Source organism: Gobio gobio (genome assembly GCF_949357685.1).
Source record: "Gobio gobio genome assembly, chromosome: 19".
Taxonomy (NCBI): Eukaryota; Metazoa; Chordata; class Actinopteri; order Cypriniformes; family Gobionidae; genus Gobio; species Gobio gobio.
The window spans coordinates 13,418,838-13,490,926 of record NC_137112.1 but is presented as its reverse complement, the minus strand read 5'-3'; the positions used below and the strand labels follow the sequence as shown (position 1 = coordinate 13,490,926).

At 39.0% G+C, this 72,089-nt stretch overlaps 4 protein-coding genes across 6 annotated transcripts in view; 1 reads left to right on the top strand and 3 right to left on the bottom strand.

Moving 5' to 3' along the window:
- Positions 1-25,924: 25,924 nt before the first annotated feature.
- On the bottom strand, positions 25,925-27,712 carry hoxc11b (homeobox C11b; the record flags this gene model as incomplete). The annotated part of the gene is made up of 2 exons (XM_079845329.1): positions 26,961-27,712; positions 25,925-26,157 (listed from the first exon to the last, which is right to left on the bottom strand). Exons 1-2 carry the CDS (start codon positions 27,589-27,591, stop codon positions 25,925-25,927), a joined length of 864 nt encoding a protein of 287 aa, XP_079701455.1. The 5' UTR covers positions 27,592-27,712.
- A 4,123-nt stretch (positions 27,713-31,835) lies between these two features.
- hoxc12b (homeobox C12b) lies at positions 31,836-32,797 on the bottom strand (the record flags this gene model as incomplete). Its single annotated transcript, XM_079843940.1, has 2 exons — positions 31,836-32,074; positions 32,236-32,797. 2 exons carry the CDS (start codon positions 32,795-32,797, stop codon positions 31,836-31,838), a joined length of 801 nt encoding a protein of 266 aa, XP_079700066.1.
- Positions 32,798-37,097: 4,300 nt separating this feature from the next.
- Positions 37,098-46,967, bottom strand: hoxc13b (homeobox C13b; the record flags this gene model as incomplete). Its single annotated transcript, XM_079845328.1, is given in 3 exon segments — positions 37,098-37,357; positions 46,339-46,912; positions 46,914-46,967. Coding segments are annotated over 3 exon segments (888 nt in total).
- Positions 46,968-65,705: 18,738 nt separating this feature from the next.
- Positions 65,706-72,089, top strand: part of calcoco1b (calcium binding and coiled-coil domain 1b) — a 27,922-nt gene continuing 21,538 nt past the window's right edge. For 2 of the 3 annotated variants that reach the window (XM_079844470.1, XM_079844468.1), the window contains exons 1-3: positions 65,709-65,817; positions 66,504-66,662; positions 68,491-68,593. In XM_079844470.1, coding sequence (XP_079700596.1) covers positions 66,531-66,662; positions 68,491-68,593 — 235 coding nt within the window. In that variant the 5' untranslated portion in view covers positions 65,709-65,817; positions 66,504-66,530. Of the gene's footprint in view, positions 65,818-66,503; positions 66,663-68,490; positions 68,594-72,089 lie in introns of all 3 variants that reach the window. The other variant, XM_079844469.1, reaches the window with a different exon arrangement.

Here is a 72,089-nt window from a genome sequence, read left to right as displayed (position 1 = left end):
TAAGGTCATTAAATGGTCATATATATATTGCACAAACCTTTGATGGAAATATGAATATGATGTGCTACTGGAACAAAAATCAATAAAAAAAAGTGTTAGCAGGCCTATCACATTTCTATTTTCAGAATTTATTTTTTTTGTCCCATCCCACCCAAAAACTATTTGCTAAAATAAAACTTTTTTTTTTTTTTTTTTTGCAGTAATACACCATCATGTTCCCATCAAAGGGTTGTGCAGGTTGTGTTTGTCAAACAGTTTTTTGGGGGGAGGAGGCCACCCATCATTTCAGCAAAATATTTTTATTGTCTTTTTTTAAATTAGTTTTGGACCTGAAGAACCTTTTTTTACTTCAGTGAAATGTTTTCAATGATTTTTGTACTTTTTTTTTTTACCTCAATTACTGTCGAGGTAGCCTGTATAAATTGTGGATGGATTTATAAACAATTTATAAACATGAAGTAATACAGTTGAACAGAAATAAACACGGAGTCTTAATGATGAACAGAAAAAAAAGTAAATCTTGCATATCGAAATATCAATGAACTATGAACTAACAAGTTCAATAAATATGCTAACACTAGCCTAAATCAATGATGAGGTCCAAATCACTCAAATATTACAAAAAAAAAGGTTTTGCCTCATTTTACATAAAATGATATACCACTCCTCCTTTCTTTATGATATAACATTGTTTCTTCTTCAAATGGATAGCATCTTCAGTATTACAGAAATAATGTGTATCATGTGTTGGGCTGGTGTTTTTAATTTATGGCAAAAACGCTTATAGAAAGCAGGAATTCAAAAACTGTCCCAATCAACCTTAATTCACCCTACACATTTATATACATATCACACTCGGAAATTCCATGTGCAATTATCCGTATACTGTTGTTAGTTCCTTTCAAATTAAATTTGTAGACAGAAAAAATATATTCTAGTGGGACAGAAAAGTTCATACACTGTAAAAAAAGATTAGTTGACTCAACTTAACTAGTCAAGTCAGTTACAGTGTCAAGTTTATTACACTGAGTTGATGCAACTTGCAGTTTGTTCACTCAACTTCCTGTATCAAGTTAGAAATGAATTTTTTTTTCAGATAACTTTAAGAGATGTTAGTTGATTATTTTACACTTGCGAAGGTGTCGTCACATTTCCAAATTGATAACCAGTACACCTTTGCTAGAGTTAATTTAATAGATTCAATGAAAGCCATTATTATAGGGCGGGCCAGGTATTGTTTTTAACACTTTTTGCTTAAGCATCTGTAACTCACAGATTTTTTTTTTAGCGATAGTGCTCAAACGTTTATACAACGTACCCACATTTGTTTACTACAAAAGGCCCCAATTCAAACCTCTGCAAGAATATCACTGCCCTTATGTAGCTATTAATACATGGTGTACCCCATTACCGGGGTACGATGTAACACACAAGCTGTGGTAAGTAGTAACAATTAAACAAAAGAAGCAAAAACAGAGGCCACATTATGCAATATGTTTCAATAATAGGTTTGTTGAAACAAAACAAGAACAATCCAAAACAATGTCTCTCTTTCTCTGTGACTGACCATAACTCAAATCCACTTTGATTGAGGAGTGTGTAAATGCATGTGTATGTAAAGAACACACTTTTTACCCACACTTTTTTTTTGGATTTGAGTAAACAACACAAACGTGTTTTTTTTTTTGAGGTCTCAGAATCCTCACCACAGGCTTTCCTAATTTTTTCCCCGCAACTGATCTGACTGACTTGCCCTTCTTTGAAACCTCATCACATTGGCAGACACACCTCTATCTCTTTAGGCATCCTGTAAAATGATTAAATAGAACCTGTTCCTACCTTTGATTGGTGGAATTGGGGGTGTTACAACTCTCCCCATGTTACAACCATACCCGTTCTCCCCACTTGGTTCCAGCAGCAAGTATCTCAGAGAAAGGAATGCTGCTCCCTGCTGGTGGAAATTGCAAATTCATACTCTGACATCAGGTCGTTATCCAATAAATCAGTGAGCCCAACCATGCTCCAGTCCACATATCGGATGTCTCCTTTATCTTACACAGCCATTTCAGGTCTTGAAGTTTTACCACCCAGCTCACAAGTTAAATCAAGACTGATTAGGAATACATACAAAATGTGCAGTGTTGAGAGAACTTCAACTGGGTTGGGAAACACAGCTATAAATTATGAACGATTAATGTTGTCATGTAAATAACAACAAAGAAAAAATATATATGAGAAGAGCATGGATATCAATATCGTAGCATTAATAATAAATAGCCTATAGGTTAGGCTAAAGCAACTATTTCTATATCCACACGTCAAAATAAAGATCACTTCATATTGGCTGGGTTTCTGGATACCTCTGATTCAATGGACCTTTAGCTTGTTTGTAACGCAACATGATTTGATATGGGAGGGCAGTGTGAGAGACATCTAGTGTTCATTCATGTGTGCATTTTAAATTGCCTCAATGGATTGGGGATTTATTAATTGACCACTACACTCTTAAAAAGGATTTTTACCTTTTAAGTGGCCGTCACTGGGGTGGTACCCATAAGGGTACATTTTAAACCTCTATAGGCTAGAGGAAAGCAATGGTATAATTGTACCAGTTATACGTCTTGTTCCATAAGGAACATCATTGGACCTCCACTGTACCTTTTTTTCTAAGAGAGTACACGATCACAGACTTAAGAATCAAAAACCGCTTTCAACATTGATAAAAGTCAGCATATTGAATGATTTCTGAAAGTTCGTGAGATATTGAAGACGGAGTAATGGCTTCTGACAATTCAGTTTAGCATCGCAGGAATAAATAACATTTTATTTCAAAATTTTAATTCAAACATTTAAAATTGATAATATTTCACAACATTGTTTTCACTGTTTGATCAAATAAATGCAGCCTTCAAAAACATCAAAACATAATTCCTAACTTCTGTCCTTGTGTCTGTTATCGGATGTATAGTTATTTTCTGCCCATTTACATTCTAAATAAACATTTTTACATTTCTCCATATTCTAACTCCATATCGAGTTTTTCTGGAGGAGTTGATAATTTACTTAAATAAGCTTGTATACATCTACTTGTATTTAGTTTCATGTATTCTTTACTTCAATGAGTTAATTGTTTCTTCCTTGAAATAACACATTGTTTATTAATACATTGTTAGCCGTGATTTGTAGCTATATGTACATTTCTGAAATCCATAACTTGGTCACAGTCTCATCTGATATTACAAATCACTCTAAATTGTAATGTAGACGCATGCATTTCACGCATGCAGTTTTGAAACGATGCATTGTGAAAAGCGCAACACCATCTCATGATAATGCGTATAAATAATAGGCCTACGTGTGCAAAGTAGTGGAATGTATACGTAAAAATGAGTTTTGGCGTGCATATGATACGCACTTTATGGCTTTTATGTGACACATTCTTGGGTAGGATGGGTTGGTTCGTGCGTATAATACGTCATAAAGTGCGTATCAAATGCACGCGAAAAACTGCTTACCAAATGCACGCCAAAACTCACTTTTGCGTAGGCTATTCATTCCACGACATTGCACACTCGTATTATTTATTCATGTGATCGGGGTCGAAAAGCGCTGTACAAATAAATGTGAATTTGATTTAATTAGGCTACGTTTCGAATCATGTTGCATGTAGCTTATCATCTACAGTATAAAATGCTTAAATATTAGCCTACATAACATACCTAAGTAGGCTAAGTGCACCTGAGAGTGTTTTTTTAAAGACCAGTTTGCAGCGGGCAAAGCTGTAAAATGAATTTAACTATGGTGACATTAACGGAAGTTCTTATTGGCAAACTATTAATTTTTAAATGGCGCGTGTGTAAAATATTGTGTTTATTCCCAGCAAAACGACGTAGCCTTATATCACTTAAGTGCAATCCACTTGCAAAACTGTCAGTCAGTCTCAAATAATAAAATGTATCGTTACTAGATTAGTTTATCTGAACACACGTACAGTTTTAGTTTGTGTTAAACAAATTGAGAAACAAATCTGTACACATGAACAGTTTCAAATATGTTTCAAGAATTTCCACCTTTCATTCCATACTCAACCATGTTCTGCATGTCACTCTGGAAGTTAACAAGATGACATGAAGATAATTACAGTTACGCAATGTGAAATTGCTGTTTTCGAGTAGGGCCTATAACATGTAAAATTAACAGATTATCATTTTTTTTAATCTAGGCCTATATAGCCTAGAATGTTCAGTGCGTAATCAGAAAAGAGCTAAAACGAAACAAGCACAGGTAAATGGATCTGGGAAAAAAAACAAAAACAAAAACATTATAGTTTCAACGAAATTGAGGAATAATTGTGATTCATGCGCGATTGTACTTACTCAAGTGTTGCGGCATGCAAGAAAGGTATAGCTACGCGTTTTGTCCATTTCATTTGTTAAACAAAAAAACAGTGGATCTTGTGAACATGCTGCCTCCAAAACAATGAACTAACATTTAAATATGAAACAAGATGCACTCATTTTGAAACACGAAACCCCCTGTTCGCCAACAATGTGTCAATACGGATATACTACCAACAAAACTTGGAGATCGTTGCCTCTGGGTTTATAACCCCAATTCACCCACCGAAGCCATAGAATGGCCACCATATAAAACCACGTTGAAAGGATGGAAATTATAGTGTGTAGGCTACTGAAGAGCCGGCGGCGGTGGTTCATTTACAATGCCGTTTGTGGAGCCTGCAAGGATAATTTGGCGGAAACGGACGGCCTTGATGAAGGCCAACTGACGTAATCCAGGCAGTTTCTTGTTGTCAATCCAGGAAGTCAATCTCAACAACATCAAACTACCTAAACCACGCATCAGCTGAGCAGGCTAGCCTACACTTCGAGGCGTTCATTTAAAGGTAGTTGGATATGCTTTAAGTTATACAACGTCTATAATACGACAACATACGGAAAAAATTGGGAACGCACACGAACCCTGTTAAAAATCTGAAAGCTCTCCAAAGTGAATGAGCATGCCCTTCATAAGACCAGTAGCCTACACTTAAAACAGCAGACCGCACACATTCGACATCAATTAATTCTGATGGACATGATAATCTGAAGCACCACTAACAAATAGTATGCATTTCAGATATCCTCTATTCAGGCAAAACGTGAGCACATTTCGCGCTTTACTTAATAGCCTATAAATAGCCTATATATGATTGTTCTATAAAAATATAAAACAAAAAACAATGACGTTCGTATTCGTATACACCATTATCACACCACCTTAACAAGAATAAAAATTATAAAAATTTAAAGAACTCTACGGCATTACCTGAAATATGAAAACATAATCAGCGGCGAACGTGCCCTGTCCTGTTTAAATTATAGTAGGCTAGTGCCAAAATCTGGGTTTACCTTATTTTTCTTCTCCCCGCGACGGTTTGCGTCCTACCTACTTCCACATATTAATTCCATCACGCTCCTCTGTCCTTGCATTTTAAACCATTATTATAAAACAATCCATGTGTAATAGCAGCTACTAACAGGCGAAGCGCCTTTGTGCACCTTGTGAAATGAGCTCCAGAGGAAAAACATATTTGTACAAGCCCGTCCTACTCTTCACATTAAAACCCATCTTTGTTGCGACTGCTCTTTGTAATATGCAGGTAAAATAATCTGGCACTCTTTTGAGTCCATATAAATACTTGACAGTTTATTACTTTCTGTGACCACCTGGTGACTTTTAGAACAATTCGTTTCGCATCGTGCGCCTACCACGTTATTGAACTGTACACTCTAAAAATTGCAGAGTTAAAAAAAAAACCAAGTTGGGTTGAAAATGGATTTACCATTTACAATTGGGTCCAATTGCTGGGTTAGTCCATTTTCAATCCAACTTGGGTTATTTTTAACCCAGCATTTTTTAGAGTGTAGTGCCCCACTTTTAGCGTCATTCAAGGGGACATGTTGAGTATATATATATATATATATACACATATATATATATATATATATATATATATATATATATATATATATATATATATATATATATATACATATATATATATATTATTATTATTATTATTATTATTATTATTATTATTATTATTTTATGCTGTCCTCTGTAGTGGACACAAAGAAATGACATGTAGGCAAAAACAATGGGATTTTTTTTTTAAATTTACCAATCAATTTTTAGGTTTCTGGATTTTTTTTAAACAAACTTTGTATAAAGTTGATTCTCAACTATGAAATATAACAGAATTAACTGAACTGATATACCATTTTGCATACTTTATGCAATATGTGGGTAAAATGCTCATAAATGGCTATTCAATACAATGTATTTATACACTGCTAATTTGCATATTAATGTGTTCTTGGTGCAACATGTAAGACTAATAAAAAAAGAAGTGCAGCATTTTCATAATAATTTCCCAACAAATAATAGTTTTGCCTTCTTTTGAAGATAAGACAGTTTGCCTTGCGGTTCCAGTGCTTACATTCTTTAAATTCATGTGTTTCCATTTATTTATTTAAAAAAGGGACAGTGTACATGAATCAAAACTCATGAATGTAAATGTACCGAAATTAGCCCAAAGGCTAGTGTAACGATATCCCCTAGAGGCAGGCAAGCTTGATGAACCCAAGTGCAGTTTTATTGAGAAAACAAAAAGAGAGCAAAACAAAGGCACGGACTTGACTTGAAACGGACTTGACAGAGAACTCACCAAACAATGGTTACAGGTAATGGTAACACTTTACAATAAGGTTGTATTAATTAACATTAGTTAATGCATTAGTTAGCATGAACTAACAACACCTCAGTTCAGCATTAGTTAATCTTTGTTAACGTGTATATATAAAAATCCAGCTGTTCATGGTTTGTTCATGTTAGTTCACAGTGCATTAACTAATGTTAGCAAGATTTTAATAATGCATAAATGTTGAAATTAACATTAAAAGATAAATAAATGGTTTATAAGTGCAGTTCATTATTAGTTCATGTTAACTAATGAGTTAACTAATGTTAACTGATGAACCTTATTGTAAAGTGTTACCCAGGCAACAACACTTGACAAGGGAACGTACACAAAGACTAATGACTAAACAAGACACACATGTGAACAATCAAGACAATGAACCAATGACAGAACTGAACTGAGAACACATGATTAAATCAACCAATGACAATATGACACAAGAGACCAGGGAATCACATGACAATGGAACATATGGCAGGATCACATGACAAAGAGGAACATATGACAAAACCAGGAAACCTGACTGATAAACTCAAACAGAAAACATGAACATGAAACAAAACCCAAACAGTTCAGGGAGCCATGGCAGCTCAGGCAGTTCAGGGAGCCATGGTGGTGCAGGAGGTTCAAGGGACCATGTAGGTACAGGCAGGTCAGGGGGCCAGAGAGGCACGGTCTCCATGCCTACTGCATGGACCCTGAACCCTGGACATGGACAGGTGGCGTCGCTTTGCTCTGGACATGGACAGGAGACGTCGCTTTGCTCTGGACATGGACAGGAAACGTCGCTTGGCTCTGGACATGGACAGGAAACGTCGCTTGGCTCTGGACATGGACAGGAAACGTCGCTTGGCTCTGGACATGGACAGGAAACGTCGCTTGGCTCTGGACATGGACAGGAAACGTCGCTTGGCTCTGGATGTGGACAGGCTGTTGCAGGGCAGGCATGACATGACGTGAATGAAATCAGGCGTGGCAGGCATGACATGGACAAACCCCATACATGACACTAGGGGTATTAAGACACTCTGGTGTGGCGGGTACTATGGAATGGCAGAGCTCCTCCTCCGTTCCCACTGTAAATGAAGAGCCACTCAACAGCAGGGCATCAATGTATTGGACCAGGGAAAAATGTATCTTTACCCCTGGCATCCGTGAGCAAACAGGTTAGTTAAGTCCATGCCGGAAAATGTCCTTTAGCGCAATGTCATTAAAGTCCACCCAGTGAGAGAGTTCACAGAAATCTTCTACATAATCCTCAATAGTGAGGTCACCCTGACGAAGGCGCAAGAGGCAAACTGCTGGGTTCATTGTTTTTGGTCGAGTATTCTATAACGTAGATCCACTGGAGGCAAGCTTGATGAACCCAAGTGCAGTTTTATTGAGAAAACAAAATGTGACCAAATCAAAGACTACGACTTGACTTTACTTGACTTGACAGAGAACTCACCAACAATGGTTACAGGTAACAATACTTGACAAGGGAACAAGGCAAACATGAGGGCTTAAATACACAAAGACTAATGACTAAACAAGACACACCTGTGAACAATCAAGACAATGAACCAGTGACAGAACTGAACTGAGAACACATGACTAAATCAGCCAATGACAACATGACACAAGAGACTAGGGAATCACATGACAATGGAGCACATGGCAGGACCAAGCCTGCAGCGCTCTTGTCAGAAACTGAAGCTTTCGCGCCTCGATCGCCCCCCGGTGGTTGGTCCCTGTATAGCTCCTAAACCCCACCCCTCCATGTATTAGAATGGACGCAGACACACTAAACAATTCAATTACACTTCAAATAATTGTTTCCTAAAGATGGTTTCTGTCATTTTAGGCAGTTTTTATTACGATGATTTCATTTCAAGTGTTCGTTTTTTAAATAAGTTTAGTTTTAGTGAGTTATGTGATACTATAAAAACGAGGGGGGGGGGGGTGACGTCATGATTGACAGCTGAGATTGACGGCTTCTCTGAGTGAAGTTGTCACTGAGGCACTAACGGATTTTTTTCGGGATTTTTGGGAGGAGATTGGAGCTTTACCACATGACAAACAGGAACACATGACAAAACCAGGAAACATGACTGATGAAAAAAAATTAACATGAAACAAAACCCAAACACACCGTGACAGCTAGTTTTCATTGGTAGTCCCTTTGACAGATGTTATTAGGCCTAAAACTAGAGAAAATAAATAAGAGAGAACAACAATAACAACAGTAGTAAAACAACTCTGGAAAAATACAATTAAACAATAAACAAAACAACAAAAAACAAAAGGCAATAGATACATTTATATAAGAAAAGATAAAAACAATATATTGTTATGGGTTAAATAATATTAATAATAATACAATTATTAATAGTAATAATAGAGGAAGCAACATTAAAGGGTTAGTTCACCCAAAAATTGTAATTCTGTCATTAATTACTTACCCTCATGTCGTTCGACACCCGTAAGACCTCCGTTCATCTTCAGAACACAAATGAAGATATTTTAGTTGAAATCTGATGGCTCTGAAAGGCCTCCATTGGCACAATGCACTTTACACTCTGAAGACCCATAAAAGGTGCTAAAGACGTCGTTACAAAGTCCATCTCACTACAGTGGTTCTACAATAACTTTATGAAGTGACGAGAATAGTTTTTATGTGCAAAAAAACCCTAAATAACGACTTATATAGGATGACCGATTTCAAAACACTGCATCATGAAGCTTCGAAGCGTTATGAATCAGTGAGTCGATTCAGTGGTTTGGATCGCCAAAGTCAAGTGATTTCAGCAGTTTGGCGGTTTGACACGCGATCCAAATCATAATTCGACTCGCTGATTCATAACGCTTCGAAGCTTCATGATGCAGTGTTTTGAAATCAGTCATCACTATATAAGTCGTTATGTTTTTTTTGCGCACAAAAACTATTCTTGTGCAAAATACATTTCGCCTGCCACGGCAGCAAATTTCAGCAATTCAGCAGCTTTTAGATTTTGTTGGTCCAACTTTGTCAAAACAAACTCGACAGAGCTACCCCCTCAGCCCGAAACTCAGCTGCTGACGGCTCTTCTCTTTCTTTTTTTTTTCTCTCCGCTATAGTAGCTGCTGATTATATGTTTCGCTTTTATTGAGTAGTTCATCCAATAACAGAAATTAGTGACTTACACAAATAATGTGATGCGGGCAATTAACCCTGCTTGTGGAGTACATTAAGACTATGCCAAAATATATTATGAATATAAATGACATACTGCAAGTTAGTGTAGTGTAGTGTAGATGCATGATACTTTTAGGCATGAGAGGTTGCAGGTTCGCACAATCATTTAAAAATTATATAAAATATCCACGATTATAATTAGTTTGCAATTTGGATTATATTTATAAGATCTCATTTCTGAAGTGCTTCTATTATAAAGAACACCACTTTCTCACATAATACAATTAAACAGCCCCTGCATAGAGTGAATAATCTATTTTTGAGCCATTGATAAACCAATTCAGCACCACTGCCACGGACAGCACCTGGTAACATCACACTTGCCTTAAAGGTATGCCTTAAAGGAACACTCCACATTTTTTGAAAATAGGCTCATTTTCGAACTCCCCTACATTTAAACAGTTGAGTTTTACCGTTTTCAAATCCATTCAGCCCATCTCCGGGTCTGGCGGTAGCACTTTAAGCATAGCTCAGCATAGATTGTTGAATCTGATTAGATATCATTGCGCCTGATGCACCCATGGTACGGCAGCAAATTTCCTTGATTATTATGCAGGAATGAGAGTATAGTTCCTAGCCATATTGGCCTAGAAAATTTCCATCGCAACTTTTCATTTTCCGTCAGTCTTATACACGATGTAACTACAGAAGAGTCATGTTTTAAATAGGAAAAATATCGAAAGTCTTTGGTCATTTTTGAATGAGATGCTAACGGTCTAATCAGATTCAATAATCTATGCTAAGCTATGCTAAAAGTTCTACCGCCAGATCCGGAGATCAGCTGAATGGATTCGAAAACGGTAAAACTCAACTGTTTAACTCTAGGGGAGTTGGAAAATGAGCCTATTTTCAAAAAAAGTGGAGCCCAGACATTCTCCAGACTGGCACAGACCGTATATACTCCCTACCCAATATCTCTGCATGTCTACAGTCTCAGACTAAGCGTATTTCAAACAGAACAGCAGAACTTTATTAAAGTGAGGTAACCAGGACAAATAAGAAGGATCCACACACACCTCCTCACCCTAAGGACATATCCACCTCAATGCTTTACTCAACTAACAGTACCTCACCTGTTCAAGAACAAGCACGATTTAAGACAAATTTCAACAATACTGTCCTTATAGGACCATTTCCTAAACTCTTGCTCTAAATTTAAGCTACTAACACGGAGCAAATGATGAAGTGGAAAACGGATGGAAAGCATTGTTGGAAATGCGGAAGGACACTTCCCAGACAACTGCACTCTGAAGTGAGGATGCCAGACCTGTTCATAAAGCAGCCCTACAGACACAAAAGAGTGTTCTTCTGGTCAGTGTTCCAACTTTCCAGGTTTACTTAGATCGTCCCAATCAATCTCCAAAAGTGATGCTTAAGGTAGTTAAGGTCCTACTTCATAACAGAGATAAAGACATGGAAACATATGCAGTATTAGACGATGGCTCTGAGCATAGCATTGTATGAACGACAAGGATGCAAGATTTGTAGCTGTGTTTTAGGGCCGGATTACTAAACAGGGCAAATTAGTGTTAGAGCGCAATTCCAAAAAAGTGCAGATGGGAGTGGAAAGTTCAGCATGTGATCTTCTGACGACAAACAAATTGAAGAACACAGACACTGCCGGATCATTTCCATAATGACCAGCACAATCTACCAGATAGTGTCTGGTTTAAGATGTGCTTTTTTGGGGGGTCATAAATAATGGTGCAAACACCAGTAAATTGACAAGCGTAAACCTTAGTAAATAACCTTGTATGGTTAATTTAAATACTCCCCTCCCATACATTTTGCGTCTTAAAGGGAAAATCCTACAAATGCATATGCAATAAGGTCAGCCGCCAAAATAATGCTGTCCACGCCTTTTCAGCGCTAATTCATCACTGTGTGTCTTAAGTAAATCCTGACAATAATTTCAAAAGAGTGTTTGCGCTGGCACATGCTGTTAGTAAATCTGGCCCTTAATCGTTTAAAATACATCCTCAATTATCTTTTAACTATATTTCACATACAGTGCCTGTGAGCAGGAGGATTTTGTATTTGAACTGAGTGGCTTTGACGCGGTGTCCATCAAAAATACGACATAAACCCGCCCTCTCCATGTAATTGAATGGGATGTGAGACAATCAAATTACACGTCAGATAATTTTTTTCTAAAGATGGTTTCTGTCATTTTAGGTAGTTCTATCTCACTGATGTAAGTTTAATTCTTTGTTTTTCAAACAAGTTTGGTTTTAGTTATTTATTTGATGCTATAAAAACGTCATGATTGACAGCTGAGATTGACAGCTTCTCTCACTTCAGAGCAAGATGTAAGCTCCATATTGGGACATTGGCGGCTTCATTTTTCTACAATGGAAGAGAGGGAAGGTGTTGTCCATCTTTTTTTACAGTCTATGGTATAAACACAAGCATTGACTAGAGTGGCTGCGATCAGCTCTGGTGGCTGTGTCGGAGCCGTAACGTGCCACAGTTGCAGTGTTATACGGTAGCTGCTCTCCTATGCAAATATGCCCATATCCGGTCCGTGCCATTGCCACAGATTTTAGCGAGCAAAACCCTTGCCACTCATTGGGTTTGACATGCTTCAACCTATTTGCACCTGTTCAGGCTGTGTATGAGGGACCACCTAATGCACCAACTTCAAGGTCCTATGGCGTTCAGCCAATCTACACTCCATGACCAGAAATGTCTAAATATCTCTACAAACTCACAAAATGCTGAGCTCCTCAAGAGTTCTGGCAATAACCCAGCAGACAACATAACCCATGGAAAATCCTTAAAAGAGTTAACACAATCATGCCATTGGTGTAATGGACCAGAATTCTTGTATCAGTCAGAAGCATCATGGCCAACCATGCTAGCCGCTGACCCTGAACCAGATACAGAATTAAAGAAGTCAGCACTCTACCTTCACCTATGCACTAGTCCTGATGTACAACTCCCAGACCCAAATCAGTATAACACCTGGAAAGACTTGGTAAAGGCTACGGTGGCATACCTAGAAAGGGCGGCTCAATCTTCCACACTGCAAATAAAGGTAGCTGAGAATTATTTTGCTACAGAGAGGCCCCTTCACCAACAAGCATAAAGAGATTCATTTCCAGAGGAGGTCTCTCATCAAACCGACCCTTGTGTTTCTGTCTCCTGAATATGATGAAGATCCTGGGACCATTAGGGTTGGAGGGAGGCTACGTCATGCTGATCATATACATAGACATGAATGCCCTGCATCCCATAGTTCTCAATCCCATCAACAACTAACTAAACTCTTTATAAAGGAATATGTTGCCAATCCCCTTCATCCCGGTGATAGAAAGAGTCCTTGCCGAGCCCTGATGTCATTATTGGATTTTAAGAGGCAGAGCAACCATTAAGAAACGTCTCAGGTTATGACTAGAACCATAGTTTCCAGAGAAGGGAACGAAACACTGCATCCACTAGGGACAGCTTTGGGAACGCACTCAGTGTGATAGCGTCTGATGCACGTATGTCAACTCAGCCAATGGCGAAAGTGAGCGTCACAGGCGAGTGACGTCACGGCCAGGAAAGGATAAATACACATCCGGTCCGACCAAACTTCAGGAAAACTGCCGAAGCAAAAGATCACAGGGATGCAGGGAGTATGGCAAAGGGTATAGTTATAGTCATAACCTGAGACGTTCCCTTTCGAGGGAACTTCACACTGCATCCACTAGGGACAGCTTTGGGAACGAAATACCAAAACACCATAATACCAAAATGCCTGTCATGTGAAACTGTGGCACATTCAGGACAGAAGCACTGAGGAACCTGGAGCACATTCCAGGTCAAGATCATAGTATCTTAGGGCGTTTTCACACCTGAAAGTCCGCACCAAGGTCCGAACCGAAGTTCATGTTTTGATACTTTTTATACATTCGGTTAGTTTTGGTTTGGTTTCACATTGCAATTATGTGAGCGGACTAAAGAACTTTACATGACGCACCTGCGTCCACTCGTCATCATCTATGTGGGTTGCATCTGGACATTGATTGGTTTGTAAACGGACGTGCGTCTGATGTCAGCGTCTTTGACAAGAATGAATGAACAGACGCGTATCGTTGCCACTATTGAACAGTGTGCATTGCTTGACTATTTTGTATTTGTTACGTTTAAAAGTGGACATTTCAAGCTTTATATACACATATTTCTCATGTTTGTGAGGCAAGAGTTTCGGTTTATTTGAGACCCGCTCCAGTTCATGTGTAAAGCATGTGATTGCTCCCGCGATTATTGTCTGCTATAGACTATTTGCTTCTTATTTATTAAATCCAGGCAATTATCTGTTTAAACGTTGATTAAAATTAAGATACAATTTATACAAAACGAAATTCCCATTAAAGAAATGCTTTCTAAGTAAAATCATACAAAATTTAGTTCAAAATAATTTCTAACCTTCTGTCTTCTGACATATTGCGCATATTTTCACTTTTCATAATCAATGTAGCCTAGATTGAATTTAAAAATAACATTATAATATTTAAACATAAACAGGAACTTCCTGTAAATGGTCTGAAAGTCCGAACCATACAGAAAATGCTTTAACACTAGAAACGAACCGAACCTTTGTTCAGTTTGATCCGGACGGTACGGGGGAGGTTTCACACCTGCAATTTTGATTTGGACCAAACTGAAAAGTCTGAAAATCCGGACCAAACAAGGTAGGTGTGAAAACGCTCTTACAAACATAAGAGGCAAGGACCAACCGGCCGCATCGTAGACTTCTTTGAGGGAAACCCCCGAAACCAAGGCCTTGGAGGCCGCCATACTCCTAGTAGAGTGAGCTCTGACAGCTAAAGGGCACTGCTGACCAGAAGACTCATAAGCCAGTGAAATAGCCTCGACTATCCACTTGCTCATTGTACAGTATGTTTGGACGCAGGGCGACCCCAGTTATGCGGCCCAAAACAAACAAACAATTGATCAGCTTTCTCCACAGGGCAGCTCTGTGGACATAAGCATCCAGTGCTCACACTGGACATACAAGGTTAAATTTTTCCTGGTCCGGATTAACAAATGGAGGAGGACAGAGAGCCTGCTGCACTATAGGCCATGGAACATTGGTTAGCACCTTCGGAACATACCCTAATCTAGGGTAAAGGAGAGCTTTAACCATCCCTGGTGCAAACTCAAAGCAAGTGGGGGATATCGATAAGGCCTGAAGGTCTCCTACTCTCTTAATAGAAGAGATGGTGAGAAGGAAGACGGTTTTTAGAGTCAGAAGCTTCTCTGAATGATGTCAAGTGGCTCGAACAGAGCCGCAGATAAACCTTCCAACACTATAGCCAAATCCCAAGCAGGAACTCTAGTGCGCACAGCAGGCCTGAGCCTTCTGGTGCCACGCAGGAAACGAGTTATTCACGGGGTTTCTCCCCACAGTGATACCATCCACATGGGCATGGTAAGCTTACATCGCTGACATATACACATTTAGTGTAGAAGGGGTCAACCCAGAAGAGAACCGCTTTTGTAGAAAATCTAGCACTGAACCAACAGGGCAGTTGACTGGATCTAAATGTCATTCTTGACACCAAGAAGTGAACAATCGCCACTTCAGGGCATATAGTTTCCTCGTGGACGGGGCTCTGGAGCTAAGAATGGTCTCCACCACTTCGGTAGAGAGACCAGACTCTATGAGCTTGGCCCCCTCAGAGGCCAAACCCACAGGTTCCACATTTCTGGGCGAGGGTGAAATATTGAGCCCTCCGCCTGAGATAGAAGATCCCTTCTGATCGGAATCTTCCAGGGTGAGCCATCGAGCAGCGCTACAAGGTTCGAGAACCAAATCCGGCTTGGCCAGTAAGGAGCTACTAGCAGTAGACTTATCCCCTCCCGGCGAACTTTCTCCAGAACTCCCTGGAGCAGAACAACTGGGGGAAACGTGGCCACGGCCACGGCCATGTCTGTAACATGGCATCCAGTCCCAGAGGAGCTGGATGCGTCAAAGAGAACCAGAGTGGACAGTGCGTTGTGTCCTGAGACGCAAACAGATCCACTTCTGCCTGGCCATAAATCTCCCAAATGAGCGTCACCACCTCGGGGTGAAGTCTCCATTCCCCTGGCCTCAGCCGCTGTCTCGACAGGATGTCTGGTCCTATATTCTGGGTCCCCAGGATAAAGATTGCTCTCAAGGAAAGTAACTTCCCCAGAGACCACAGGAGGATCTGGTGCGCCAGCTTGCACAGTGGGCGCGAGTGCAGACCCCTCTGACGATTTATATAAGAGACCACCGATGTGTTGTCCGTCCAGACCAACACATGATGGCCCCTCAGGTCTGGGAGGAAAAACTTCAACGCATTGAAGACCGCCATCATCTCCACGCAATTTATGTGCCACAAAAGATGATGGTCCCCCCACAGACCCTGAGTTGAGCGGCCTTCCATTACCGCTCCCCAGCCTGTGAAAGAGGCATCTGTTGTGAGAGTGACTCGACGACACTGTGCCCCCAACACAGGACCCTGGGTCAGGAACCAGGCTTTCTTCCATATGACCAAGGCGTGGACACACTGCCACATGATCTTGATCATACGAAAATGGTTCCCCCTTGGGGAAAACCCTCTGGTCCTGAGCCACCACTGTAAGGGTCTCTTATACAGCAGGCCAAAAGGTATCACGTTGGACGCTGCTGCCATCAACCCCAACAATTTGGGCCAAGTGGGCGTAAGCACTGCCCGCATCGCTACTGAATCTCAAACCACGCCTAAAAAAGTGGTCCTCTGTACTGGAGAAAGCACACCCTTCTTCGCGTTCAGTCTCAACCCCAACTTTTGAATATGAGCAAGGACAACATCTCGATGTCGAACCACCATTTCCTCCGACTGTGCTAGTATCAGCAAGTCATCTAAATAGTTCAGAATGCGTATGCCCTGCAGCCTGAGCGGAGCCAGAGCTGCATCTATGCACTTCCTGAACGTGCGGGGTGAAAGAGCTAGGCCAAATGGAAGAACCCGATACTGGTACGTTTTGCCCCCGAAGCGAACCTCAGAAACTTCCTGTGTTGTGGAAGGATGGAGACATGGAAATATGCGTCCTTTAGATCTATTGTGACACACCAATCCTTGGATCTGATTTGAGTCACAATCTGACCTAGCGTCAACATCTTGAATTTTAGTTTTCTGACTGTATGATTCAGATGGCGAAGATCTAAAATGGGACGCAACCCTCCATCCTTTTTTGGAACTATGAAGTCCTGGCCCTAAAAACCGGACACTCTGTTCTGTACAGGGACCTCTTCTATACTTCTATACTCTTCTACACCCTCGGAGACCTGACGCTGCTGGCGTCAGAACCTCTTTTGGCCCGAAGCCTTCTTCGCCTGAAGCACGACCCTCAGAACGGTCTTCGGCTTAAAAGGCTTGGGCTGAGAGTGCCGGCCCGGCCACCGTATCTCTGAGGTGGAGCACGAGATGCAACACTCTCCTTTTGCTGCTGCCTATATGAAGAGCCCCAGAGGGTTGGTGGCAGTGTGGAAGATACTTTTTAAAAGCCTCCGTTTGCTTTCTATTCTCCTGGAATCTGTCGACGACTGTGTTAACAGCATCACCGAACAGACCAGACGGTTCAATAGGAGCATCGAGGAGAAAAGCCCTGTCTTTATCCTTTATTTCTGACAGATTAAGCCACAGGTGTCTCTCTGTTGCCACAGACAGGCCATAGCTCTGACAGTCTCCTTGGTGGCTCTCAGAGATAAATCTGTGGCTCGACGCAGTTCACGAACTGCTTCAGGGCCCATCCCCTCACCGCCATCCAAATCCCCCAGCAGTTCGGCTTGGTAAGCTTGTAAAATGCTCATGGTGTGTAAAGAAGCAGCAGCCTGACCTGCTGCCGCATATGCTTTCCCCACCAGCCCTGATGTTGTCTTTAGTGGCTTAATCACACTCTCCACCACAGATGTCTGCAAGGCACTGAGCCGGATCAGCGCGCACAAGGCTGCTGGACCAGACAACATCCCTGGACGTGTGCTCAGGGCATGTGCGGAGCAGCTCGCTGGGGTTTTTACAGACATTTTCAACCTGTCTCTCGCCCAAGCAGCTGTACCATCATGCTTTAAACGCACTTCCATTGTGCCAGTGCCGAAACACTCCAGCCCGAGGTGCCCTAATGACTACCGCCCTGTAGCACTCACACCCATCATTATGAAGTGCTTTGAGCGGCTGGTCCTGGAACACCTAAAAGACTCTATACCATCCACATTGGACTCACACCAGTTTGCCTACCGCAGCAATAGGAGCACAGAGGATGCAGTTTCCATGGCACTGCACTCTGTGCTCACCCATCTGGACAGTAAAAACACTTATGCACGCATGCTGTTTGTTGACTTCAGCTCAGCATTCAACACTGTCATCCCATCCAAGTTAATTGCCAAACTTGGAGACCTGGGCATCAACACTTCAATGTGTAACTGGATTTTGGACTTCCTAACTGACAGACCCCAGAATGTTCGATCAGGATCCACCTGCTCCACATCCATCACTCTTAACACTGGTGTACCACAGGGCTGTGTGCTAAGTCCGTTTCTCTACTCCCTCTTCACCTCCGACTGCAAGCCTGTGTATGGAACTAATTCCATCGTCAAGTTTGCGGACGACACTACGGTGATTGGTCTCATCAGCAACAACGATGAGACTGCCTACAGGGAAGAGATCCAGCACCTGGCCACATGGTGCGCTGATAATAACCTGCTCCTCAACACCACCAAAACGAAGGAGCTCATTGTGGACTTCAGGAAGGAGTCAAGAGGCACACACGACACCATCCACATCAATGGAATGGCTGTTGAGCGTGTCTCCAGTTTCAAGTTCCTGGGGACCCACATCTCGGCGGACATGTCGTGGACGACCAACACCTCCAGCCTGGTCAAGAAGGCTCACCAGCGCCTCTTCTTCCTGAGGACACTGAGGAAGAATCAGCTCTCCTCGGCTATCCTGGTGAACTTCTACCGCTGCGCAATAGAAAGCATCCTGACCAACTGTGTGGCAGTGTGGTATGGGAGCTGCTCTGTTGCGGAGCGCAAGGCACTGCAGCGGGTGGTGAAAACTGCCCAGCGCATCACAGGGACTCCACTGCCTGCCATCGAACACATCCAGAGGAAACGCTGCCTGCATCGAGCTCGCAGCATCCTCAAGGACTCCTCTCACCCAGCCCACAGACTGTTTTCTCTCCTGCCCTCCGGCAGGCGTTTCAGGATCCACCGGACCAGGACCAGCAGACTTAAGAACAGTTTTTTCCCCAGAGCTGTCTCTTTATTGAACTCAAACCCCCGTTGATCCACTTCCCTCATAAACTGATAACTCTCCTACCTCACATCCACCTTCACTTTGTTATTTGCACTACTGACTGTTTATTACAGTAACAACTGTTTACTTATGCATTCTGCACCACCATACCGTAACTGGATTATGCTCATCTGCACTGCCGACTGTATTTACAGTAACAATGTTTACATTTGCATTTTGCACCATACTTCTAACTGGAATATGCAACCACTTTCCACTGCACTTTTACACTTTCTTTCGGATAGCTCTGTCCATAATTTATTGTACTAACTTAATCCACTGCTATATTCCTCATATTAGCCTAACATATTATTGTATACCTCTAACTGTAAAATTCTGTTCAAGTAATAACCGTCTGTATATTTATTCATAGTACATAGTCACCTGTAAATTCTGTTTATAGTAATAGCCATCTGTATATTTATTCATAGTACATATTCACCTGTAAATTCTGTTTATAGTAATAGCCATCTGTATATTTATTCACTGTATATATTCATCTGTAAATTCAGTTCTACTTATAGTAATAACCATCTCTCTACTTATACATATTTATATATATTCAGAAAATTTTTATGTCCTGCACTTACGCAACCATTGTATATATCCTGCACTTGCTGCTATTGCACTTCTGGTTAGACCTAAACTGCATTTCGTTGCCTTGTACTTGTACTTGTGTAATGACAATAAAGTTGAATCTAATCTAATCTTAGTGGGGAGCGTGGGGGCCTTCAGGGACGATGCTGAAGCGGGGGACAGATAGCTCGCAAGCGTCTGATCCACCTTAGGCATCGCCCCATAACCATATTCTTTCAGCCCCCTTATATCACTGTATGTTTTCACTTGAGGGCTGAATAAACGTGATGAATATGGCTTCTTCCAGGATCCTCACAGCTCACTGTGTAGATCGGGAAAGAAAGGAAGGCCCCCTGGTGAAGGTGATACATTAGATGATAGAAAACGTCTAATTTGCTTTTAGGACGAGCGCCTTGTTTCTCGGCTGGCCAATCGATATTTAACTTAGCAACAGCGTGAGTTATCACCTCCACCAGCTCTTCATGTGCTGGGGAAAGAGATGGCGAATCAATCCGCTAATCCGACGCTCAACACATCCACCTCCTCAGAACTGGACTGTGTTGAAGCGATGGGCTATCACCCTGGGCGGAAGAAGCCACAGCGCCCGTCTCCAACCCCGCCGTGAGATCCATCTGCGATACCCATGATGTCCTCCTCCGCTGTGCCTCAGCAGCAGCAGGTCCAGAACCAGAGGGAACGCGCTCCAGATAACCCTTCTCAAAGAGTGACAGGCGGGAGCGGAGCATCCGAAGCGGCAGCCTCTCACAGTGCTCACAATCAGCCCCCTCGAAGGCTGATAGAGCATGCTCCACTCGTGAGTACAATGTTTGAATACTGATGTGTTCGCCATGAATGTTTTACTTATTGAGCTGATAATATAGGACAGACAACAATAAATAGACAAAGACAGTTTTCACACAGAGCACTTTGCTGAGGCAGAAAAGCTGAAGTTTGGTCGGACCGGATGTGTATTTATCCTTTCCTGGTCGTGACGTCACCCGCCTGTGACGCTCGCTTTCACCATTGGCTGAGTTGACATACGTGCATCAGACGCTATCAAAGCTGTCCCTAGTGGAAGCAGTGTGAAGTTCCCTCGAAAGGGAACATCAACTCATCTGAAGTGTCTGAAAATGTCAACTACTGAATGTCAAAAGTGGCGTGCCCAACCTAACATCCCCATGTTGGCAGATCTCTCAGCTCATCTTTGGCTTCACAAGCCCCCCTTCTATTCCACTGGAATGGACTTTTTTTGGCCCATTTACAGTAAAAATAGGAAAACGAACTGAAAAGTGAAGAGGAAATAAAATGTATGATCACCCAATGCCTCCATCTGGATCTACTTGAGAGTCTCGACACTGATGCCTTCTTGATGTGTCTATAGAGATTTATAGCTAGAAGAGACAAGCCTTTTGAGCTCTTCTCTGATAATTGCACCAACATTGTTGGATGGAACTGAGAGATTAAAGAGGCCTATGAACTTATGGCACTTTGATTAAAGGAGCAATTAGCCAAATCGAAAATCTCTTTCAGATTTATTTCTCTCAGTTAGAGGGGGAGAGAGGTAAAATTGAAGGTAATTCTAAAGGAACGGACAGTCCCTGAAACTGTCCTCCGCACTGTTCTCATTGAGACGAAGGGCATCATGAATGCCTAGCGTTTAGGCTATGTATCGGATATCACCGACCCAGACCCAGACCCAGACCCAATAACACTAGACTGGGTAAACCCAGCCTGATCTGCCGGTGATTTGATTTCACCCTCCAACTCAGTCTGGAAACCTGTACATTCATTTATATTGCTTCTGTTACACTTTTGCGGCAACTAATCACAGACTGGCTTATCCACCTGGCACGGCAGTTTAACACGATGACGGATAGAGTGTTGATGGGTCGTTGCCCGTTGATCACGCCTCTTGTGGTCTGATTGGTTGAAGGACTATCCAATTGTGTGCAGAGTCATTTAATTTATGCTCCTTTATCATGCCTCTTGTGCAGTAGAAAATACATAGCAGACTCCCCAGACCAATGTTCAATCTTAAATTGAGCTTAGTCTGGTGACAGCCAGACAACAATAACACACTAGCATCCTGCTCTTAGGTCGCCCTGACTCCTCTCTCCCACAATTAACGTATGCATCCAGCAAACTTTTAGGAACAAGGAGATGGAGGCATAGCCAAATACTTGCTGACCAATTCTGGGCTAACATTATTATACATCTGAAAAATCTTCAGGAAAAACAAAAACGGCAAAAGGATAACGACAAGATCAGGGTCAAGTGCTCATTGTGGACACACAACTTCTACAAGCTCTCTGGCCAGTGGGCAAGGTGACCTGTACCTTCCCTGAACCAGATGGATGTAAAAGGAAAATTGCAGTTCAGGTTCAAGATCAAATAAGAACTGCTGCATGTTTGTTGTTCCTGTGAGTGATTGATTAAGAAACCACACACCCCTATGGGCAAATGCCTATAATACCTCATGCATGCAGAAATAATCCAAAACAAAACCCTCCAGCTGGGACTCTCTCTCTCTCTCTCTCTCTCTAGCTCCAGTTTCTCTAACTGGAAACTCCCACCACCATTTCTACTAATGCTAACCGAACCCTTATGCTTATATAATATATAATAACTGTTATTTTTGTTTGGGGGTTATTTTTCCTCATGAAACACAAAACGTATTTTGGGTAACATGCTTTCAGGAAATGCAACCCATATGCAACTAATTTTTGTTATTATTAAGTCGTCTTTTATTTATGGAAAGAAGCATCTCTCTAAAATGTTAATTTCATATTAGCCTAAAATTAAACCGTGCAATTCTTTAATCAATTCTTTTGGAAAAAAATGATATTGGTTCGATGTCACACTATAGGTTTCCTGGCCAAATGGGAGTTTCACGAGTTCACACTTACATCAAATTAAATAGAGTAAATATTATGCGTATTTGGCGTGCTGTCCGGGGGAGGGCTCCGGGCTCGGAATTTTGCCCGAACCCAGAGTACCCCCCCTGATGGAAATAGTCTAGAACTAGACTACATATATTAATTTGATGTCTTATGTGAGTTTAATTAAGTGAGGAGAAGGGGTGGTGGAGGGATGCTAAGAAACAGTCAACGACAGGAAGGTAAATCGGCTGTCTATATACACCTCCTATCGTTGATTTTTTAATGAGCTCCTCTTGTGTTCAATTAGGTTTAATTATCTGGGTCTGCTCCACTTAACAGTTTTAATTTCCTGAATGTGTTCCTCCCGAAATTTGTTTATAAAACATCAATTTAATGTTTGCATATAAAGGGTGTTTCAAAAGAAAAACACATACTTTGCTTATTTGAATGGAAAACAAACAAACAAACAAACAAACAAACAAACAAACAAACAAACAAACAAACAAACAAACAAACAAACAAACAAACAAACAAACAGCAACTTTGAGAACTGTCCTTTGTTCTTTCACTGTAGTGCCATATTGTGTTTTCCAAAAAGCCCTGTTTCGTGGGCCCCTTTGGAGCTGCTTTTTGAACGAGTTTCTCCTTGTCCAGACACGTCATAACAGAATGCCCTCAGAGATTGCATGTGCTTTTTAAAGACAATGCTTGACCTCTATTAAACGAAGATAGTGTAGGGGTGAGCGGGGCACAAACTAACGCATGCAGGGTAAGTTGTAACACACATGGTTTAAAACTTTCCACACATACCAACATAACAAAACTTAGTGTATTTAGTTGCCATATAAACATTATAGAGAAAATAATTGCGCCAAAATTTTAACAAATCTTCAGAAGATATCACTGAACATTTAAGTAGATTTCTTACTTAAGTTTATTTTTCATGTCTGTTTTTCTTGTGTTTATTTAATATTAGACAAATCTGATATTTTAATCTTATATCTGCTATTTAAGAGTTGAGATAGTAGCCTACTTTAATGCTGATCTAACATTAGCCGGGTTTAAATCCCCGTTGTGCATAATGGGGCATAATGTAAAACTGCGTTACAATGAGCCCCTATTAGAACTATGATATTTTATACTTTTATGAATTCTATTGAGAAACCATGAGAGAAAGGTGAATAATGCCTGTCAATGTTCAGAAATTATTAATTATGATGTTTTTAACTAGCCTATGTATAGCTGTTTTGCAAAAAATAGATAATTTAATAATGTTAATAATAATAATAATTGTATTCTATTGACAAAATATTATAGTTTTTCTTGTATATTTTTTGGATGATATCAGATAACATTTTAAGCTGTCATATGTTAATGCTATAATGCACCCCACCTATGCGGCATGTTGTCACATTTCACTTCTATTCTTTCGGGGTAAATCAAGAATCAAGTATACACAGTATTAATGAAACAAAACCACATAATTGTACAAGAAGTGTGAAAGTAATGTGAGAGAAAATAAATACTCTGAACATTTTTTAAAGAAAAGTAAAAAGTATCACATGCTTATTGGGTTAAATATTTTTTTTTTTGTTAATTAATAGTAGCGCCTTTTAAAAAGGAATTTTTTATTTAAAAAATGTATAGCAATTTTTTGTATTGTTTTTATATGTTAGGTGTATTTCTGTTCGTATAGGCTTGATGTACGTTGAAGGTTTATTGTAGTAAAAACTGACTGAATTTTTTTTTCGACCTCTTCGTTCAAATACCAACTTAACATTTTCGTCCATATTTACATGTATAAAATGTGGTGAAAGCACTACAACTGAAAGTATAACGTGAACTCTGTCGGCGGCGGAAATAATCTCGGTTGAAGGTGCAATTAGGCAGGAAAATATAATATGTTGCGTGGATGAGTTTTTGACAAAGCGTAAACATAAGTACTCTATAGCATATAACATACTAGATATTAATGAAATAATATACTTTAAAAGAATACAAGTAAGTGCTAGGGTGAATACTGGTAAAGTGGGAAACTTTCTGATCATTTAGCCTACATTCTGCTTATTTTTTGTATTATCATCCAAATGTCTTGGATGCCCCTCATATGATACTATTCTAAACAGCTATACACTATACACAATAAAACAAGAAAGAAACATTAAACAGCCACAGAACCTATATTTTTTTATCACACACTTTCTTATGATGAGCTCAGTGTTGATTTTTTGTTATGGAAGCACATATAAAGATAGAAATGTTGAAGCTTAACTTTCCCACTTTACCAGTATTCACCCTAATTAAATGTAATGTTTTCGGACTCTTAATTGAATGTTACAATTAGATTCTAATGTAGTTTAAATGATATAGTGTAAAATATATTTGTAATTAGCAGCTGAAATTGCAATTTAGTACTATGTTCACTTCAAATGTATATCAAAAAGGACTAAAACGTAGGCCTACTTTAAATGTGCTTTAGTAGGCCTATGTCAACACAACAAAATAAGTGTTTGACAGATGATTACAACATAATTTTTAAGTAAAACGTTCAATTTGACGTTATTACAAAGTGTACTTTTAAAAAGTGTACTCTCTTTAAATGGCCTTTATTTCATTGTTTCATATTATTTCCAAGAACAGTTTATAACTATTAAGATTTGAAGTACGCAACAAATGCACATTCAATATTAAGCGCATTTTCCACAAGAGTTACCAACAAATATGACAAGTTATTGTTTATGTATTGTTTAAATATGACAATCTGTTGACAACATTCTTAGTCATTCATATTCACATCTGTAATGTAGGCTACTGGATTTTTTCTTAAACAATATACGAGTTATATTATATATATTGTGTATGTAGGGCCTAATCATTTTCGCTTCTTCGCCGCATAGCAAAACTCAAACAATACAATGGTGTGAAGAGACATTAAATGCTGCAGTTGATCATCAGTCTGTTGAAGCAGAGCCAATAATATTAATTATTATTATAATTATAATAATACTTTAGGTTAAGTAATGTGGTGTATGATCTTACAATTTCATTGAAACATACAACATAAAGAAACATGCCTTTTCTTTGTCTCCGAGTTAGTTTCTATTTGCACAGCATATCTCGGAGAAACATTCACATAAGAAAAAAAAAGTTTCCTTTCAAAAGTCACATACTTTTTGTCCCTCGATGAAAAGTTCACAGTTCACAATAGGGGGGTTCCAGAAAAATATGGCAGGTGATCTCGGCTTAACTTCTTTTCCTTCATTCGTCTGTTCTGAAACCAAATCTTGACCTGTCGGTCGGTAAGGTTCAGCATTCTGGAGAGCTGAAGCCGTTTCTCTTTGCTGATGTAAACATTAAAGAAGAATTCTCGCTCGAGTTCTCGGATCTGAAACTTGGTGTATGGACATCGCTTCTTCCTCACTCGTAGGGTAGCTTAGAGCAATTAAACAAAAAAGACAGGTCAAAAACTGCCACATCAATGCTATAACCAAATGGCAAATCATTGGCTTTATTTCATCACGGATATGTCACTACCAGCTACTTTAATAATGAAAATCAACAATAGGAACAGCGTATATGCAATCTATTTGTTACTAATTAACAATAAAAAGTTAAAAAGGTATAAAAGGTAAAATATTAAAACATAACTTTGGACATGCATGTTATATCGCGTGCCACCATTAAATAAACGACGATGATGTTTAAACAAAACATATAGAATAAATGGAGATTACGAATTTTACAGTCTACATATATTCAAAATGATACACTATTGCGAAGTGATTATTTTCCCTATATTGCAATTTTCAGAATAAAGTTATACCTTTACAAAAAAAGAATTAAAAAATTCTGCTAAATTATTAAATTATATTTGAGAAAGGTTTTTGCAGTGGTAGGTTTTACTTACACTGGCTTCTCTCTCATATGCTGAAAGCAATGTTCTGCTCAATTGCTTTTTATTATTGGCTTCTAAAAGTAACATCCCTTAAAACCTTCGGTGCAAGTTCATGATCAAAGGTACTATTTGTCACCATTGCCCCCTTGCACAACTTCACAGACCAACAGATTGTGTGAAACATTATGTTTTTCAGACCTTTCCCATTGTAAAAATTCTTCCCGTTCAAAGGAAAAGCTTTGTAGGTTATAATAAAATCCCTTGAATGCTTATAAAATTCCACATAAAATCTTATAAACACAGTCAAACTTTTACAGCGATGAACACGTAGCCTACTAACCGGGTTTGGTTTGGTTGTCGTTTTTTGTCCCCGACGAGGTTTCAGAAGAACCCGAGGTTGTGTTTTTGAAACTCTCATGCTCTTTCTCTACATCTACAGCACTGACGAGGACTGGCGACTCAGGCTTTCCAGAGCTGCCTTTCTCCAATCCACCATCTGCCCCGCTATTTGAATAGTCAAAAAAACGACCCAAACTTTGCGAAACAACGTTGGTCTTTCCAATGCTGGAGTAAAAGCCAGTGCTGGAATGGTTAATACCCGGGTGATAGTGGTGGTGACTGTAGACATTTTCGTTCTTCATCAACATTTCCGTCATGGTGGCTGACGGCGGAAGGCAATCTCTGTCCTCCTCCGCATAAGATGAATAGTTCCCCCTGTGGTGCCAGTTACCCGACGGATTCAGCTCACATGATAAATCCCTGACTGGTGGAACTCGCGTGAAGTTAGTGGAATAAGAATATGTGATTTGCCGGGCCTGTGGTAAAAGCGAAGAAACGGTAGAAAATTCTGGGGCATAATAGGTGCTGGGGAGGTAGGGGTTTGAGGCGCAGCCCGCCCGCTCTCCAAACTCGGAAGTCCTTTGTTTACAAGACTGGGAGCAGAAGTCGCCTAGATTGAAAGTGTTAAACATTATTCCCTTCAATTTCTCCAGTAGATCAAAATGAATGATTTGGATCCGAACAGAAGACAATTTTGAGAAGGCGAGAGGACGAGCTATATCCCACTAACTCGCCCTAAGACACGTGATCGAAAGTAGATTCTCGTATATCAATTTGGAAACGTTGCATAAGCAGGAGTGGTTCACACAAGGTGCATGCGGTTGAAATTACTGTTTCAAAGACGAGAACATGTGGCTTTGGCAGTATTTTTTATTTACTACATATTTCAATCCAAGTATACACTTGTATAATACCAGGCATACACATTGAGAGTGTTACAATTTCCAATGGCATTCAATAATATTGTAATGAATATGCCTTGAGTGCATAAATAAAATGATGCCTTAAATATATATATGCTGTCAAATCGATTAATCGTGATTAATCGCATCCAAAAGAAACATTAGTTTACATAATATATGTGTGTATAATTGTTATGTATATTTGAATACACACACATACATGTATATATTTAAGTAATATATGTATGTATATACTGTATATATATTTATATAATTTATAATATATTTAAATATAAATATTTTACATACAAATATACTTTTTTTCTTAAATATATACATATGTACATAACTATGCATGTGTGTGTGTGTATATATATATATATATATATATATATATATATATATATATATATATATATATATATATATATATATATATATATATATATATATATATATATATATATATATATATATATTAATTATACACTTTACACACACATATATCATGTAAACACAAACTTTTATTAATAGCGATCAATCATTAATCATTCTTTAGGCGGGAAAGGAGACTGAGGTCTGCGCTTTATTCCTTATGGAGTTTTAAGAACACAGCATGCGCATTTCCTTAACAAGTCTTTACTTCCAACAGTATTCGGTTACAGCAAGCAATGGCACCCTGTGATCTCTCGCTTTATGATGTTTAATTTCCTCCGCTATTTCCTACCGTTTTAAATTCAGAGAAAGAAGAGTGCTGGTGTTGCATTTTGATAGCTATAATGCCCTGTTCTTATTGCAAAATAGTTTCTTCCTGCAAAATATACCCAAAGCCATTTTCTTGTCACACTAAATTGTTAAAAGATCCACACCCAAAAGATCGTTCTTGGTTTTGTAAATTTTATTAGGCCCCTATTTTATTGTAATATTAAACAGATACGTTACCTTATTACCTTAATTTAAAATTATCAAAATTATCAAATATAAACCTTTTATTGATTAGTAAATGAAAAAATGGGAAATTAATCTTTCCCCAGGTAACCTAAAATGTGTTTCACGTTATTAAATTCAGAAAAGCCATTTGATTTGATTAAATCAACCTGTCAAACTAGGTTACAATAAAAGTATATCAAAATACACTTTAAAACATCTCTATCTCCGCGTCTTAATGCCCAGTCCTCCTATTATATATATATATATATATATATATATATATATATATATATATATATATATATATATATATATATATATATATATATATATATATATATATATATATATATATATATATATATATATATATATATATATATGCCTGTAATAAAGGTTAAACGATTTTGGCCGAAATCGTATCAAACAAACCATACATTTAGGAAGAGTTAACGGAAAACATACAAAACTATGGTAAAATTGGTCTTGTTTTGTAAATGGTAAGTGTATTTAATTTGTATACTATTAAGATTCACACTTTAAAGTGGTACCTTTCAAATCTAAATGGTTTTTTTTTCTTACGTAGTTTTGTCCGTGTAAGGTAATATATTTAGGTTGAATAGGTGATGCATACTATTTTTGACTTGAATGTAATTAATTAAAATCGCAGACATTTGCCTGCTGTTATTTTTTTGTCCTACGTTGCTATTGCAAAAGCTGTGACAAGGATGTTTCCTGATCTCTTTTACGTTTAATAAAGTAAAAACAAATCCTGTATGTCTGTATTAGAAACTAAATGAAAATGTTTAAGAGGACATCTGCAATGTTTACTCCATTTCTCTCTCTCCCTCTACGTCTCCCTCTCTCCCTCCCTCCCACCCACTGCCACATTCAAGGTCTGCGTCAACGCCACAGACAGCGGCTGTAAAGAGCCCGAGTCTGTCTCAAAGTCGAATCTGCAGTCGCCCTAAACGTTTATAACAAGGGCATTTATTGTGGAAAGACAAAAGAGTGGTACTATCATGCATGCTGAGGTTCAAAAACGTTTTTTGTTTTTTTACACCATGTATGCATGCATTAGCCAATTGTGTGTTGTTACATGTTTGTCTGTTAGTTGTTGAATGTGTTCTACGATTGTGGGTCAGCAACTTCAGAAAGTATACGAGTTATCTTATTATAAAGACCCTGTCAGATTGGTCAACAATATTGTCTCAGAAGACCGTGTATTGTATAATAAGTTTGTACTTATTAATAAGTTTGTTACCAAATCGGCGTTACAAGGTGCCAAGATATAATCGAATTAAATGAAAGCATTCATTCGTGCATCAAACTGTATTAGAATTGATTAAGTTCCATAAAAAATAAATCTATGCCGGTGCTTTAAAAAAAAAATTGTGTGCGACTAAAGGTTTTTTTTTTTTGTGAAAGAACACTTTGTCAGCACGACAAATTTCAGACTTTGTGGTTGCAGAGCATCTTTTTTACAAAACCTCATAACATGACATCGGGACATAGGGAAAAAAACATGACGGGTTGGGTTGGGAACTTTGAGCAAAAACTTCCAAAATGTTAATAGTTCCTGAACAAATTAGGCTATTTCAGGAGCCACCGCATGTAAGAGAACAATGCTTCATATTCAGTAAGTATTTAGAAACCTAAGATCACTGCTACTAATAGAGATACAGTTATGTCAGATACAGTTAAAAAACGTTATGTCATAGACAGTAACAGAAAACAGATACACTTAGGTAGGTGATCACATTTTATTGTAGGCCTAAATTAATTAAACACATACACTGATACAATAATTTAATGCTTATTGGTGTAGCTGAAATTTATCACCCAAGGAAACAACAAGAAGACATTGCACTGATTATAAAAAGCCATTACACACAACAAAATAGAATCCCAGCAAGCAATTTTGCGTTTAACAGATGTCTAATAGCCGTCTAAACGCAGCCCTGACATCTAGGCTAAAAAGGCGAAATTTGGGCTGTCAGTGAATATTTAATATCCGTCTAACCATAGCCCAAGAATAGTCATCTAGAACATGAACATGTCAAAGAAATGAAACCAAACACCTTGTAATCATTGTTGACTTTGCTTACATGATGGAATATCATACATCTCGCAAGTTATTTAGGCAGAAACATGTAACCAAATTCGAGATTATTTTAGCTAAGTGGGTTACTCACATCGGGTCTATAATTAACCTAGTTACACTGCATGCTATCTTCACTGCAAAAAATGCTAAATGCTTTTCTTACTTAGTATTTTTGTCTTGTTTCCAGTCCAAATATCTAAAAATGCTTACATTAAGAAGCATTTATAGACAAGCAAGTTTTTTTTCTTGTTTTGGGAAAACATAACTCAATATTAAGTGAGTTTTTGCTTAAAATAAGCAACATAATCTGCCAGTGGGGTAAGCTAAATATTCTTGTTTTCTGTTTGCTTTTCAAAAAAACTAAATAAAATAAAACCTCACTTAATTTTTAGTTATTTTCCCCAAAACAAGACAATCATTTTTGTTGCTTGTATTCTTATTTTAAGATTTTTTAGATGTTTGGACTAGAAACAACACAAAAATGTAAGAAAAGCATTTTTTTTGCAGTGTTGAAGTCCTTTTTAACATCTTAAAACAGCGTTCCTAAGAGGAAAAACACAAATGTCAGCACCAAGAAAGACAGCAGTGAGTGAATGTAAAAAACGAGCGTTGCAAACATTATCATATGCAAATAGTATCACAACAATAGTAGTAAAGCTTGACACCGTCCATGGTCTGCAGTTTGGTCTCTGAACGAAGCGGCAAAAATTGCAGATAATAATTTCATCCTGAAATAGAAAATGCAATTAGTAGACTCGATACCGTCAGGAAGCTCTCAAGTAAGATCTCTTTTTTTGTGCATTTGTCACTCAAGCTTCAGTGAGAATTGTTATTTGGAAACCGCGAATTGATACTTGATGCGCAAGAGTAGGCTAATATAAAACAATCAGCAATCAATTCAGATGGTTTATGAATCTTCTCAGTCAGGATCAGCCTCGCACTAAAAGTAAGAAAATGCCAGTTCCCGCATCAAGAGTCTTTTCTTCTTCATGCGACGGTTCTGGAACCAGATTTTCACCTGTTGGTCGGTGAGATTTAGCTGTCCAGACAGTTCCCTCCTCCGCTGTCTAGTGATGAACTCATTCTGGATAAACTCACCCTCCAATTCGCTCAGCTGAAGCTTTGAATAGGGTTTCCGCTTCTTTCGTGTGTGTGTGCGAATTGGGTAGCATAGCGCACCTTAGAAAAAAAGCAAATTCTGTAATGTTTTTTTGTTCATGCTTGCAAGACAAAAGCACAAGCTACGAAAATCACTTATTTGAAAGCGCACGATGCTTGGAACATGATTTCTCTTCCAGATCCTCAAATTATCATACAGACAAAACTTTATAAAGACTCACCTCCGTTTAGGGTTGCAACACTTGCGTGGATGTCAGGAGATGTTAATGAATGCGTGGTGCCTGATGGGGTATTGGCCCCAGAACCAGATTCAAGGGATCGACACGATGGAGGATTTGGGGTGAAATGTTCGGCAGTTAAGTAGTCGTATTTGGAATAAATTCCTCCGTTGTTCATTGCTTTCAGATTATTCAGTCCGTTCTCTGCAGTAGTGGATACTGATGAGTTGTCCCGTTTAAGATTGGTTCTGTTATTGTCATCACCACCGCTGGTGGCGCATGCACTCTCACTGTAAAAACATTTGTTGTCTTCCTGCCGAGGAATGTCGCATACATGATCATATGTGGAGTTTAGGGAAACATAAGATTGTGGGTATCCAGTGCGTAGTTCCGATGGGTTCCGAGGCAAAGAGCAGACATTTTCCCTTCTTGAGAAGTGGAGGGTATGGAACCCCTCTAGCGGTCCTCCCGACGCACGGAAATTAGAGAGATAACATGCATCTCTTGTATGAATGTTAACCAATTGTCCAACAAACCCGGGATTAGGGAGATTGTGCTCGCCCATTTTGGCGGCCCGACTACAGTTTATAGCAAATCTGACATTTAACAGGGAAACCAGGCTGAGCCCTATTGGCTGTAGATAGTGGTCACATGACACTGGTTGCAAGTGCGTTGCAGAAAGTGCCACCCACTGTATTTCTTGTCTGACAAAGTATTAACTTGATTTACATTTTTTTATATACTGTAATGCCTTTTATAGCCTACTGTTCCAAAAGAGGTATTTTAGCCTATATTATGTTTTTAAAACTGTTTACAGATTTTGATGTAGGCTAGCCTACTTTATTTTTTAAATATTATTTGTGATTTAAAATAATTACAGATTTAGGTGTACTTTTTAATTTATTATTTTGTCTGTTTATTGTATGTAATGCAATTACATCAGAAGTAACTGTAATTATATTTCAGAGAAATTAAAAGTAATCCCTACTTTACTTTTTCATGGGAAACGTAATTCAATTACAGTAATTAATTTCACTCAAAAATACTGGGTTAAAAATAACCCAAGTTGGGTTAATTATGGACAAAGCAAGCGACTGGGTTGTTTTGACCCACTGGTTGGGTTAAATGTTTGACCCAACCTGCTGGGTAGTTTTATTTAACTCTACTATTGTTTAAAAAAAAGACCATATTGCTTGCTTAAAATTAACGCAAAATAGGTTGGAAATGAACATTCATTAATAAAAAATAAAAAAATAAATAAAAACTTAAATTATAACCATATTAAATTGGTTATTAAATGTTCGCCTTTTGATTATTACTGTAATTATGTGTCTGATTTTTTATTTCCGACCTATTTTGGGTTCTTTTTTAAGCCAGCCATATAGTAATTTTAAACAATAGTTGGGTTAAATAAAACTGCCTAGCAGGTCAAACATATAACCCAACTGTGGGCTCAAACAACCCAATCGCTGGGTTTGTCCATATTTAACCCAACTTGGGTTATTTTTAACCCAGCATTTTTTAGAGTGTAGTAATACATTACACAAAACATCCAACACCAAATACAGGTTTCAATTCAATTGTTTTAAATGATTGTTTTGGCTGTTACTGTCATTTTATATAAACCCGTCAATCTTTAGTGTGAAGCCGTTAAATTGAGAGCGACTGCATAAGCAAATTACACACAGGAAATTCGCATCAACCTCACCTCATCCCTTTACTGTGTAATTTAATGTATTAATGTAGTAATAATATGAGTGTATTTAATCCATAAACAAATTAAAGGTGTTTCATGAAACTGTATAATAATATTTACATTATTTATTTTATTTTGGGTTATTTTTGTAAGACAAGTAGGCTATCTAGTTTGAATTGGTAGAGTAAGCCAATAAAGTATAACATAGGGTTGCACACTCCATCTTGTAGTAATATTTCTCTCTCTCTTTGCCTGAAGGGTAAACATTTGATAATAAATTCCAAAATATGACAAAATTTACACCTGAAATAGTTCACCAATTCTGTGATCATTACCCTCATGTCGTTTCAATCCAAACCTTTCGTTCATCAAGCCTATCTTAACCAGTAGTTTATATCTTAAGAAACCTCGAATGGGCTGCCGCACATGGGTTCCTTTCAAAGTTTTGTTGACCTGAAGCTTCCCACTGGCTTTAGTGTCGGTTCAAGGTCACTGTCTAGTACATGTGTGCGACACATTAAATAACAGTCTCGGATTCCGTGGACTTGGAATCACACCAACGTCGCATTCCTTCTATTGCCTTCTCTAACACCAGAGTCGCCCTTATTTTAAAAAACATGTCATTTTGAAACTGTGTCTGATTAGCCTAAAAAACACAGTTTGTGTAAGGATATAAAGCTGAGTGTAAAGTTAATAGGCCGCGACAAAATATATAAATGCAATAGATCGTTTAATGCAACGCTTTTCAAAAAATATTCACTAATCACTAATTCAAATATGACTGTTTTCCTATTTGTGTTTTGGGCAGTGCTACTTCAGACACTTACATGCTTCATATTTAATGTTAAACTGCTTTAATATTTTTTTGCACCATAAAAGGTTATAACAAAAGTCTGTGAATCTCCATCCATCCAGTCATATGATGACACTTTGTGTATGAGAGTGGGACATGGAGGGCAGAGACAGAAACTAACAGCACCAACAAAACAAGTGCATGCTTTATGCAAGAGTCTATGAAATATTTAAAAAATAATAATGCTGTTAGAGGAAGAATATGCCAAATGCACGCAATGACAGGAACGTAGAGTTATTTAATTGACAAAGTAAAAGGCCAAATAAGCAATCTTTTATATTGACTCTGCCTATATATGTTTGTGCTCGGAGTGTTTTAGTAAATTAAATGCGTGCCACAAGCGACTGATTATGTTTAGTAGCCTATACATTCATGTATTAGCCTACCCCATCACCCTTCCCCGCGCTTGCTCTTAATCTTTACATTTACACTCTTTCCCCACTAGAGGCAGTCATAGACCATGTTGTTTTTTGAAATGTGTGCTTTGCGAATGATCACTCAAAGCTCATAGGTCTATATCTAATGCAACTAGAATCAAGGAGATTTGAAGAACTGCGTGTTTTAAAAACAGGGAAGTGCACTGAGAATTTTATCCAGAAGAGAATCCCGTCTTGTCATTCAATAAACAAACATTCAGAAGCCACATTTTACTGTTGATGGATAATTGCATTATGAACAATAATATAATAATATAATATAATATAATATAATATAATATAATTAATATAATATAATATAATATAATATAATATAATATAATATAATATATTATATTATATTATATTATATTATATTATATAATTGAACATATAACCAACAAATTTAAAATTACTGTAAGGCTGCATGAGCGATGTGAATTATTGATCAGGGGTGAGTTTCTCAAAAGCATCGTTAGCCAACTGGTCGCAAGTTACCAACGTTCAACGATTTAGTTTTCGAAACAACAGAGAACATTCGCAAACTGCATAACAAACTTGTGTGGTTGGAACTACAGCTCTTAAGCCGTGGCATGTTTTTGTTCGTATGATATGTGCTAACATGCAGTAGTCTACATTAGGTCTAAATATTTCATTAATTGTAAATCTATACATTTGAACCCCTGAGTGTGACCTAAGAGAGAACCCGCGATTAATTATACAACGTTAAGGAATAGGCCTACCTGAACCACACGCACGCATGTGAGCGTTTTATGGGGACATTCCATAGACATAATGATTTTTATAGCGTACAAACTGTATATTTAATTCCCTAACCCTAAACCTACCTATCACAGAAAATATTCTGCATTTTTACATTTTCAAAAAACATCACGTAGCCTATGATTTATAAGCTGTTTTCCTAATGGGGACCAAAATGTTACCTTTTGTCACATTTTGGAAAAAAAGAAAGAAACAAAAAACCTGTAAAAATGTTGCAATGGAGAAAGATTATTAATATGAAACCTGTATATTTAGACAACATGACTTCATTTAAACGTAACGTACAATAACAATAGAGTAAACTATTTTCCATATAGCGGAACTGATGTTTTGTTAGTTCAAATTTCAACAATAAGCGCATAATAAATATGTTGTCCATAGGCTTTCGTTAGAGGCAGTCACCCATGGCCTGCCATTTCGTAACTTGAAAGTCCCTGTAAAGTCAAAATTAAATATGTGTTCTGAGTTTGTCACACCACAGAAAATGTGTTATTACAGGGACTTTAAGGTTTGTTACATTTCAGTCAACCATATGCAGCACAAGATGAAAAACGTCTGGAAATGACGTGCAAATTCCATCAAATTAAATTGATTAATCCTTACATATTGTACGTAAGGATTATTAATTTTTTTATGGAATTTAGAAGGCTTTTTTGTGTAGGAAGAAAAGTAGGCTACACATTGCTGCAAAGGGATGACATTTTGTTTAAAGATATAGGCCTACACATATACATAATTTTTGAAAGTCACAACCTTCTGCGATAGAAAAACTACGCAAACGAGGCAAGATATACCAGGAAATTTGTCACATATGTACACATTATAAATAGCAGTGATTAATTTAACAGCAGAACGCAGTACACTATCAAACGCCACACCAATGAATCTTATTGGCTGATTGACACTTGTATGAATAATATGGGGTGTTCTCCAGTAAAACAAATAACAATAATCAGACCTCCTAAGCATTCCAGAATTCGTAAAGTTCGTGTAAGGCTACTGCAATTGTAATGTAGGCCCTTTCAGACAAAACTGACAGATCCGGAAGCCGTTGAATGTGGAATGATTTTTTCCTGCTTGAATGATGAAATTGTTGGTGCAAACAACTCGACGACAATCAAATAACATGCATGACTTTGCTTGACTTTGCTTTACACACGAACTTCTTCTCCTTAACACGGCGGTTCTGGAACCAGGTGGTCACCTGGCGCTCGGAGAGATCGGTTGTGGTGGAGATCCGCCTTCTTTTGTCTTTGGTGATGAACTTGCTGGCTGCATACTCTTTCTCCAGCTCCTTTAATTGAATCTTAGTGTAAGGAACCCTCTTCTTACGACCGCGACGATGCCCGTTAATCTCGATCTGGTGCGGCACCACATCTGCAAAAACGGTTTAAGACGGGAAGAACATCTTAGAAAATATATGACGTGCCAATGACTTTCCAAGTACAATCACGTGACTCTCAACAGCGAGTAAAATGACTGGTAGATGAAACTGTGACCACAACTCTGACCAAGATTTTATTTTTTCACTAAGAGAGTCCATTTGCAGCAGTATTCATAGACAACACGTTTAGAGTTACGGGAAAGTTATGGCGTGAATTAGGGGAGAGCGGGGCACAACCTAACGCTTTTTTGACTTTCTCAGTTTGTGTAAATCCACTTGGGGTTCAGAGTAGCCTATTTATTTTTTCCCACATCAATTTCACACATGTCTAGTACAATTAGCCTATGTGGTTTTGTTTAATTAATGCAGTGTATAGGCTACTTTTTTCTTGTTTACCCTGAAAGAATGGGAGTGAAATGTGACAACATGCCCCATAACATGACAATATGACAGCTTAAAATGATACAAAATACATTTGTTAACTTTTTCAAATTAAATAATGGCATTTTTTAATCATTAAAAATATACGAATTTTTGAGTTTGACAACAAACACTGCAAAACACAGCAGGGGTGCGTTTCAGGAAAGTGTCGCTAGGCAACTGCAAGTTCCGTAGTTATCAGCATAGTTCAACGAGTCGGTGTTTCCCGAAGCCATAGTTCCAACTAATGTTCACAAACAGGGGGGTGCGTTTCCCGAAAGCATCGTTGGCCAACTATGGTCGCAAGTTCCGTCGTTATCAGCATAGTTCAACGATTTGGTGTTTCCCGAAACCATCGTTCCAACGAACGTTCGCAAACTGCATCGCAAACTTGTGTGGTTGGAACGACAGCTCTTGACCTGTGGTTAGAAGTAAAGTTCCTTGTTAGTTTGTCGTATCGACGTCATTGATTTCGCAGCAGCTGGGATGTGTACTATTCAGAGCTATCGACCCTATAGCCTATTTCTTTCGAAGGTTTTACCATCTACTTTAAGTAATTTGGATGACTTAAAGTCGAGGTGCCTAGGTTTTACACAATTTGCTTTCTTCATTACAAATTATTTGAAACGATATAATAGCGTGACGATAGCAATTATTCTCCCTTCGATGTGCCCTCCGAAAGGATAATTTATGCTGGTTGGGACGCAGTCTTGGTTTCGTTTGTGCGAAGAAACGAGTGTGCAAGTGCAAGTTGCTAACTTTGTTAAATTCCCAAAGACAAATAGTCATATAACAATATTTTACAAAAAGGGGTTTACCCTTAAATATTTAATTGTATATGTAGGCTACTGTAGCATTACACATATACGCAACACATGCAGTGCTTAGCGCTAAGGAAACGTAGGCAGATTCAGATTGGTTTTATTCTGACATTTAAACATTTAACAAATGATGACATAAATCAACATAAAGTCTGAAAAGGAATAGGCAGAAGCATTTATTTTTTGGGTGATTTCTGCCCAGGATTTTTTTTATCAGCATTTGTTACACAATTTTTCAGCTTTGAAAATAGCAGTTTTTTTTTTTGATTCTCCACCTCCAAAAGAACTGTAACTTCATTTTTTGAAAATTGTGGTTTTCGCGTCATTTTCATAGGTCATATGAACACATAGCTGAATGGCAAGGGGACTTAAATAGGCAGGCTAATGATCTTAAGCAAAATATGCAACAACAGGTGTAGCTACACAATAGTATAACAATCACAGTGATCATTGATCAACAGTAAAACCCATCATTTATTTTCATTTTAATTGTGCTGATCTATCAATATTCAATAAGTAATTAATAAATATGAAATTGTGAAATTAATAGTTATAGATTTTTGGGATCAGAGAAGACAACATTGTGTTTATATTTTATTGTGCAAAGAATGAATGTTGAGTTGTTAACGTAATTACTCCACATCGTCACTAAGAAAGCGCAGTCGAAAAGAGAAAAGAACCAAATTTACAGCAGGTGGCGATATGTGCTCATAGCACCAGTCCGCCATTAGATCGAAGAAGAAGAAGAAGAAGAACGTCATAACGACAGCTCCAACCAATGTGGTTCAAACCATGGTTTTGCGACACAGGTACCATGGTTTCGGGAAACAGTAGTGACTAGCTAGTTGATTTCTTTAAAGATGCATCGTACTATGGTAGTTAAACCAGCGAGTTGCATCGTTGTACGGGAAACGCACCCCTGCATCGCAAAGTTTCGTGGTTGGGACAGCTCTCCACCTGTGGTTAGAAGCATAGTTTCTTGCTTGCATAACACGTGCACTTCATAAATCCTTATCTTAAGCAAAATAAGCAAGCTGACATTCAGTAGCCTAAATTCTCTATATTTTTTTTATTTAAAATATAGGCTTACATCAAAACGCCATTTACGTATTTTAGTTCGTCAAGAGATTTAAAGGATTAGTCACTTCACAATGAAAATGTCCTGGGGCCAGTTGCATAAACTTAGCCATTATGTTTAGACTGTGTCTTAAGAACTAATTTGACACACTAGCAATTAGTCAAGAGGTAATCAGTCTTACTTTTCTGATTCAAAGACCAATCTAACTTTTTATGTAACTGACTTTAAAAAGTTAAGAACAGTCTTGAAGAAAAAAATAGACGACTAACTTTTAAGACTAGTCTAAGCAGTTTATGCAACCGGCCCCTGATATTTTACTCACCCCATCTCATTCAAGATGTTCATGTCAACCCTAACCCTAACCGAAAAGAAAATAAGTTTTTTGAGGAAAATATTCCAGGAGTTTTCTCTCCACCATTGACTTCCTTTGCAACCAAAAGGTCCAAATCAATGCAGTTTCAAAGCGCTTCGAAAGGTTTCAGAGGCTCTGCGCGATCCCTCACGAGGAATTATGTCTTATCTAGCAGGGGTGCGTTTCCCAAAAGCATTGTTAGCCAACTATGGTCGCAAGTTCCGTCGTTATCAACATAGTTCAACCAGTTAGTGTTTCCCGAAACCATCGTTCGACCGAACGTTCGCAAACAGCGTCGCAAACTTGTGTGGTTGCAACGACAGTCTCGACCTGTGGTTAGAAGCATAGTTTCTTGTTTGCATGACATGTGGACTTAATAAATCCTTATCTTGAGCAAAATAAGCACGCTGACATTCAGTACAACCTATATCTTTTATTTAGAATACATACAAATGTCATTAATGTCTTTTAGTTTGTCAAGAGATTTAAAGCACCGTTTTTGAAGAGTGCGCATGTGCGGACGTGCTCTAGTACGTAAAAAAGAGCCTATTTGAATCTGGAAATAAAGCAAAATAACTGAGAAAAATTTGAATTATTCCTCAGGTGCCATATCCATAATGTGTAGCAAAAAAATCTAGCATGAATTCGATCTCAAAATAATTAATTAAAAGCATTTATTACTCCACCACCTGCGTGACATCATTAACCAACGTGGTTGAACGACATAATTCAGCCGAGACTAGGCGGCTGCAGTGAGGGGAGGAGTGAAAAAAAGTGCAGGCAAGCCGGACAGTTCTCTCTTCTCGTAGTGGATCAGACACCTGCGGGATCAAAGGCGGATATCGCGGGATTCACACTCGTGCGCTTTGTTGCTGATAAACTGGATGTAATTCTGTTACTTTTATATGAAAATAAATATTATGAACAAGAAACCCAAAGTTTTTGTTATTTATTTCCATTCGAAAGACGTGTTTATCAATCATTTTGACTTTAATTAGGCCTACATACTTGTTTTTATATATATATATATATATATATTATAAATATGACAAAATCACATAACCCACAGAGAGATCGCCTTTGCTAGAGAGTTTGGGAATATTCACACATAAAAACATGATCTCAGAGTTTTAAAATCAAACATTTTAAAAAAAGAACCATACATCACGGTTGTTTAAACCAAGCATTAAGCTGTGTCGTCAGCAAGTCGTTTCCCATCATGCTTTTGCTCAGCGCAGTCAGTGGAGAGCAGCTGCGTTCGTCTGCAGAATCCGACACATCCGCCTTTCGCTCGCGAGAGTTTTTTGACATACGTCAGCATGACATCAGAGCAAGGCGGACCGCCCTCGGACACTTTTCTAACCGGAATGCATCTCGCGCTGATCACCGGTGATCGGTTCTGCGCAGATTTTTGCTCATCTCAAACAAGCCTATTTGCGACAATACGGTGTCGGGAAACAGTCGTGACTAGCTAGTTGATTTCTTCAACGATGCATCGTACTATGGTTTAAGCAGTGAGTTACGTCGTTGTACGGGAAACGCACCCCTGATCGGTCTTTTAAATAATAATAATAAAAAAGAATACTTTTTAACCTAAATTGCTCATCTTGCGCTGCTCTGCGCTCGCCAGTGATTGAGCAATCACGTCGAAAACGTCACACTAGACGTAGGCGGAAGTACCGCCGAAAGCAACGTGGGAGGACTAATATAAACGCCTTTACTAAAAAACACTCCATCTTCAACTTTAAAATCATCCGACATTGTTGTTTTACCTTTTTTTTTTGTTGCTACAGGGCATTAGTATTAGTCTTCACACGAGCACTTTGTAAACACGGGGCGGCCTACGTCTAGTATAACGTTTGATGAGTGGCCCCTAGCATTTGCCTATTCCGCCTATGCCACGGGCCAGCCCTGGTTACAACTAACCCCGTGTTAGGTTGTTCCCAGCTCTCCCCTACACATCCGGTCCTCAGTAAGCAAAAAGCTCCACTCCACTAACTCACTGCTTAACTACCATAGTACGATGCATCGTTCAAGAAATCAACTAGCTAGTCACGAATGTTTCCATGAAACCGTATTGTCGCAAGTCTGTTTTTCAACCACATTGGTTAATAATGTCACGCAGGTGGTGCAATAACTGCTTTTAATTAATTATTTTGAGATCAAATTCATGCTAGATTTTTTTTGCTATATGGACATGGTATCTGAGGAGTAATTCTAATTTTTCTCAGTTATTTTGCTTTATTTCCAGATTCAATCATAAGCTGGTTCTTACTAGGGCACGTATACATGTGGTCTTCAAAAATGTGCTTTAAATCTCTTGACAAACTAAAAGACATACATGACATTTGTATATATTAGAAATAAAATATATGATCGCACTGAATGTCAGCTTGCTTATTTTACCTCAAGATAAGGATTTATTAAGTCCACATGTCATGCAAACAAGAAACTAACCCTGGAGAGCAGTCCTTTCAACCACACAAGTTTGCGATGCTGTGCTGTTTGCGAATATTCGTTCGAACTATGGTTTCAGGAAACACAGACTCTTGAGCTATGTTAATAAGGACGGAACTTGCGACCATAGTTGGCTAATGAGGCTTTTGCAAAACGCACCCCAGAGCAAGAGCAAAGAGCGCACCCATCAATGCGCTGTCGGCAGGCTGCCATTTTGTTTTTAGATCACAAAATCAATAATGTCACTAAAGAAGTGTGTTTCTGGTTGTGAGGGAAAGATAACGTTGTCCAGCTTCCCAAATAACCCAGCGTTAAGGGAACAGTGGATGCAGTTTGTTTTTCCGGAGTTCTGCAAGTGTGTGTGTTTGTTCCCGGTCATGAGTGGAAACCGCAGGCGATGAGTGAAACTGCATCAAATGTGTGTGTTTTGTTGGCAATCTACGCATAAGTAGGCTACATAATGCAAACAATACCAAGGCAAATCGAAAGTTATCCAGGGATAATGCCATGATGTTTTGTGTGTGTGTGTGTGTGTGTGTGTGTGTGTGTGTGTGTGTGTGCTCTTTAGCTCCGCCCTCTGCAGGCCTCCACGGGCTGTTTGCAGAAAGAATCAGTACAGCTTATGTCTTTTATAAAACTAAAGACTCTTCGGAGATTTGAAGGATGCAATACTACCCAAGATTAATATGAGATTGGCAAAAACTGTGTGTGTTAGGTAGCCTACCCTTTAATTGGTAAGGTACAAAGGGACTAAAGGCGGCATTTGATTTTATTCTCCTCTAGATGGCACGAAACTTGCTGCACTTTCCTAAACATCCGCTTTTCAAGACACCCGTGGAAATTAGTGCATAGCTGTAGCATGATCGTGCAATTTATATGCAAACAATTATTTTTTATGTGGATATGACACGCAGTTTTCCCGTGCATATGATACGCACTTTATGGCGTGTAATAGGCCTACGCACGTAACCCACACCAATAATCCTACCCAAGGGGTTTGCAGTGCATATCAAGGCCAATTTATACTTCTGCGTCGAGTGTACGCCGTAGTGTACGCCGTAGGCTACGCGCGTAGCCGACGCCGTAGTGAGCATTTATACTTCTGCGCTGTTGTCTGCGTCAATGTGCAATTACACATGCAGACGCTAGTAGGCAGTGTCATCGGGCATGTTGGTGTAATCAAGACAACAGCCGAAGAAGAAGCAGCTTGTTGTGTAGAATCTGTACATTCATGTCGGAGTATCAGCAGCAGTGGGAGAGCGGCTTTTCTTGCAGCTTGAGTTGTTGTATCTAATACAAATTAAGCATCTCTAGTTGATTAGTAAAGTTAAATAAGGCGATCTGGCGCTGGAATGTGTTTGTGAAATCATGCGGAGCTCGTGGCCGCTGTTTTCAGTATCGGTGGCTCGAGCAATCGATTGCTGTTGCGGCGACTTCATGCACGAAATATACCCTAATGTGTCCCTGTTCTTGATATACAATTACTGATTAACATCTTTGGTTTTAATGAGAAAATAAATAAACTATACTCAGTGGATCTATGTATTTATTTACTACCATAAAGAATCGCTGGACTGCAAAATATTGTGTTATAGCAGACATAAGGAACTATCATCCAATTTCTGGACACACACACACACACACACACACACACTCCTATCGCAGATTTTTTATTTATTTATTGACCTGAGGGAAGGGTTCTGGCAGACCAATCACAGCGCTTGCGGTCCGCGTAGAATTGACGCGTTGTTACATTTTTGGAGAGGTGCGCGTCAGGCTACGGCGTAGGGTACGGCGTATCCAACGCGTCTATGCGTAGGGTACGCCGTACCCTCTGCGTGCACTCGACGCAGAAGTATAAATTGGCCTTCATATGCACGTAAAAACAATTTTTTGCTTATAAATTGTACGATAAATACAAATTCGTGCTATAGATACGGATTTCACAATAAACGTGTTGCAACAGGTGCCTTTTACCCCAAATTATGACAAAAATCTTAATGGTTTTCACTTTTGTAAATAAGTAAACCGTTTTTCAATAATGGAAGAATATGTAAAAGTATGGTATTTGGAGTAAAAGGCACAATAATTAACATTATAATAAACATTTTGGTGACTTCCATTTGTTGACTTGACATGGTTAGATTCAGATTGTAAATATCGTATAGTACCCCATACATGTATAAGATTCTTAAACAAAATAAACCACTTTTAAGATTTATTTTCACACAAAATTGCTCCATCAATACAAACATATGACGCATATATATTTGCCATCATACATGGGAGTAATGAAAAGATTTTCTTAAGGTGTGCCTTTAGCCCTTTTGTACCCCAGTCGTCTTAAATAACTGCAACTATGTTATTGAATATTAAACACGATTAAACAGTACCAAGCCGCCTTTTCCCATTTTAAAGCACACAGAATAGAACTTAATTTCAACATTAAACTCTCCACATACAACGCGTCCCATGTAAAGCACACTGGAAATTAAAGTTGCACAGTCGGTTGATATTCGCCATATACTTAATTTAATCTAGTAGAATGTGTTTGTAAGAGTCACAAACAGTGTTAAGAATATTTGTTAAGACAGAATATAGAGAGAGACGAGACATAACCTGTCCAAATAGCCTATTGTAGGCTACGTTTGTAGAAAATAATATTTGGTGAGTGGGAAACGAGTCCTGATTGGTTACCTGCAAGTATTAAGACAAACATCGTACACATATTATTTAAGTACAATCTTAAAAATAAAGGTTCTTTGTTGCGCAGAAAGGTTATTTAGACTATAAAAGGGCTAGAAAACAAAACGGTTCTTCAGGTAACCAAAAATGGTTCTGTTATGGCATCGTGAAAACCCATTTTTGGTTCTTTCTTGGAACCTTTATACTTAAGGGTGTAAAAGGCATATTTATCAAATGGTAAAATGTCAACTCTGAATTTTAAATAAGATTTAAACTAATACCTGCCAATCAACGTCTCGGAAAAGAATTAATCTAAGCACTATCACGGAAAATCACGGTAGGCCTACAATATAAAAAAAAACCAAATGAGGCCTACATGAACATACACTGAAAAAAATGCTTTTCTTAGTTAGTATTTTTGTCTTGTTTCCATTCTAAATATATATAATTTCTTAAATCAGGATGATTTTACTAGATAAGTAAAATGACATAATGTATTTTTTCTTGTTTTCTGGGAACAAAATAATAATTAAAAAAAATAAAATAATAAGTGAGTTTTTGCTTAAAACAAGCTAAATTATTTTCTAATGGGGTAAGAAAATAATCTTGCTTCTGTTTGGGAAATCTATATTAAATAATTATGGGACATTCTTTCATGCTTTTAAAATATTTACTTTTTAAAATAATTTTGTTTATGTATATGTAACATATTTTAATGACAGAATATATATTTATTGAACAAAAAAAAAAGATCAAAATAAACAGAAAATAGTACAAACTTTGATAAAGTGATTATTTTGAACAAGTATTAACTTATAACAACAAGAAACAATAAAACATATCTTATGTCATTTTACTTATCTATAGTAAAGTCATCTTGATTTAAGACTTTTTAGGTATTTGGACTGGAAACAAGTCAAAAATACTAAGTAAGAAAAGCATTTTTTTTGCAGTGTATAGCCTAGAAATTATATTTAAGATTGGGAGACGATAAAGTAGCCTACATTTCCGCGGACGCCCTAAAATTTGTTGAAGTTGGGAGTTTTATTTTTCTCTCATTCCTAATCCCCCTATACAAGTAGGCCTATACATTAGTATAAAGTAGGCTACACAGAATTTCAAACATGCCAAGCTTTATCATATTTGGTGGTTTCATTTTACCCGCAAACTGGGGATTCCATAGGTGGTTAAAATGTGTTTGATCCTTTGAACAATATAGTTGCTCATCCCAGCCGTTCGACAGTGCCCAGTGCTGATAACTGTCCATTGGAAACACAGTTTCATGCCGGGACTCCGGGCGCGCGCTGATTCCTGGTACAACCGGGACGTCCAAATAGCCGGGGACAGACTTATAAGAGCTGGCAAAGCTTGAGTAAATAGCAAATTCTTTGGATCTACTGGAAAGCTCTTCAGATGGTAGCACACCGCTTGTTTCCATGTATTTTTCGCCAGGATGGTATGAACATGGATTCTGTTGCAAGTTTACGTTGTGAGAGTATGGAAGTCGACATCCATAATATTGACTTCCAAATGGGTATCCACAGCTCAGTAATGTGCCCGATGAGGTCTGGGGCGCAGGGCACTGCTGGCTGATATCCGGGTACACTGTACACTGGTGGTTCCCAGAACGGCGTCCCAGTGCAGGGTGCGAGATAAAATCACTGCCGTGAGAGGCAGGACAGCTCCCGCTCAGTACCTCCATGGTTTTGTTTTTATGACAATTACTTTTTTCATTACACGTAAACCAATGTGTCCGCCCAGCATCCATGCAGAATCAGCGAAATCGTCATAGGTTGTCGATGCTTTTTAAAACTAGACTGACACCTCACTTCCAAGCTAATTTTCTCCGTACACGCATGCGCATCGTTAAACCCTGATTACTCGCACATGCTGTCAAGGCGAGCGAATCTCTTAGAAGTGAAGATGCATCTCTCTCTTAATATCACTGACGACAAAACAGTCGCCAAAAATAGACACTTGTTCGATGGCTTGTAAATAGGCGGTTTATTTTTACATATTTAGGGGAGAGCGGGGCACAACCGAACGCTTTTTGACTTTCTCAGTTTGTGTTAATCCACTTGGGGTTCAGAGTTTTTTTTTTCACACATTGATTTCACACGTCTTGTACAATTATGTGGTTTTGTTTCATCAATACAGTGTATACTTTTTTCGAGATTTACCCCGAAAGAATGGAAGTGAAATGTGACAACATGACAGCAAATGTTATCTGATATCATCAAAAAATATACAAGACAAACTAAAATATGTTGTCAATAAAATACAATTATTAACTTTTTCAAATAAGATAATGGCATTTTTTTATCATTAAAAATAAACTCATTTTTGAGTTTGACAACAAACACACTGCAAAACAGCTATACAGCATTCACTTTTTCTAATGGTTTCTCAAAAGAATTCATAAAAGTATAGAATATAATATCATAGTTCAAATTGTGTGACAACATGCCCCACCTGAGCAACTGGGATTTAAACCGCGGCATTAAATAACTATCTCAACTGTTAAATAACAGATAGGCCTATACGATTAAAATAATATCCGATTTGTTTTATTTTAAATAAACACAAAAAACAGAGATTAAAAATTATCTTAATAAATACAATTTTGCTATGGTACATAAATGTTCAGTGATATCTTCTAAAGATTTTTCTGATATGACAACTAGTAAATACATTAAGTTTTGTTATGCTGGTATGTGTGGAAAGTTTTAAGCCATGCGTGTTACAACTAACCCCGCATTGGGTTGTGCCCCACTCACCCTATTCCAAGAATAATTCAATATTCGAGAATAACAGTAAAACATGATATTAAGATAAATCAATTAAATTAAACCTTAAGTTTTTGCTGATACTGAATGTAAATTTATTATAGGCTACTGATATTTGTTCGAAGAAACTTTTTTATTTATTTATTTATTTATTTATTTATTTATTTTTTCCCTCCATTGTTTAATTGCACTGGCAAACAAGTAGCCTATAGCTAATGTGGAAATTTAGATTTGAAAAGTTTCGTTAGATGTTCGGTTCTGCTTATACTGAGAAAACAAAAGCACACATGTACAAGTTCTGTGGCTCAAGATTCCATAGCCCGACCAGTGTTAGACATTGTTCTGCATAAACACTTACATATCAGTTTCAAATAGGCTAATACAATAAAATAAAAAAATAAAAAACACTCAAATGTGATTGTCTGGAGAACTATGGGAATTCGATGAATTGAAAGAATACGAAGATGTAAGAATAGTTCTGAGTGAAATTCGAGTTTAGAAATCCATAACCCGCCCTATCTCTGTTTTTACACTTACATACATACATGCATAGCCTACATTTAGCTTCGTGCAAACACTGTGACCCATAATAATTAAGCAGAAGTAATAATAATAGGCCTAAATAAAAATGAGGTAATCAGTAACATAATTTAAAGTTCATACACAGCAAAAAATGCTTTTCTTAGTATTTTTGTGGTGGGGTAAGACAATTAATATTGTTTCTGATTGAAATCTTGTTTATTGTTTGTGTCCCAAACATTGACATTACATTTAGGCCTACATTTATTCATTTAGCAGACGCATTTATCCAAAGCCACTTACAGCTGAGGAAGCGAGCCGTCATGAAGAGGCGAAAAAAGTGCTTGACGTACTAATCTTTGGACATTGCTTAGTGTAGCATAAGCTAGAATAGGGTGTGAATAGAGGTAAATGTAGGTGTTTTTTTCTTGTAAGATGAGGTTAAGTGCTCACGGAAGAGATGAGTTTTCAGCTGTCTTTTGAATGTTGTCAGCGATTCTGCATTTCGGATGGAGGTGGGAAGATCGTTCCACCAGCAAGGAACAGAGAACGAACATTTTCTGTAAAGGGATTTCATGCCTCTCTGTGATCGTACTCCTTAGCTGAGCGAAGGCTTATAGTGGAGCGAGTCGAAGTATGCGGGTGCTGAGCTTGTGGTGGATCTATAAGCAAGCGTCAACGCCTTGAACTTGATGCGAGCAGCGAGTGGTAGAAGAGAGGTGTGACATGGGACCTTTTGGGTTCAGACAAGACGTGCCTCGGCGTTCTGAATCATTTGAAGCATCTTGATACCACAAGATGGATGTCCAGCTAGAAGCGCATTGCAATAGTCAAGCCTAGAAATGACCAGGGCCTGGACGAGAAGCTGTTTGCATGCTCTGTTAGGAATGGTCTGATCTTCCTGATGTTGTGCAGAGCAAACCTGTATGACCGAGCTATCTTTGAAATGTGATCTTTGAAGGACAGCTGGTCATCAAAATAAACAAGAACAAACAGAAACAAGATTATTTTTCTTACCCCATTAGCAGATAATTTTGCTGGTTTTAAGCAAAAACCCACTTCATTTTGAAGTGAATTTTTTTTTTACTAAACAAGAAAAGCAGTGTTTTTTGCAGTGTAAACTCCAAGAATAATTTCGCATGGGCTTCACATTTTGGTTGTGCATGTTAATTGCACTTAACTTTAAATATTGAATAAATTCGATTAAGAGTAGGCCTATTAGCAAGTAGCCTAAATAATGGCTAATCGTCCAAACGCCATCAGCTGCTAGGAAATCCAAGGTCAAGGTGGAAACGTAGACAAAGAGTGTCGTAATACGTCTAGACAGAGAGGAACGAACTTCACACTTGGCGAGGTCACGTGCACATTTTTCTACAGACACTTATGCTTATTGTCCTCAATTACCTTCCTATTGTTTAATTTTACACTAGCTTCGATTCGATTGAAACTTTCCCATCGGCCAGAATATATTTACACTTATGCTACACACTCAACAGGCTTCCTTCAGAATTGCAATGTCAAAAGTGTCCAAATGGGAATAATATATCAGGTTACACTTTACATTATTCGTTAACATAAGTGAAAGCATTATAATGAACAACATTTATTAACCTAGGCCAACGTTAATTTATGCCATTATTCATTGATAATGCATGTTTTCTCATAATGCATCAACAAAAGTAAATTAAGCCTAAATATGTATATTGAATTTTAAAACACGTAGAAGTGATACATTTACTTAATTAACTTAAAGTGCTATAAAGACATATCTTCATGAGGATGTTGCTATACAGAATACCCATGCCTTCGGCGTAACATGGTAATAATTTCGCAGACATTTAACAAGTACAGCATATAACAAAATATAACAAAAAATATGCAGAAATATTTAAAGTCCTACCCTTTTAATATTATTAAAATGACATCTTATCTCACGACAAAACGTACAACCAACATCTCATAATCTTACCTCTAAAACATGACAGTCGTCGGGGGTATAAATTAGACACAAAAACTTTAGAGCGAATTCGCTGCAGAAACGTAAAATAGTTAGGAATTAGCCTATGAGACCTTTCCCCCGCACACTATTATGGTTCCTCTTTGCGAATATCCGTGAGATCTTTAAAATATTCCAATAATAGCAATAAATAAATATATAAAATCACGCAACATCTCAAAACAGCTGAATCTTTGTGATTGATGCTTGGTATGCTAGCCTAAACAAGAAAATGGAAACTTACAAATGCCTTCAGAAAATTCTAAAGAGAAAGGTTAACAACCGTTGTTGTTAAGCATATCTTTATGTTATTGCAATACTATTATACGCCTAATAATTACAATTTTACCACCGATCAGTTCTTAGCCTGTCTTTAAGTCAACGGCAAACATAGTTGCTCATGACAGACTTTTAAAATCCTACAATGAGGCCAACTGGAAAAGTCGATTTTAGTTGATTACACTATCATTTGTATGTTTCATGTCCTATTTTAATTTCTGTATATTGAAAATGTATATCTATATTTAACTTGCAAACTGCTTTATGAATGCCTTTATAATGTACGTTATACGCCATTGAAATATTCTCGGCAATGATTCAGCAAAAGACTGAACATTTGCATACAAGTTGTAGATGTTTAATCACGATCTAGCTATTCTTTAAATTAGGCTATAAACGAAATAGTCGTTACAACAGCCCTTCGCCCTTTGCTCAAACTTCCATGAGGACGCCTAGCGCGTTTGCATGAATCCAAGTTCAAGTTAAAAGGGATCTCTGCACAGTCCAGACCACACAATGGACTCGCTAGGATCTTCAGAGGAAGGCATCGTATATGGCTGACCGCTGACGTAAAAACAAAAAGGTCGTATGTTTCAGGTAAGAATTTTGCTGGGATGGTCTGCAATGACAAAGTTTTGCAAAGACAAAGTTTTGCAAATTGCATGAATGCCTCCAAGGATTCATTTAATAATACTAATTGCAAATAAAAAAATCCGTGGCAAATAACTGGCCAGAAATCAGCAGAATAGGCTCCTATTTTGCAGCAACAATATGTGCACTGGAATAACTACACTAGGTTAAAAATTCGGATAAACCGAAAAACTCATCACCAATTCGCCAAAACGTAAGACCTTTGTATTATCACGAGAGTGTTGGATATATAAATGTGTAATCCTCATAAAACACTGATCAAGGCTTTTATAACCTCTGTGTTACACTGACATTGAGCACCATGCACAAAACACTAGCCAATACTGAGAAACAACACAAAATTCGAAAAAACGTACTCGGTTACTCTCGTAACCTTGGTTCCCTGAGAAAAACGGGAAGACCCTTATGGGGAAACTCCTTTTCTCGCAAATACTGAAGCCTTTATTTTAAAACGCAGTGCAGCTGCACAGCCAGCATAGTGCAGAGTTATAAGCACGCTGATTGACTGGGCTGCGGGAACTGCACGAACCTATTGGGGCACATCCTGCTGAGCCCACAAAAATGGGTGGAGCTACTGTCTATAAAAGTGGTTCATTTCGCAATAGAAAAGGACTTGTGCCTGTAGTGCAGGTACTCCAAGTTGTAAAATCTCACAAATGTGGATGATGAGGACCAGTCGGCCGCTGCACAAATGTCATCAATTGGTACACCACTGGACCATGCCCATGATGAGGCCATGCCTCTCGTGGAATGAACTCTGACGCCTATGGGGCATTGAAGGCCTGCTCTCGCACAGAGCTCCCCAACCTAGGTTGGAGGCATCTGTTGAAACCACCTTCCTCCTTGAGACTACACCCATGCTTACTCCAGTCTGGTACCATCTGGTGTCTTTCCAGGGGGTCAGCGCTTTAATACACCCGTGGTTCACCCTGATGCAATCGTGGCCGGACCGTCAAGCATGAGCCGGGAATCGGGGCTTTAGCCAACGTTGCAGAAGGCACATATTCAATAGGCCTAACTGGAGTACTGACAATGCAGAGGCAATAAGGCCCAGTGCCCTTTGAAAGGTTCTGAGGGGGAGGTAAGCTCCCGCTTTGAACAATGCAGCTAGCTGTTGAATGGTGAGAGCGCATTCTGGTGCAAGCCAGGCTCTCATTTGGATGAAAATTGTTCCCAGAATAGGTATTCGCTGGCTGGGGGACAGTATGCTCTTGGATAAGTTGATCCTGAGCCCAAGGCATTCTAGATGGCTGAGGAGCCAGGATTTCTGAGTTTGTGACTCGGCCTCCGACTGGGCCAAAATCAGCCAGTCATCAAGGTAGATCAGAATGTGCATTCCCCGCTGTCTACGGGGGGAGAGAGCTGCATCCATGCATTTCGTAAATGTACGAGGTGCCAGTGACAGCCCGAATGGCAGGACTGTATACTGATAAGCCACACCCTCGAACACTTATCTCAAGAACGGTCTGTAATGGGGGGCTATTTGGATGTGAAAGTAGGCATCTTTCAGATCTACCAATAAAAAACAATCCCTTGGGCGAATTTACGAGAGGATTTGTTTGGCTGTTAACATCCTGAATGGCCGTCTCATGAGGGCCTCGTTCAGGTGTCTGAGATCCAGAATAGGCCTGAGGCCGCCATCTTTTTTCGGTAGGAGTCTGACTTTGGTTGCGTTTGGTTGCAAGGGTGCGTAGGTTACAACGGAATATCTCCAACCACCTGAACTTAAAAGGGGGCTGGGAGAAACACATGAGCCTTTTTCGGGGGTGGTCCGGCCGCATCAAGACTTAACCCTTCCTCTTCCTTTCTGCTGTCTGATCAGGAAGGCTTCCGAGGCTCAGGGTCCAGCTAAAATCTAGGCCGGGGGCCCTGGCGTTTAGGGAATGGGAAGCGCTTAGATGTCTGTGGGCGCTGTTTGGTTTCAGCCACTGGGCGGGGCTGAGAGACCAGCGGCGTGGGTATGGGCGACCCAAACCAGAGCTGGAGCATTTGGCTAGGAAGTGTTGCATGGCCTGCAAAGACTTCTGTGCTTCAGTGAAGCCGATTACCGCTGGGCCAAAGAGACCAGTGGTAGAGACGGGGGAATCAGGAAAGGCAGTCTTGTCTGCATCCTTAATCTCCATTAAATTGAGCCACAGGTGGCGCTCAAATACTACCAGGCTGGCGATGCTCTTTCCAATGGCCTGGCCGGTGGTCTTTGTCGTGCATAGGGCTAGGTAAGTGGCTCTTTTAGGAAGAAACTGCGCTGCGTTTTAAAATAAAGGCTTCAGTATGTTCGAGAAAAGGAGTTTCTACGAGTTCAGACTAGAGGTCTTCACGGAGCCCCCGAGACCCGTGGACCCGGGACCCGACCCGGGACCCGTACGGGTTCGGGTCTATATTTTAAATGATCAGCCGGGTCCGGGTCGGGTCCCAATCTATTACTACGGGTCCCGGGTCTGTTTAACATTGTGTGCAATACCCGAGTCGATCCGGACTCGGAGAACACCTGCCCGTGATCAGAGTCAGTCAGCACTGCTTGTGTGTTTTTTGTAACTTGCAACTGTAAAATTAGGATAAGAAAAGTGTGAGCCGGGAAATAAGGTTTAAAAAAAGAAAGAAGAAAAACACGAGCGATCTCTCTCTCTCTTGCTCGCTCGCCTCACACGCTCGCTCTCTCTCTCTCTCTCTCTCTCTCTCTCGCTCGCTCGCTCTCTCTGCAAGCGCACGGTAATAATAATGGTTACCTTCATGAGTGATGTGTGAAAAAAGCTAAAAAACAACGAATATAAAGAAGTTAAACCCACGGCACCTCTTCTGTCCGGGCATCCTTCATGCATATTGTGGACAAACATGAGAAAAAAGTAAGTGCTGTCTACGTGTGACGCACTGTTGAAGTTTGATTTGAAATTATATTTAAATAATATATTTAAAATCAGCAACAAAATCTCAGTTGAACTGTCACAAATGTTTTCTATGATGCTCAAATTGCGTAAAAAAGCTCATATTTCAGGTTGCTCCAGCCACCGCGCATGTGCGCAGTATCAAGCGCGTGTCATTTCTATGGCAACCCGAGCTTCCGCTGTGATTGACTTTAATAATAATATGAATGAACCGTCTTATTTCTTAAAGTTTTGGTGGTCAGGCTCGCTCACAGAGATTATAGCAAATAAATAATGCGGACGTCAGCGGCCACCGAACGAGCAATCGCTATTATAGTTCAAAAAGGCAAACAGTCAAAGTTATTATGCGAGTTAACTCGAGTCGAAATGCAAATCTGCAAAGACGCATTTGTCATCCGTCACCGTGACATAAAGTGGACTTTTAAAGCTGAAATGATGAGTGAATTAAGCATGCTTGGAATAACAAGAGAGGAATAACATGGATTTAACTTTTTGGCAAGGATGTAATGCATCACAAGTAACGTTACAAGGAAGGGAGACGACGGCTAGGTAAGACAAAAAGTTATATTTTTCATAACTTGTTTATTGACTTGTTAATATCAGTTATTGTGGAATATGTGACAAACGGGTCCAGTCGGGTCTGTGTCTTCACGCCGGGTTCGGTTCCAGCTTTTAAATAATAGATGGGTCCAGGTCGGTTCCGGGTACTAGGCCTACGTTTTTGGCATTTCTCGGATCTTCACGGGTCCGGGTCCAGCTTTTGAAATAATAGACGGGTCCGGGTCGGTTCCGTTAAGCACATTACGGGTCTCTTCGGGTTCGGGTATGAATTTTTGGACCCGTGAAGACCTCTAGTTCAGACGCAATATGAGTTAACCGTTTTCGAAAGGGAACAATGACTTCTTAAGCCTAGGCACCCTATCTGTTATTCGAGAACATTCCACTGTGCAACATGCGCACAAAAGATATTAAATTAAAATGAAAATAAAAGTTTATATGGACATTTCAAAGTCTAAACATAATTTTTCGTTCAGTTGTGTAAATCAGCTAAACGAATAAGGTTTCATCAGCTCTCTCAAGTCATACGGATCTGAACACCTCTTTGATAAATATAGACAATTAAATGTGACATGCAAGGCAATAACTTTTAGGCCTATATATTTGTTACTCATATACAGTGCAATGCCCTAGCACATACAGTATCTAGCAGTTTCAAATAACACATTTGTTTGAAGATTTAGTGTAGCTAATGAAGACTTACATGTCACAATATTTACATAGTTTTTAATATCAGGTTAATGAAACAAAAACATAACCCTCACATTAATCTGTGAAAATAATTACATTTAGATATAAACCTGATTTGGCCAATTTATACGCTGTTTAATTTAGTATAAGGACACGTTAATGTCGGTTGTCATGTTTCATATATGTGAGGACATTTGGCCTTCACAAGTAGGCCTATAGCTAAACAAGAACACACACACACACACACACACACACACACACACACACACACACACACACACACACACACACACACACACACACACACACACACACACACACACACACACACACACACGTTTGTTTTTGTGAAATGTGAGGACATTCCATAGGCGTAATGGTTTTTATACCGTACAAACCGCATTTTCTATCCCCTTACACTGCCCCTGCCCCTAAACCTAACCCTCACAGGAGACTGTGCAGTTTACTTTCTGTGAAAAAAACCTTGTTCTGTATGATTTATAAGCATTTTGAAAAGTGAGGACATGGGGAACGTCCTCATATTTCACCCTCTTTTTGTAATACCTATGTCATACCCATGTCATTATACACATTTGTGTCCTGATATTTCACAAAAACATTTCCCCACACACACATACACACACACACACACACACACACACACACACACACACACACACACACACACACACACACACTTGACTTGACATGACTTGACAAAGTTGTGAAACGATTAATTGGTATGTCAGCATATTCTTTAAAAGTTATAACAGCAAAAGTGTTACTGTTGTCACAGCCTTGCTGACTGAAGACTTGCTGACCCCCGGGGCCTTCACCTGTTGCCAGACAGAGAAGCATGATTGGTCACTCCAGAGAACAGTCTCCACTGCTCTAGAGTCCAATGGCGGCATGTTTTAAACCACTGCATCCAACGCTTTACATTGCACTTGGTGATGTAAGGCTTGGATGCAGCTGCTCGGCCATGGAAACCCATTCCATGAAGCTCTCTATGCACTGTTCTTGAGCTAATCTGAAGGCTACACAAAGTTTGGAGGTATGTCGCTATTGACTCTGCAGAAAGTTGTCTCTGTGTGCCTCAGCATGCGCTGACCCCGCTTTGTGATTTTATGTGGTCTACCACTTCGTGGCTGAGTTGCTGTTGTTCCCAACTGCAGCCACTTTGTTCAAATTCCACCAACAGTTGACCGTGGAATATTTAGTAGTGTGGAAATTTCACGAATGGACTTATTGCATAGGTGGTAACCTATCACGTTACCACGCTTGACTCATCAATGTTTTACTCATCGACACGACAGCCAGTGGCACAGATCCTCAACAAGCTTGTCTCTGGCGTGATGGTGATCTTCAACCAGATATTCAAATATTCTGAATGTTCCGATCCAATCTTCTGACCTGTAATGCTGCCTGAATCGTAACCATGCACCATGTTTGTTCGTTGGCCAGAGGAGAACTGGCCCCCCCGACTGAGCCTGGTTTCTCCCAAGGTTTTTTTTTTCCATTCTGATTGGATGGAGTTTTGGTTCCTTGCCCCCATCGCCTCTGTTTCCTTTGGCTTTTGGCTCGCTTAGTTGGCAACAATAAACTATATTACTGATCTGCCTGCATTGACACCACATGAGAATTGAACTGAGCTGGATGACGACATCACTGTTTTCTCCAGAGCGTCTGTCCGCCCGAATCAAATTTAGTTGCATTATATTCCTGTTACCACTGTAAAACTGCTTTGAAACAATCTGTACTGTAAAAAGCACTATATAAACAAAGGTGACTTGACTTGACAGGGAACATTATTAAAGTTCACAGTCATCTGACTCTCATCTGATAAAGATGTCTAGTCCTGAAATAACTTTTTTAAATGCTTATGTGTGTGACAGAAAGCATTTGCAAGAATTTGTATTGGGGACCATACCATCATAAACATGCCATGGCATTAGAGAGCAGCTCACTCTATGTTCACATGCAGGTGCTCTTTTTACACAGTAGTTCAAAAAGACTTTTATGACCTTGCGAAAGAGACAGTCTGCGAAAAGAAGAGAGATATCCAGCCCACCTAAGTATAGCCAAGAAAGAGAAAGCTTAAACACATAAGTTACTCTGAATCTTACTTTAGCTCTTGCCATTCAAGTGGAAGTCAAAATTTAGCAGTATGTATTCAAACACAAGAAACAATTTATTGAATAAAATAAAACAGGGTCTTTGTATATTTATGTGCATTTTCTTGGAGGATAAAGAGGCAGTGACACATGTGGATGTCTAACAACACAATCCTCTTAGTGTTCTTGGAAATTTAGGGCAATAAGTGATTTTGGAAAGTGACCTTATCATGGTTTAAATACGAAATGTCTCAAGACAGAAATGTCTGTCTACAGAGAACAGCTTCTATCTATGGTCTGGTAGTTAAGTTTGGTAAGTTTAAAGAGAGAACTCATTGTTTACAACTTGGCGACCATTCAAATTTTGATGTTATCAATGACAAGATTTACTACTGTTGTGAGTCAGAAGTCTGCAATCCACATAAATTTTCTCTGTCTCTGAAACCTCCCACCTCCCTTTTATGTGAGAAATAAAACCCCACCATGTGTGCAGTAGCGCCACCTTGCAGGCAAAAAAGAAGTACCTAATAAAATTGTCTTTGTTTTCCTGACCCATCCCCCAGTTGTTCATTCATAAAACCTGCCTCCCCCACCCTTCATTTTACTCTTGTTGATGGAAAGATTGTGGCAGTGGCTCAAAATACTATAGATAAACCAATATTTTACATGACTCTGTGGTCGTGAGCTTTGCTGGCTTAAAGAAACTGGACAATAAGGCATGCGCATCTGATTCTGAATTAAATCTGTGGCAACTTGAATAAATCACAGTGAAGAACTTCTCAGAACAGTTTTTCTCTTAGATACATGTAGAATAAGTATTAATCTCAGATATATAAAATGCCTGAGAAACTGCTTTAACCATGGAAAAGACATTTATAGTGTGGCTGTTGAGCTGTGTGCCCTTAGGTTTTTTTTATTTATTGCTGTGCTGCACGAGTGGTTATGCTTCTGCGTGAGCAGACAGGCTTACACAATACACTTGTCTGTATTGGGGAGGATGCATGACTTCTGCATGATGACTAAACAATATACAAAGATTCTGATCAGTCGCACTATATTCCCATGACCTTCTGAAATTTCAAGAATTATATATAATCATGGTCCTTTGCTAAACCCTAAAATGGTTGAACTTGAATGTGACATTCATCAAGGAGAACAGGAAAATTTTACCAAAATAGCAAGCACCTTGTTGTTATAATGCAGATAGAGTTTGGAGGCTCATGAAAGCCAGAATGCAGTAGATGGCAGCAAAGACCCTGAAATCTCAATGTTAATTAGAGAAATTTAATTATAATTCTGAATGAACATAATTACATTTATAAATAGTGGAGATCTGCATATAGAATAAAACAAGAAAAAAATATGTTAACATATTGTCACAGCCCAATTCACCATGCCTGTCTCCCCTGCACTACACTTCGCAGAATCCTTCCTGCTCACCACCTGCACACACTCCACCACCACTCAGCCACAGTCACCCTTGTCTACTCCAGCCGCCAGCCACAGTCACCCTTGTCTACTCCAGCCGCGATGTTCGCCACGCCTGCCTGAGTCTTCAGTCAAGATCGCAACCATGCCTGAATCTTCAGCAAGTGTAAGAGAAGTTCATCAGTCTGTTCATCAGGGAAATTCCTGAGCCCAGTTCAATGTTGGCTCCAGTCCATGTCCATAGTCCAGAGATGGCTCCAGTTCCTCTCCAGAGTCCAGAGATGGTTCCAGTCCCTGTCCAGAGCTCAGATGTTGCACCAGCCCCTGACTAGAGTCCAGATATACTCTCAGTCCCTGTCCAGAGCCCAGAGATGTCTCCAGCCCCTGACTTGAGTCCAGTGATAGCTCCAGCAACTGTTCAAAGTCTAGCCCCTGACTAGAGTCCAGCGATGGCTCCAGTCCCTGATCAGAGTCCAGTGATGGCTCCAGTCCCTGACCAGAGTCCAGAGATGGCTCCAGCCCCTGATTAGAGTCCAGTGATAGCTCCAGCCCCTGTCCAGAGTCCAGCCCCTAACTAGAGACCAGCGATGGCTCCAGTCCCTGACCAGACTCCAGTGATGGCTCCAGTCACTGACCAGAGTCCAGTGATGGCTTCAGTCCCTGACCAGAGTCCAGCGATATCTCCAGTCCCTGACCATAGTCCAGTGATGGCTCCAGCCCCTGACCAGAGTCCAGCCCCTGACTAGAGTCCAGTGATGGCTCCAGTCCCTGTCCAAAGTCCAGAGATGGCTTCAGTCACTGTCCAGAATCCAGAGATGGCTCCAGCCCCTGACTAGAGTCCAGTAATAGCTCCAGTCCCAGTCCAGAGTTCAGAGATGGCTCCAGCCCTTGACCGGAGTCCAGTGATGGCTCCAGCTCCTGACCAGAGTCCAGTGAAGGCTCTAGCCCCTGACCGGAGTCCGCTCAAGAGACTGCTCTAGTCCCTGGGTCTGCTCCAGAGTCTGCTCCAGTCCCTGGGTCCACTCCAGAGTCTGCTCCAGTCCCTGGGTCTGCTCCAGAGTCCCCTCCAGTACCTGGGTCCTCTCCAGAGTCAACTCCAGTCCCTGGGTCCACTCCAGTGACACCCACGGAGGCAACCCTGAGCTGCCGACTTTGCCCTGGCTCCCTGAGCTGCTATGGTCCCCTGTGCTGCCAGCACCACCAAACTTTTGAAAACAGGTTTTAAAGTGCAAGTTTTTGAAAGTGATAATGTTATCACCTCCATGTAAACTACAAAACACAAATTTGCGTGGTCAGTCTATAGGTGCATAGTGTTTCCTCACAAAGTGACATCACCAACTACTGACCTGGCAACAGAATACAGTGTTTAAAAAAACCCCGATAGATTATGTATTTGTATCTAGGCATGTGCGTTCGGCTCGAGTGTAGTAAAATAATGCATATGTGCTCAGGCGCATGGTCTTTCTTTACAATGTGACATCGCCATTGGCATGCATAATACAGCATCATTAGTCGTTTTCGCGGATCCGTGTGAACAGGGATCGTTTTGATAACATTGTAATTTGTACAAAGAAAAAACCTTTCCGTTTTTAGTTCATTGTTGTCATGTAAACGTAGCCTACCCTTAGACACTCTAGTGTTTGTATCTCCTTAAAAAGGGAAAACTGTACAAAATAACTACTCTTTCTCCTCTACTTTTTTGTTTCTCAATTTCTCTTCTTTCATGCTTCCTCCCTTTCTCTAGCTCTCTTTTTGCACTTGTCCATCATTAAAATTCTAGTGTCATACTACTGCAGTACTTCGCAAATGGAAGGAAGGGTGTAATTTACCTAAAATGCTGCTTTTTTATTGTCTATTTCTCCTTAATCAGAGCAGCAAAAAAAGCAATTGATGGCACCACTGACCGCACAGCATTTTTATGGCAAGATTTACAGCCGATCTGCTGCAGGGGGCTCTTTATGGCTTATGCTCACCAAAAATGCTTATTTCCATAGAAGGATTAATCACAAGGCTAAAGCAAAGAGGTGTGTGTAAGTGAGAAGGTCTACATTTCACACATTTACTCCAATAGCACACATCTCAGTACGAATGTAATTACATGTCATATGATCTATCCTGCATCAGCTGTAGTTTTTTCATGATGACTTCTAAATCGGTTTCTTTGTTGAGAAAAATAGAATTACACTCAGTTCTTGGATCATTAAAATATTAAAACAACAAATGTTACTCCTGTAGAAGAGGGATACAAATAAGCTTGACGACTGGTCATAAAAAGGTCTCGTCCTTTACTCTTATATCTGCAGATCTGACTTGGTTGTCTGACCCAGATAAGACTTGATCGTTCCAACTGGCCAAAGGGAACAACCATGACCGTGTTGCTGACCTGACCATCAGTTTCATTTGATCTCCATTTCTGACAAATTTGGAGGCTGGGTAAGCAGTGCCTGGTGAAATGTTTCCAGAAGTAGTCTGGCTGTGTCTCCATCTTCTATGACTCAGAAGTTCAGACTATTTGCAGGAGTGAAGCATCAGACAAGATATGAGGTGTGTGACAGAATCTAGGTCAGCAATATCTAGAAAAAAGGAGATATAGCCGAGGATGAGCTTAGAGCTGAGGGTTCCCTCTATTTCTATCAGCACTGTAGGCCTTTAGACTAGAGAGTGTATTTCACTCTCCCAACATCCATCAAAGTGTAATGGGCTGGGTGGGATGAACATACATTTGTAAAAAATAAAATAAAAAATAAAATAAAAACATAAATCTGCTGAGTGACAAGTTGAACTTCAAGCCCCAACCCAATCTCACGGCAATTCCTATATATTTTACGAGGTGGCTAATTCGTGCGATTTTGATGAGTTGCCAAATTTATATGAATTCATACGAATGACCTACCTCAAACCCCGCCCCTAAACCTACCGTCACTGGGGTTTAGACAAAACGTACAAATTCGTACGAATTAGCCGCCTCGTAAAATACGTACGAATTGTTCATGAGATATAGCGTTGGAAACTCAGGATGCAGTTCAGCATTGGTCTCTCTTTTTTCCCTGCACATTTGACATTTGTTCCCTGGTCTGATGGGATTTCAAAGGGTTATCCTCGCTTTAGATAATATTGGTAAGACTGTAGGTCTTTATCAGAAACGAGTCAGTGTGAGGCGATCAATATGCATTGCCCTGGAGGTCATACACTTGAAAATGACCCCCATCTTTTCTCATTTCGACGGCCCACCTTTATGGTGTAAAGCAGTCTACATCAGCTGAATATAAGACTGGCAGCTGGTGGGTTCACAAGGGGGCAGATGGGAGGTCTGCCATTCTGTGGGGATGATGTTGCCCTCACCATTTTTTGTATTCGCTGTCGCTGGTGGTGATGTCTGATAGCAGATCGTCCTTCTCTTGAGCTTCCAGGACTCTGGACCTGGGTGATGCAGTCGATCATCGTAGTCTACTCATCCCTCCCTCTCACTTTGTAACACATCCTTCCCTCGGTTGTCAAAATGATTCGAAGCCCTAAAATTATACTTCTTTTTTTGTTCAGAAAGCTTATTTAATTTCATTTTGATAATATTTTTTGTATTTTCTATTTTTAATGCATTTTTTGGAGCTTTTTTCTTATTTTTCCATTTGATTTATCTTTAAATTTCTAGATTTAATAAATACATAATAAATAATAATTTAAGCACACTCCTCATATTCTTTCAACTTAAATTCAATTCAGCACAACATACCTCACATTGGGTGTCTTTGCCGACCTCTTGTGGAAAAATAATAATATACCATGATATTTCATGACTCTAGATGGCCTTATAGCTCTATGGAGCAAAAGACCTGTTCAGCTGGGTCCTAAAGGCAGTTCTTCAGTATGCATTCAGATACACATGTAGACATTATAATATTTTTTTTTGGGGTACAGTTTTAGCATTTTTAGGTTGTCCTATGTGTCCTGTAGCATTCCTCGCATTCCATTAATTCCTAAGGGGGTCATATTGAACCTTGAGGGAAGGATTTGTTACTTTTTTTAATGTCAAACACAAAACTCTTTGAATCAAGTTACCTTTTTTTGGTTCAGGAGTGAAAAAAGTCAGATGAACACTCAATTAAAAAAAATTGAGGAAAGGAGGAGGTTAATGATTAGTTTGGTGATTGGCTGATGTGGGTCAAGGATAATGGGGTGAATGGCATCTTCGTCTAAAGACCCATGAACTCTTTTCCTGCCATTGAGGGAATTTTCCTGCAATCCATGTTATACTGTTACATATCTTCTGAAAGAATACTGAATCTCCAGGAAATAAAACAGGGAAAAAAGGACCAGAAACAAGCAATAAAAGCATTGTTTAACTTTGTAGTCTTTGAAAAGAAAACGTAATTTTCTCAGCTTTTTGTTCAAAATTTAGCTATTTTTTAAAATGAAACTTAACCTCATTCAAGCATTGATACAAAAGAATGTATGAACCTAGAATGTATTCAGATATTCATACAACAAAATATTCTGGGGGCCATGAAAGTTTTGTGAAAATTATCCAAAATGCTGGTGGCGGCTAGCAACTTGCTGGTGGGGAAAGAGTTAAAGGGATAGGTCACCCAAAAATGAAAATGATGTGGTTTTGTTAGAATAATATCCATTTTTAAAACTTTAAAAAGTAAAATATCTAGCTTCTGGCGGACCGCCTTCTGTATTCAACTTACGCAGAAACCTCTCGCAGTTCAAAACGCTTATGCAAAACGTATGATATCGGTCTGTCGTCCGACATCATACGTGGCGCCTGTTACGTTTTTTTTCCGTAAATAGAATACGGACAGCGGTCTGTCGGTTTCTTACACAAATGCATTACTTCGCTTCAGAAGGCCGTTATTAACCTCCCAGAGCCGTGTGGAGCACTTTTAAAATGGATGGAGCGCTTTTTTAAACAAAAAAATTTGGGCTACCATTCACTGCCATTATAAATCTTGGATTAACCAGGACATTTTTTAATTTAAAGGGTGAAATGCTTAAAAAGAATCGCAAGAATCTCCTAAAAAAAAACCACGGAATTTGGTCATATGGACAATCAAACACTATTCACTTTTCCTCACTATTCCTCTTTCCCGTTTGGCCCACGAAGCACACAGCTGTCATTAATTTTGTGGAATTACATGAACATTCTTTATGTGGTTTGAAGCCCATCGACAGTTATATGATGAGGACCGCTGCACTAGGCAGATGGTGCAGCTTGGCTTTGCATACTAAGTACCTTCAACCCTCCTTCCATCCCACCACTCCCACCTCAGCCCCTCTATCTTTCACTCTACATCATTTATGCTGTACTTTCTCTACAGTTTCATTCTTGTCAAATTGGGAGAAAACCTTTCTATTGCTCTTAATACAACATGTTCCCCAATTAGTTTCTCAGTGATTATGGTATTCATCAACAACATTGTCATACACACACACACACACACACACACACACACACACACACACGCACGCACGCACGCACGCACACACACACACACACCTTCCTTATTCTCCCCCACTGCTCCTGTTCCTCTCGCTCTCCTCATAATTTATGTCTGATTTATGTCTTATATGCATAATCTCAATTTTCCATCATCCTTTTCTGCAGTCCTCGTTGTCAGTGTTTTACATTAGCCCACTCCTAAAGTCCAAACAAGATGAAAAATGAAAAACTGATAAATGTTTGAGTTATTTCTACTTAGCTGAAGTTTCTTTTGCAATAATTTTTACTCCAACAATATAACACTGAATCAAACCACATTTTTAAAGTGTATGCTTTGCTTAGAAACATCTAAGTAAATAACACAGTAGATATTGTGCAAACACCATATCCACATATTACCATATCTACATAATAGTACCTATCCGAACACAGAGATCTCAATACTTGGTACACAATGATGGTAAAATTCGATGGATCGTTTTTGAGTAGAAAAAGAACTTCAAATGTCGCAAAATGGCAAGTTACTAAACCTTACAACAAAAGCAATGATAAAACTTATGAAAAAAGCTGGAAAACAGCGAAATATCAACCTTATTAATTATTCAAGCCCCAGTGCATGATGGGAACACCAGTATCAGAAAAGTTGAGTGGTTTTACGTAATTTTATTTATGCTTTAATTTCTACAAGCTTTAATTGAATACTAGTATAGAAGTATAGTAACGTTTGAGTTGGCCTCCTTGAGAGCGCATGCCACTCTGGAGCTGGCCATAGAAAACCTGCTTCGGCAGGCGTGAATCTGCCATGTGTACAACATGTCCATGTTTTATGGGGACATAATTCTTGGGGCCTATCTACCACCTCCCCTTGATCTCTACAGGACACGTTATGAAAAATACAAATAAAGGTGACTTGACTAAAGTTTGTGTTTCATTAGAGCTATAATATTTGGAATCACATACCTGTTAATGATTCATATCACAAACCTGCATATCTAAAGAACAGGCACTTAATAAATGGTCATGAAGTTCTTCATCGAATACAACACATTTTAATTTGGTTACACAAGTAAACTTGTCTTTCCCCCTGATTTATTTGAAATTCGAGTCATTGTTGATGTTTTGGACTTCATTTCCCAGAGTGCAACAGAGGGGGCAGTTCATCAACATGTGCGTTTGTTATTGTTTGTTGCACTCACACTGTCAGTTTAAGTCTCATCAAGATCATAGGCACTCGTACACAAGGACATGAAAGGTCTCAGGTGATCTGATTCTGCAATAAACCTATCTTTGTATTAAGGTAAGAGTCAAATTTACTGTTGTTTTAGACATGGTGTTCCTTTGACATTTTAAAAAGCGGAATTTCCTCATAGTATTGTTGTTCATTTGAATGCCCATTTTCCTGTAGTTGAACTGGTAGTGCATCCAAACCAAAGGTCATGGGTTTAATTCCTGGGCAGCACACATAGTGATAAAAATGTATGGCTTGATTCTCACTTTGTGAGAAACTGTCTACCAAATGCATAGATGTAAATTAATGTGTGAAGTGGCAGTTTACTTATTGAAAAGCTCTCTCAGCAAGACTTTAAATTTGAAAACTGTAATGGATTTTTACAAAAGTGCCCCAATGGTTGTTTTTACATATACAATGATTAAATGAAAAGATTAGAAATGTTGAAGATATGAAATGAGAATGATTACAGTCTATTTGATTGAACTGCTACTTCTGCTGTGTAAACATTCACAGAAAGAACGCTGTCACCCCATCTCTCACGCCGTTTCACAACACATGGAAATCTAATATAGTCATCTGCGGTGTCAAGCATTCCTGTAGTTTGTAGTTTAATGGAAAGGCCCTAAATATAGCTAACTACACAAATGACTCACATTTCCAGCCACTTGAGTTATTTCAAAGGACTGAAAATGTTCAGTAATGTTGCAAAGCAAGTTTTCAAGGTTTTTGTTTTTGTTTGCTTTCATTGCCAGCGCAAACATCTGACCTGATTTATAACTATGGAGGAAAACAGAACTGTGAAATTCAGAGATGTTGCAGAGAACTATTTCTCAGAGACGAGGGTGGAGTGTCGCTACACTATAAGCAGTCAACACAGCTGGGGCAGTCATGACTGGATAGGTCTATTTAAGGTAAAGCACAGTGTTTAGTACAGAACACAATAGCTGTTTCCCAATCCTGCATCCTTCGTTGTTAAATGGGGTTGTTAAGTGGGGTCTAGCCTACAAAGGATTGCTCTTGCTATTGCGACAGTAATGTTTGTACTGGATTTTATTTGAGTATTTTAGTTATAATCAGCCTCTGAGATCACAACCCAATTTGGGTTAAAAATATAGGACATGAACACATTTTTTTTTAACTTTATACAAGAATTAATGTTCACGGATTAATTTAAAGCTGCTGTCCATAACTTTTTTCTGTTCAAGATTTACAAAAATTATATAATGAGAATGTACAACATGAATCCATTTTCCAAACCGTGTTTTTGTCTTACCCTGAATCATTATGGTACACTTATAATAAGTGTTTATTTTGGGACTATTTCAGACCAGACTGGTAGGAACCGCTACGGAGGAGCACAGTCCCTGTGTGACTCGCCATTGACATAAACAGAGAGAAGTAGCTCCGGCTGCAATGTTCTTCCGCAAGACGCATGCAGTTCTGTTTATTAACCGCTAGAGCGGAAAAAGTTACGGACTGCAGCTTTAAATCCTCAAAACTTTTTTTTTAAATACTCCACACATCCACTGGCTTGCATGATAATTCCTTTATTTTCTGTCATGTTTTACAGTATAGCATATTTTTTATATTTTTACTGCCTACATTTAAGCTCGTTTTACTAGAAGTAAAAAGTGTTCGAGCAGTTGTCCCATTTCCACTGCAGCGGTGCTGGATCTCGTGCCGGAGCTTGTGTCGTCTTCAGCGGGGGAACTTCTAACTTCAGACCACCGCCCTGCGTTTCTCTCGTAGCTGATTTATGCGGTGACTGACTCCATAACCTGTCCATAAGCAATTCTGAGAACATATTTGAACTTTTCTGTGAATAAAATCATAAAAAAAAAATTATGCAAGGGCAAGGCATCAGGGTTTTCCAGCAAGTGAAAATACCGGCGCAACACTCATTTCGGTGACTCACATCGCGCCCCTGTATGTTGCTTTGCATAAAATTAAACAATATACAGCACAAAAACAAATTTATAGATACAAAAAAATATACACAAACCTGTATTTTACTGAACATATACAACCAATTTGACGGAGCTGCACTGCTCTCTGAAGAGGACGCAAAAAGCCCACGATAAATAACTCAACCCCTGGGTTGTTACGTCTGATCCAGGATCTGGGTAACACAAAAACTACCCAAACTCTGGGTTGTTACGTCTGACCCAGGATCTAGGTGACACAAAAACTACAAACACTGGGTTGCTACGTCTGACCCAGGATCTGGGTAACACAAAAACTACAAACTCTGGGTTGATGTGTCTGACCCAGGATCTGGGTAACACAAACACTACCAGAAACACTAAATGATTAACCCCCAAAAAATGACCCAAAAGGCTCAACCCAGGATTTGGGTAGAAAAAATAACCCAAGAGTTTTTTAAGAGTGCAACCTGTCTAAATATGTTCACTTTGGTCCATTTATGTACATACCAAAAAGTATAATCTATCTATAAAAAAGCATCTTAGTAAGCTATAAGTCAACATTTGAACAGCTTTAAAGTTCAGGTAAGTCGAAGCATAACACTTCCATTTAAAAATGTAATGTCCCAATTCAAAGGCTCCTTTGAATGCGGCCTTTTTTGAGAGAAAAAGCCGCATTCAAAGGAGCCTTCGAATTGGGACAGCCTTCGTCGTGTTTCTGTTGTGCATTCGGTCTTCAAAGGATGCTTGGGACGCAGCGAATGTGTGGAAAGGGTGCAAAGCATATATTTTTTAAATAACTCGTCTTGTTTCACAGGTGGGATGGCTGACAGTGAAAGATTACTACACTTTTGCTTGGGCTCTAGCACCAGAAGGGTACCAAGCGGGAACAGATGCAAACTGCAGTGTGGGCTTTTACTGTATGTTTACATTTGATATATGATATATTATTTCATTATGTTTGTTTGTTTGTAGCCTATCTGATACATTTGCAGGTCATGCATGCTGTCACATGCCTTACACCAGCAGAAACAGCAAGTGAAATAACAACTGCAGTTCTTGGTAGAACAAGACCACTCAAGTTTCCATCTGATACTTTATAACTATTGCAACACTATTGCAAGTGCCTGACATCTTTAAGGCTGTAGCAAGTTAGCCCAAAGGGAAATATGAATGATTCTTTATAACTATTATAAATATTTAGATCAGCTGTAAGAATAAACTTAACACCACAATCAACTAAATGCTAATTTCCAGGGTATGGGAAATAACTTTCTTACTGTACAGTACTGAGAGCATGTAGCCAAAATATGAGCATGAACCACAAAAACAAGACTTTATTAACTAGACTAAATATAGACTACTCTAACATACATGCATGTTTAGCAATGGAAAGCGAGCTGAAAGTTGTAGCATTGTCTAAAATTTAGCAGATCAACATCCTTGAGCAAACCATCAGCTTCTTAGTTTTAACACACTTAATTAAAATGGGAAGGGATATTTAATTTATCAACCAAGTTGGATACTTGCATGCCTCACCCATTTGAACAAAACTGTCCTGATGCAATTTGTTGAGGCTCCAGTTGATCTTCGCAGAAGTTGTCTTGATGAGAGACCCTGAGGTTCATTGGTGAATGGAAAGACAAGGCTGGCACAAACTTAGGGTTCCTTAGAAGACTTCTAGCTCATCTTCAATTTCTCAGAATCAGCCAAGGGGAAAAAGGGAGCCTGATCTTGTGATCTTTAAAAGCATGAAGATGTCACGAGTGAGAGGCGAGTGAGCCAATAAGGAGTTGTTCCTTTGGAGGGAAACTTTACGATCCTTTGTTTTGCATACGTAATTTGATTTGGTGTTGATGGAGAAACTATTTAAAATCCGTAGAATGCTAATATGCTGCATAGGTATCAACATATAATGTTCATGATCATTCAAGAAATTAAAATAGAAAATCATAGATACCGGACATGATATAGGGGAGAGCGGGGCACAACCTAACGCGGGGTTAGTTGTAACACACATGGTTTAACACTTTCCACACATGCCAGGATGACGAAACTTAGTGTATTTACTAGTTGCCATATCAACACTATATAGAGAAAAAATTGCGCCAAAATTAAAAAGTCTTTAGAAGATATCACTGGACATTTATTTAACCATAGCAAAAGTACATTTCTTACTTAAGTTTATTCATCATCTCTGTTTTTTTTTGTGTTTATTTAAAATAAGACAAATCTGATATTATTTTAATCTTATATCAGCAGAAGACACGAGCCGGGGTTAAATCCCAGTTCCTCAGGTGGGGCATGTTGTCACACTGTGTTACAATGAGCCCCTATTAGAACTATGACATTATATTCTATATTTAATAATTTGAGAAACAATGAGAGAGGTGAATAAAGACTGTTCAGAAATTATTGATTATTATTATGGTTTTAACTACACTCTAGAAATTGGGTTGTTTTAACCCAGTGAATGGGTCATTTTAAACTCAGCGCTGTTAAAACAACCCAACCACTGGGTTAAAACAACCCAATTGCTGTTGTTTTTGGGTTGTTTTTAACCCAGCATTCTTTAGAGTGTATGTTGTATAGCTGTATTTAGCGATGTGTTTGTTGTCAAACTCAAAAATGAGTATATTTAATGATTAAAAATGCCATTCTTTTATTTAAAAAGTTAATAATTGTATTTTATTGACAAAATATTTTAGTTTGTCTTGGATACTTTTTTTATTATATCAGGTAACATTTTAAGCTGTCTTATGGTCATGTTATAATGTACCCCACCTATGGGGCATGTTGTCACATTTCACTTCCATTCTTTCGGGGTAAATCAAGAAAAAAGTATACACTGTATTAATGAAACAAAACCACATAATTGTGCTAGACGTGTGAAATTAACGTGGGAAAAAATAAATACTCTGAACCCCAAGTGGATAGACACAAACTGAGAAAGTCAAAAAGCGTTAGGTTGTGAAGCGTACATGTGATCTTGATTAAAGCTGCAGTCTGTAACTTTGTTTGGTTAAAAATAATCCAAAATCAATTTTTGAGCAGGTACACAACAAGCCAGTATTCAAAACTATCTCCCCACCTTGCCCCATTCACAACGGTAAGTTTGTAATAATGTGTTATATAATTAGAGTGCTATGGTTGATTTCCGCCGGAAATTCAAGCATGTCTTTGCGTCATTACGGCACGTCTGTATACAAAGAAAGAGTCCGGCTAGTAGAATCGCATGTGAGGACTGGGTCACATGTTCTGCAGCGGATCATTTATAGCCTTTTCTCAAGCAGCTGCAATAATTAAACTTCTCATTTTGATGGCGGACGTAGCTTAATCCAGAAAGGCCCAAATGACAATCATCAGTGACAACTGGAGATTCACCCGCAGTCAAAAGCAAAAGATTAGACTGTTTAGAAAATGAAATCTACAGGTAACGCCAATACACACTAAATACACTTAGTCACGCAATGCTAATGCTGTTAACATTAACAATTTGAGAACAAAGTATAACAATAATAATAATTTGCACGGTTTGATGTTATACGAGTGATCGTTAAATCACAGTTGATAGCGTGATTTATTATAATGTTTTATTCCCAAAAGTGACAGACATGTTACTTACATTTTCAGATTACTTTTTCCGGTGAACATTTTTATTTTGGTTATACTCCAAGACCTAGAATCTGTGATTCTGAAGTACAGTATCCACACCGGTGCGGTTACTCCTCAAAACTTTAGATTCATCCGCGCTGAGGGGCTGATGCACAACTCACGTACAGATGATCACTCCGCAAGTAACTGCAATTGCAGGTTTTAAACAGAGATGGCGACACAGAGGCAAAACTTACGGACTGCAGCTTTAAGTAAAGCTAAAACATCCATTCAGAGAGTTTTTATTAATACAGTATTTTGAAAATATGCAAAATAAAATAAAATAACATGATTACATCAGGAAACTGGATAGATGATTGTACATATCTCAAGTGATTATACACCAATTAGGCATAACATTATGGCAGGTAAAGTGAATAACACTGATTATCCCTTCATCACAGCATCTGTTAGTGGGTGGGATATATTAGGCAGCAAGTGAAAATTTTGTCCTCAAAGTTGATGTGTTAGAAGCAGGAAAAATGGGCAAGCATAAGGATTTGAGCGAGTTTGACAAGGGTGGGGAGTGATGCACGTGGGGAGTGAAGGTTGGCCCATGTGGTCCAATAAAACAGGCGAGCTACTGTAGCTCAAATTGATCAAGAAGTTAATGCTGGTTCTGATAGAAAGGTGTCAGAATACACAGTGCATCACTGTTTGTTGCGTATGGGGCTGCATTGCCACAGACCAGTCAGGGTGCCCATGCTGACCCCTGTCCACCGCCGAAAGCGCAAACAGTGGGCACGTGAGCATCAAATAATT